This window comes from Hydra viridissima, unplaced genomic scaffold, assembly GCF_058129835.1.
Source record: "Hydra viridissima isolate aposymbiotic clone 2 unplaced genomic scaffold, HvirCarnegie_v1 scaffold_8, whole genome shotgun sequence".
NCBI classification, from domain to species: domain Eukaryota; kingdom Metazoa; phylum Cnidaria; class Hydrozoa; order Anthoathecata; family Hydridae; genus Hydra; species Hydra viridissima.
The window spans coordinates 18076814-18148902 of record NW_028324307.1 but is presented as its reverse complement, the minus strand read 5'-3'; the positions used below and the strand labels follow the sequence as shown (position 1 = coordinate 18148902).

At 30.5% G+C, this 72089-nt stretch overlaps 1 protein-coding gene and 5 pseudogenes across 4 annotated transcripts in view; 3 read left to right on the top strand and 3 right to left on the bottom strand.

Annotated features, from left to right (window-relative positions):
• LOC149885467 (uncharacterized) overlaps positions 1-370 on the top strand; it is a 7286-nt gene extending 6916 nt beyond the window's left edge. The window contains exon 5 of the mRNA XM_090096029.1: positions 1-370. This exon is cut by the window's left edge and continues 1 nt beyond it. Within this exon, the coding sequence (XP_089952155.1) occupies positions 1-319 (319 nt within the window). The 3' untranslated portion in view covers positions 320-370.
• A 12016-nt stretch (positions 371-12386) lies between these two features.
• On the bottom strand, positions 12387-14835 carry LOC149885466 (uncharacterized; annotated as a pseudogene). Its single transcript, XR_016454671.1, has 5 exons — positions 14420-14835; positions 13958-14205; positions 13666-13833; positions 12933-13287; positions 12387-12765 (listed from the first exon to the last, which is right to left on the bottom strand). The product of XR_016454671.1 is annotated as an uncharacterized LOC149885466 (transcript).
• Positions 14836-15014: 179 nt separating this feature from the next.
• On the bottom strand, positions 15015-19848 carry LOC145188582 (uncharacterized; annotated as a pseudogene). Its single transcript, XR_016455158.1, has 4 exons — positions 19643-19848; positions 17951-18076; positions 17635-17731; positions 15015-16650 (listed from the first exon to the last, which is right to left on the bottom strand). The product of XR_016455158.1 is annotated as an uncharacterized LOC145188582 (transcript).
• A 16686-nt stretch (positions 19849-36534) lies between these two features.
• On the top strand, positions 36535-37457 carry LOC149885465 (uncharacterized; annotated as a pseudogene).
• A 3351-nt stretch (positions 37458-40808) lies between these two features.
• LOC145186623 (TNF receptor-associated factor 3-like) lies at positions 40809-42036 on the top strand (annotated as a pseudogene). The gene is made up of 2 exons (XR_016454669.1): positions 40809-41386; positions 41645-42036. The product of XR_016454669.1 is annotated as a TNF receptor-associated factor 3-like (transcript).
• A 2537-nt stretch (positions 42037-44573) lies between these two features.
• Positions 44574-45496, bottom strand: LOC149885464 (uncharacterized; annotated as a pseudogene).
• Positions 45497-72089: the final 26593 nt, after the last annotated feature.

The following is a 72089-nucleotide window of genomic DNA, read 5'->3' as shown; positions in this document are numbered from 1 at the left end:
TGAAATAGTTGAAGAGCTGAATGCTTGCCCTGGCCACAACGAATGGTTCAACACCAGAAGTTTTCCACGATGTGCAGCTTTGGTGTTGGCATACATCTTGCAAGACGTGTTTACAGATGTAAGCTCAAGTTGCTCGTACAAAGATTACCTTGGCATCTTGGCAAATCATAGCAGTGACAAGCTCATTCATGTCTTGCAAAAGTACTCCTACCAAAGCCATATTAAAGACAAAATTAAAAACATGAAGCTAAAAATTCAAAAAGAGGGTAGTTTAGAAAAGTTTGTTCAATATGGCAATATCGTGAAACCATTTATGTAGTTTAGATAAGTTTGTTCAGTTTGGCAATAAAGATGGGCCTTTTGTGTAGTTTGTTTTATCTATGCTTTTGCAAATATTTTTATCTGTTTCGCTAAAGACATAATAAACAAGAAGTTCTGTTAAACTGTTCTCACATTTCTTATTTAAAGATAGTTCAAACTTTTTTTTATCTTTAAAAAAAAAAAAAAGAAGTCGTTTTGTTATTCTGTGAAAACTTTTAATAGAGTTGCATTTAGAATTACTTCTGATGTTTTTAAGAGTTTGTTAAAAAGCAAAATAATATTTCCTGTGATGTTAAACTGCATAAGTGAAATTTAAAAAAGGAAAACTGCTCCAACCATTTTTCGGAAAAAGAAATCAAAAAGTTCCTTATTTTAAAAGATCTAGACATCCATTTCTTCTTCAGCAAAATAGCGAGGCTTTTTTATGAACTCTTACTCTCTATTTTTTCATATCTTTACACAAAGGATTTTATTTAGTTCAATGTAAACATACATAGAAGTATATTATGTTTTTTTTTTTTTTTTTGTTTTTATGCAGTCTAACTTTTGTTTCACTTCTATTTTATTTTACGTTTATCTTGTATTTTATCATGCCTTATTGGTTTTTGCGTTTTGTGATGTCAAGCTGCGTAAGCTAAACTTAAAAGGGGAAAACTACGCTAACTTTTCTTTGAAAAAATATTCAAGAAGTACCTTAAACGAAAGAGAAAGCACACGAATCTTGCCATCCAATTCTTCTTCTGCAAAGTAGCGAGGCTTTTTATGTACTTTTGCTCTCTAATTTATCTCTATTTACGCAAAGGGTTTTATTTCAATGTAAACACGTATAAAAGAATACTTTGTTAAAAATAATGTTAAAGGAGTTGCGTAAAAAAAAACGTCTGAATAAAGTTTCTTTACAAAAAAAACAACTAAGAAACAAGCGCGCCTAAGAAAAACCAGATCGCGATTCACTAAGTCAAAAAACGAAAGAAACAAAGTTTAAAAGGTCTTTCTAGACAACAAATTCTATTTTTGGCAATGCAGTTTTTGTATTTATGCAACCTAACTTTTGTTTGACTTCTATTTTATTTTACGTTTACCTTGTATTTTATCTTGCCTTTTTGTGTTTTGTGATGTCAAGCTACATAATCTAAACTTAAAAGAAGGAAACTAGGCTAACTTTTCTAGTAGAATATTATGTTGTTGGTTTTGTATGCAGCCTAACTTTAGTTTCATCTATATTTTATTTTGCGTTTATCTTATATTTTATCTTGTCTTTTTGAGTTTTGTATTTTGTGATGTCAAGCTACATAATTTAAACTTAAAAGAAGAAAACTAGGCTAACTTTTCTTTGAAAAATTGTTCAAAAACTACCTTACACCGATAGAGATAGCTCACGAATTTAAAAAGTTGCATCTATTCATCTTCTTCTTCAGCAAAGTAAAGCTTTTTATGCACTTTTACTCTCTAACTTACCTATATTTGCGTAAAGGATTTTATTTAATTCAATTTAAACATAACTAGTAGAATATTATGTTGTTGGTTTTGTATGCAGCCTAACTTTAGTTTCATCTATATTTTATTTTGCGTTTATCTTATATTTTATCTTGTCTTTTTGAGTTTTATATTTTGTGATGTCAAGCTACATAAGCTAAACTTTAAAGAGGAAATTTACGCTAACCTGTCTTTGAAAAACTATTCAAAAACTACCTTTAACAAAGTAGCGAGGCTTTTTATGCGCTTTTACTCTCTAACATACCTATTTTTGCGCAAAGGATTTTATTTAATTCAATTTAAACATGCCTAGTAGATTATTATGTTGTTGGTTTTTTATGCAGCCTAACTTTAGCTACATCTATTTTTCATTTTACGTTTGTCTTATATTTTATTTTATCTTTTTGTGTTCTGTGATGTCAAGCTACATAAGCTAATGTTAAAAGAGGAAAGCTGCGCTAACCTTTCTTTGAAAAACTATTCGAAATCTATTTTTGAGATAATCTAGATTTAAAAGAGGAACACTACGCTAATTTTGCTTTGAAAAAACTCTCGAAAACTAACTTATTCGATAGAGATAGCACACGAATTTAAAAAATTGTATCTACTCATCCACTTCTTCTACAGCAAAGTACTGAGGCTTTTTATGCACTTTTATTCTCTAACATACCTATATTTGCGCAAAGGATTTTATTTAACTCAATGTAAACATACATAGAAGAGTATTGTTACCCGTTTGTTTTATGCAGCCTAACTTTAGTTTCATCTATACATTATATTGCGTTTACCTTATATTTTATCTTGCCTTTGTTAGTTTTGTGTTTTGTTATGTCAAGCTTCATAATCTAATCTTAAAAGGGGAAAACTGCGCTAACTTTTCTTTGAAAAAGTACTCAAAAAGGACCTAAATCGATATAGATAGCTCACAATTTTAAAAAGTTGCATATAGTCATCTTCTTCTTCAGCAAAGTATCGAGGCTTTTTATGGATTTTTACTCTAACTTTCCTATATTTGCGCAAAGGACATTATTTAATTCAACTTAAACATGCCTAGTAGATTATTATGTTGTTGGTTTTTTATGCAGTCTAAACTTTGTTACATCTATATTTTACGATTAACTTATATTTTATCTTGCCTTTTTGAGCTTTGTGTTCTGTGATGTCAAGCTACATAGTCTAAACATAAAAGAGGAAAACTACGCTAAACTTGCTTTGAAAAACTATTCAAAAACTACCTTTAACAAAGTAGCGAGGCTTTTCATGCACTTTTACTCTCTAACATACCTACATTTGCGCAAAGGATTTTATTTAATTCAATTTAAACATGCCTAGTAGATTATTATGTTGTTGGTTTTTTATGCAGCCTAACTTTAGTTTCATCTATATTATGTTTTAGGTTTATCATATATTTTATCTTTTCTTTTTGAGTTTTGAGTTTTGTGATGCCAAGCAACTTAAGCTAAACTTAAAAGTGGAATGCTACGCTAACCTTTCTTTGAAAATCTATTCATAAACTACCCTAGACAAAAGCTAGATTTAAAAGAGGAAAACTACACTATTTTTACTTTGAAAAAACTTTCGAAAACTACCTTAATCGATAGAGATAGCACACGATTTTAAAAAATTGCATATAGTCATCCACTACTTCTGCAGCAAAGTAGCGAGGCTCTTTATGCACTTTTTCTCACTAGTTTGCTTATATTTACGCAAAGGAATTCATTTAATTCAATCCAAACATATATAGAAGATTATTATGTTACGATTTTTTTTTTCTTTTATGCAGCCTAACATTTATTTCACCTACATTTTATTTTACGATTAACTTTTATATTACCTTTCCTTTTAGTGTTTTGTGTTTTGTGATGTCAAGCTACATAAGCCAAACTTTAAAGAGGAAAACTACGCTAAGCTTTCTTTGAAAAACTATTCAAAAACTACCTTAAACAAAGTAGCGAGGCTTTTTATGCACTTTTACTCTCTAACATACCTACATTTGTGCATAGGGTTTTATTAGATTCTAGTAGGTTATTACGTTGTTGTTTTTTTATGCAGTCTAACTTTAGCTTCATCTATATTTTATTTTACGTTTATCTTATATTTTATTTTGTCTTTTTGAATTTTGTGTTTTGTGATGTCAAGCTACATAAGCTAAACTTAAAAGAGGAAAGCTACGCTAACCTTTCTTTGAAAAGCTGTTCAAAAACTACCTTAGACATAATCTAGATTTAAAAGAGAAAGACTACGCTATTTTTGCTTTGAAAAATCTTTCGAAAACTACCTTAATCGATAGAGATAGCACAGGATTTTAAAAAGTTGTATCTAGTCATCCACTTCTTTCACAGCAAAGTAGCGAGGCTTTCTATGCGCTTTTACTCTCTAACATACCTATTTTTGCGCAAAGGATTTTATTTAATTCAATTTAAACATGCCTAGTAGATTATTATGTTGTTGGTTTTTTATGCTGCCTAACTTTAGCTACATCTATTTTTCATTTTACGTTTGTCTTATATTTTATTTTATCTTTTTGTGTTCTGTGATGTCAAGCTACATAAGCTAATGTTAAAAGAGGAAAGCTGCGCTAACCTTTCTTTGAAAAACTATTCGAAATCTATTTTTGAGATAATCTAGATTTAAAAGAGGAACACTACGCTAATTTTGCTTTGAAAAAACTCTCGAAAACTACCTTATTCAATAGAGATAGCACACAAATTTAAAAAATTGTATCTACTCATCCACTTCTTCTTTTTATGGATTTTTACTCTCTTATTTACCCAAATTTGCGCAAAGGACTTTACTTAATTCAACTTAAACATGTCTAGTAGATTATTAAGTTGTTTGTTTTTTATGCAGCCTAACTTTAGTTTCATTTATATTTTATTTTACGTTTATCTGATACTTTATCTTGTCTTTTTGTGTGTTGTTTTGTCAAGCTACATAAGCTAAACTTAAAAGTGGAAAAGTACGCTAACCTTTCTTTGAAAATCTATTCAAAAACTGCCTTAGACATAAGCTAGATTTAAAAGAGGAAGACTACGCTATTTATGCTTTTAAAAAACTTTCGAAAAATACCTTAATCCATTGAGGTAGTGCACGAATTTACAGTCATCCACTTCTTCTATAGCAAAGTAGCGAGGCTTTTTATGCACTTTTGCGTTCTAATTTATCTCTGTTTACGCATATGGTTTTTGTTTATTTCTATGTAATGATATACAAAAGAGTATTTTGTTAAAGATTATGCTGCAGGAGCTGCGTAAAAAAACTCTGGCGACCTTTCCTTAAGAAAAAAGCAACTGAAAGACATGTGCGCCTTAGAAAATTCAAATCGCGATTCACCAAATTAAAAGACGAAAAGAACGAACTTTAAAAGCTCTCACTAGACATTTGTGTTTATGATAGGCAATGCAGTTTTTGATTTTATGCAGCCTAACATTTGTTTCATCTATATCTTATTTTACGTTTATCTTATACTTTATCTTGCCTTTTTGAGTTTAGTATTTTGTGATGTCATGCTAAATAAACTATACTTTGCTAATTTTTATTTGAAAAAATATTCAAAAACTACCTGAATTATAAGCTAGATCTAAAGGAGGAAAACTACGCTAACTTTTCTTTAAAAAAAATATTTAAAAACTACCTTAAACATAAGCTATATCCAAAAGAGGAAAACTATGCTAACTTTTCTTTAAAAAAATATTTAAAAACTACCTTAAACATAAGCTAGATCTAAAAGAGGAAAACTACGCTAACTTTTCTTTGAAAAAATACTCAAAAACTACCTTAAACATAAGCTAGATCTAAAAGAGGAAAACTACGCTAACTTTTCTTTGAAAAAATACTCAAAAACTACCTTAAACATAAGCTAGATCTAAAAGAGGAAAACTACGCTAACAATTCTTTGAAAAAATATTCGAAAACTACCTTTAAACATGATTTAGATTTAATAGATGAAAACTACGCTAACATTTCTTTGAAAAAACATTCAAAAACTACCTTTAAACATGATTTAAATTTAATAGATGAAAACTACGCTAACATTTCTTTGAAAAAACATTCAAAAACTACCTTTAAACATGATTTAAATTTAAAAAAGGAAAACTACGCTAACATTTCTTTGAAAAAATATTCAAAAAGTACCTTAATCGAAAGAGATAGCACACGAAATTAAAAAGTTGCATTTAGTCATCCGTTTCTTCTTCATCAAAGTAGCGAGGCGTTTATGCACTTTTTATTCTCTAAGTTATCTCTACTTACGCAAATGGCTTTTGTTTATTTCAATGTAAAACTTTTCAAAAGAGTATTTTGTTAAAGATTATGCTGCAGGGGCTGTGTAAGAAAACTCTGGTGACCTTTCTTTAAGAAAAAGCAACTAAAGTAGATGTGCGCCTAAGAAAATCCAAATTGCGATTCACTAAATTAAAAGACATATACAACAAACTTTAAAAGTGAAACTATTTTTACAAGCGTATTTGGTAAAGATGAAATGTTCTTATGACATTTTAACGTTACGAAAGGGATTTTCTTCTGTTCAAATATTTATTACAATTTAAAGTGTTAAATAATGTTACAGAAACGACCTAAAACGCCTGTTGTATTAATTTAAACGAACAAAATAGATAAAAAAAAAGAAAAACTATCATTAAAAAAAAAAAAGTAAAAAAAGAAAAGAAATAGAAGTTGAGGAAAAATAAAAATAAGAACTTCTAACAAAGAGCTCTTCTTTTTATTTTTCAGATTTTAGATGCTTAATTCCTTGAATGAAAAGTTGAACTGATGACTCACTACTAAGGTTGTTCCTAGCCTTCCGTTCTCAAACTAGGCCATTCTGAGAGGCTGTTTGATTAAGTACCGTTGATAGTAGTATCGCACGTAAGAGACTTCTAAAACTCTGATTATTAATTCCTGGAATGAAGAGATGACTTCATACTCACTAACGAGGTTGTTCTTAGCCATCCGTTCTTAAACTAAGCAAAACAGTGAAGTTGTTTGATTAAGTATCACAGTTTGCTGATTTGCACATGCACCATTGCCGAAACTGTGATGCTTGGTTCCTTGATTGGATTGAAGAAGCTCATCACCATGCATTTTACAAGCTGTCCGTTGTTATGTTTTGCAATTCAGTGGTTCTGTTTTGCAATTCATTTTCTGTTTGTTTAAGTATCATCGATGGTGGTGTCGTGCATGCAAACTTTCCGAAACTCTGATGCTTGTTTTTCTTGAATGGAGAGATGAGCTTATACTTTAGGTGACTTTTAAAACTGCAGTAATTAGTGCCTCGAATGGAAAAACGAACTCATTCATTACAGACCAAGGTTGTTCCTGGCCATCCGTTAACATATTAGGCAACAGTACAGCGAAGCTGTTTGTTTTACAAGCTTTTGTCGTTTCGAGAAATCACTACATTAAGCATTCGATGGTGATACACGACTGATGGCCAGGTTCTGATTTTCGAATGAAAAGAAGAGTCGCATCCGACCACCGGTCGGCTTTCGACGCAAAACAGCTGTACACACTCGTCCAACGATCCAGTGACTAACTGTTGCAACGAGAAAGTTAGCTTTATTTGTCGTGCAGATTGTCCGCTTTGACGTAAAATGCTAGAAATTTGCTGAACGCTCGGTTTGCGCCGCCCAAGAGTCATTCTGTTTCTGCGTTGCCAGCGTCTGTCGGCTAAATACAACTGTAGACTCCGCGCAAGCTTTTTCACCGCAAAAGTTGTACAGAGCCACACCGAAGGCTAAAATCGACTTTAAGGTCGAAGGTTAAAATCGACCCTAGAGGTTTGAAAACGACGTCACGAAATTTTCAAGACATCATCGAAGAAAATTACGGCGGCCAGATGCAACTCTTAGTACTAACTTTACTAATCTTAGTACGTTAAGCATTCCAGTCGAGAGATCAGACGTTTTTTCGTCACCTAAGAGACCGGCCGATGCGTTTGCGACGCTGCGGAAAGAAAGAAGATGGCAAACCACAGGGTTGTTACCGTAACAAACCTCCGTGAGTACCTCCATCTCGAGTGGCTTTTGAAGAAACGTTCGTTTTAAACTCAAAGGGATGGTTGTTAAAGCTCACAAACGCCTGGTTAACGATTTTCTAACGGCAGACACCGTGTTTACAATGGATACAGACCGATTAACTGAGCCCAAAGCGCAAGATCTATCAGAAAACTCCTCTAGGTCGATGCAACGAGACGACTAGACACGTGCGTCTAAAGGCATTTTACAATTGAAGGACGCCCCTCGTGGGCCCTTTAACCCTAACCCTAACCCTAACCCTAACCCTAACCCTAACCCTAACCCTAACCCTAACCCTAACCCTAACGCAAAACTCAAAAAGTCAAGATGAAATGTAAGAGAAACTTAAAATAAAATATAGATGAAACTGCAATGCCTAATATAATAACTGTTGTCTATAAAGAGCTCTTAATGTTCGTTCTTTTCCTTTTATGATTTGGTAAATCACGATTTGGATTTTCAATGGCGCACATGTCTCTTTGATGTTTTTTCTTAACGAAAGGGCACCAGAGGTGATTACGCAGCTCCTGCTGCATAATCTTTAACATAATGTTCTTTTGTAAATGTTAACATTGAAATAAACAAAAACCATTTGCGTAAATAGAGATAGATAAGACAGTAAATGAGCATAAAAATCTTCGCTACTTAAATGAAGAAGAAATGAGGATGACTAGATGCAACATTTTAAATTCGAAGGCTAACTCTATCGATTGAGGTACATTTTGAATATTTTTTCAAAGAAAAGTTAACGTAGCTTTCCCCTTATAAATCAAGCAAATGTTTAGGGTACTTCTTGAATATATTTTTAACGAAAATTAAGCATAGTTTTCCCCTTTTAAACGTAGCTTATGCTAAAGTTACTGTTAGATTATTATTTAAAAAAAGAGTAGCGTAGTTATCCTTTTATAAATCTAGCTTAAGGTACTATTAGAATATTTTATAAATAGAAGAGTTAGCGTATTTATCCTTTTTTAAATCTAGCTTATGCTTAAGGTACTATTAGAATATTTTTAAAAGAAAAGATAGCGTAGCTCTCCCTTTTTAAATCTAGCTTAAGGCACTATTAGAATATTTTTTAATAGAAGAGTAAGCGTAGTTATCCATTTTTAAATCTAGCTTAAGGTGCTGTAAGTATTTTTATAAAAGAAGGGTAAGCGTATTTATCCATTTTTAAATCTAGCTTATGCTTAAGGTACTATTTGAATATTTTTAAAAAAAAAGTTAGCGTAGCTTTTCTTATTTAAATCTAGGTTAAGGTACTATTAAAATATTTTTTTATTAGAAGAGTTAGCAAATTTATCCTTTATAAAATCAAGCTTAAAGTAATATAAGAATATTATTTTAATAGAAGAGATAGCGCAGTTATACTTTTTTAAATCTAGCTTAATGTACTATAAGAAGTTTTTTAAAAGAAGAGAGAGCGTAGTCATCCTTTTTAAAGTCTAGCTTAATGTGCTATTAGATAATTTTTAAAAGAAGAGTTAGTGTATTTATCCTTTTTTAAATCTAGCTTATGCTTAAGGTACTATAAGAATATTTTTTTAATAGAAGAGTTAGAGCAGTTATCCTTTTTTTAATCTAGATTACGGAGCTATTAGAATTTTTTTTAAAGTAAAGTTTGCGTAGTTTTACTTTTTTTAATCTAGCTTATGCTTATTGTACTATTAGAATATTTAAAAAACAAAAGTGAGCGTAGCTTATCTTTTCTAAACCTAACTTAAGGGAATATTAGAATATTTTTTAATAGAAGAGTAAGCGTATTTATCCTTTTTTAAAGCTAGCTCAAGGTACTATTAGAATATTTTTTTAATAGAAGAGTTAGCGTGGTTATTTTATTTTAAATCTAGCTTAAGGTACTATTAGAATATTTTTAAAAGAAGAGTTAGCGTAGTTATCCTTTGTTAAATCTAGCTTATGTTAATGGTACTATGAGAATATTTCTAAAAGAAAAGTTAGCGTATTTATCCTTTTATTAAATCCCGCTTATGCTTAAGGTACTATTAGATTATTTTTAAAAAAAAAGTTAGCGTAGCTTTCCATTTTTAAATCTAGCTTAACGTACTATTAGAATATATTTTTAATAGAACAGTTAGCGTGGTTATCCTTATTTAAATTTAGCTTAAGGTACTATTAGAATTTTTTTAAAAGAAGAGTTAGCGTATATATCCTTTTTTAAATCTAGCATAAGCTAAAGGTACTAATAGTATATTTTTAAAAGAAAAGTTAGCGTATTTATCCTTTTTTAAATCTAGCTAAAGGCAATATAAGAATATTTTTGAATAGAAGAGATAGCGTGGTTATCCTTTTTTAAATCTAGCTTAAGGTATAATTAGATTATTTTTAAAAGAAGAGTTAGCGTAGTTATCCTTTTTTAAATCTAGCTTATGCTAATGGTACTTTGAGAATATTTCTAAAGGAAGAGTTAACGTATTTATCCTTTTTTTAAATCCCGCTTATGCTTAAGGTACTATTAGATTATTTTTAACAGAGGAGGTAGCGTTGCTTTCCATTTTTAAATCTAGCTTAAGGTACAATTAGAATATTTTTTAAATAGAAGAGTTAGCGTAGTTATCCTTTTTTAAATCTAGCTTAAGTTACTATTAGAATATTTCTAAAAGAAAAGATAGCGTAGCTTTCCTTATTTAAATCTAGCTTAAGATACTATTAGAATATTTTTTTAATTGAAGAGTTAGAGTGGTTATCCTTTTTTAAATCTAGCTTAATGTACAATTAGAATATTTTTAAAAGAAGTGTTAGCGTAGTTATCCGTTTTTAAATCTAGCGTATGCTAATGGTATTATGAGAATATTTCTAAAAGAAGAGTTAGCGTATTTATCCTTTTTTAAATCTAGCTTAAGATACTATTAGAATATTTTTTAATAGAAGAGTTACCGTGGTTATCCTTATTTAAATCTAGCTTAAGGCACTAATGGAATATTTTTAAAAGAAGAGTTAGCGTAGTTATCCTTTTTTATGTCTTGCTTACTGTGCTATTAGAATATTTTTCAAAGAAGAGTTAGCGTAAATATCCTATTTTAAATCTAGCTTGTGCTTAAGGTACTATTAGAATATTTTTTTAATTGAAGAGTTAGCGTAGTTATCCTTTTTTAAATCTAGCTTAAGGTACTATTAGAATATATTTTTAATAGAAGAGTTAGCGCGGTTATCATTTTTTTTATCTAGCTTACGGTGCTGTTAGAATTTTTTTAGAAGTAGAGTTAGCGTCGTTATCCTTTTTTAAATCTAGCTTAAGGTACAATTAGAATATTATTTTAATAGAAGAGTTAGTGTAGTTATCCTTTTTTAAATCTAGCTTAAGGTACTATTAGAATATTTTTTAATAGAAGAGTTAGTGTAGTTATCCGTTTTTAAATCTAGCTTATGCAAATTGTACTATTAGAATATTTCTAAAAGAAGAATTAGCATATTTATCCTTTTTTAAATCCAGCTTAAGCTTAAGGTACTATTAGAATATTTTTATACGAAAAGTTAGCATAGTTATCCTTTCTTAAATCTAGCTTATGCTAATGGTACTATTTGAATTTATTTAAATGAATAGTTAGCATATTTATCCTTTTTTAAATCGTGCTTAAGGCACTATTAGAATATTTTTTAATAGAATAGTTAGCGTGGTTATCCTTTTTTAAATCTAGCTTAAGGTACAATTAGAATATTTTTAAAAGAAGAGTTAGCGTAGTTATCCTTTTTTTAATCTAGCTTATGCTAATGGTACTTTGAGAATATTTCTAAAAAAAGAGTTAGCGTATGTATCCTTTTTTTTAAATCCCGCTTATGCTTAAGGTACTATTAGATTATTTTTAAAAGAAGAGTTAGCGTAGCTTTCCATTTTTAAATCTGGCCTAAGCTACTATTAGAATATTTTTTTAATAGAAGGGTTAGCGTAGTTATCCTTTCTTAAATCTAGGTTAAGGTACACTTTATTTTTAAAATTGTTAAATTACACTAAAACGGTGTATAGCATGAAATACACCAAAATGGTGTTAATTTGCACCGTTTTGGTGTATTTCATGCTGCACATCGTTTTAGTGTTAATTTACACCGTTTTGGTGTATTTCATGCTGCACATCGTTTTAGTGTTAATTTACACCGTTTTGGTGTATTTCATGCTGCACATCGTTTTAGTGTTAATTTACACCGTTTTGGTGTATTACATGCTGCACACCGTTTTAGTGTTAATTTACACCGTTTTGGTGTATTTCATGCTGCACACCGTTTTAGTGTTAATTTACACCGTTTTGGTGTATTTCATGCTGCACACCGTTTTAGTGTTAATTTCCACCGTTTTGGTGTATTTCATGCTGTACACCGTTTTATTGTTAATTTACACCGTTTTGGTGTATTTCATGCTGCACACCGTTTTAGTGTTAATTTACACCATTTAAGTATATTTCATAATGCACACCGTTTTAGTGTAATTTACACCGTTTTGGTATTTCATGCTGCACACATTTTTAGGGTTAATTTACACCGTTTTAGTGTTCATTTTTGGTGTTGATAACATACATTCACAAATTATTATTTATAAAATACATAAAACTATATTCATGTTTACGTTCTACTCATAAAAAAAAGCTGTGTTTATAAAAATGTTTTTATCGTACAATTACAATAAAGATTTTAACAGTTGATTTGCCTTCATTGATAAAGGAAGACTTTTTTTTAAAATCGCAACTGTCAACATTTCCCAAAATGATTTTGATCCTGAAGGATATTCCAGGTTGAACGCATAAAAAAAACATAATTTGGCGTGTATAATATCAACAAGACAATTTTTTTGGGCAACCACAACACCTTCAATGCATAGAATATATTCTTCTCCTTCAAGATAGACTGTAGGCTGCATGTCGGCCAATTCAGGTTTTTGCTTAACAATAACAGAGCGAGGATATAAATAATGATTAATAGCCCTCAAAAGGTCGTCGTCATCATAATCCTAAAATATCGTTAAAAAAAATTTATAAACACCTTTCTTTAATAAATGAATAAAAATTTCATGATTTTTAATTACATTAATATTTACTGTTATAGAAACACCATAGAAACAAGCTAAACTTTTATCAAAGCAGCAAAAAAAAAATTTTAAACAATATTATGGCATACCTGTGGTGTCTTTAGAGCCTTTCTCAGAAGATGTCCGTTTGAAGCTAAAAAAGCTATGCAAGTAAGAACTTTAAGACCAACATCCAGTTCAACCTCTTGATGCCAGAGTTCCTCGCTATGAATGATTGCTGGAAAACGTTTTATAATATCAGCAACTTTAGGGTAGCTAATAGAAATCCATTCTTTGCGTTGACGAAAGGTATATTACATACGCTTTTTAAGAAAATCAACATCTTGCTCGCATTTCCTCATTTCAGCTTGCATGGCTAGCTCATGAAATTGATAGCTAAAATCATCTTCTCCATCATTATGAGCTTTCTGTGTGACAGTTGTAACAGAAGAATTTATTTTACGCCTACACATATAAACATGTATATCAATATATATATATATATATATATATATATATATATATATATATATATATATATATATATATATATATATATATATATATATATATAATATATAATATATACTTACATACATAATAAAATCTAAACCTAATACTAATAATAACTCCAAACCTTGCCCCAAACAGAAAATATGCAGACTACCCCTTTGCATGCTCTCCCTAAGTCAGTAATGTGTGTACTTACCATTTTTCATAAAAATTGCTGACCAGGACACTTTTTACAAAAAAACATACTTATGAGGTCAATAAATACCGGATACACAAAAATATTCCCGTAAATATCTCTATTGGTATAATTATGTTTTATTTGTTACTTACTTGCACTGAAAAGCTTTTTTTTCTGGCAATAGGTTTCTTCTAAAGTTCTTAAACTTATTCGTTAGACACTTTAACAACATCGAGCCATCTCCATTTATGTCTATGAGGGTTGGATACCGTAGAAGCATTTTATTCACTTGTGCCCTCAGATCCTCAGGATAAGGATACCTTTTAAAAAAAAAGTATAATTACTGTTAAAAAATAAACCAACATAATATAAGGTCAAATTATGTTTTGCACTTTAAAATAATGTCAAATTATTAAAAATTGTAATTAATATTATTATACTAACAATATGGTTTTGCAAATTGACATAAAAAGCAGATCTACAATCTGCAATCTTGTAGAGGATGGCAAACTGACTGGGATAGGCTGATCTCCATTAAATTGAGGAGGAAAATCAGGAAGCTCTAAGGTAAACCTCTTACGATAAACACTCAAATTTGATTTTTTTTAGATAATTGGGTTAAAGGAATATTCTTTGAAGTCAATGGTGGTGAAGTTAACATGGTGTTACTTGTACTTTCAGCCTCCATTTCACTATAAAAAACAAAACAATCCAATTAAATGTGACAGAGCTTTGGTAAAGTTTTTATTTACCATAATTGGTATATAATAAGAGCTTTGGAAGACTAAAAATTTGATATATATATATATATATATATCCAATTTTTATTGTAATCTATCATCATACAGTAGTAATCTAATCTAATTGTAGTGACCATTTAATCAAAGAGAAGTGAAAATCACTAACCTGTCATCAAATGGCAATGGATGATGGTCGTGTAAGTCGTCGACTGTTACAAAAATGTATTTTGACAATCTAATTATGTGAAAAGCTTGAATGTGTTCATCATATTCAACTGTAGAACATAGTTGACACTGTAAGAATATTGTTGAACTGCACTTGTAGATAGCAATAATGCTAGCAAACTCCTGAGGCCTAAGAAGAACGCAGTCACCAATTCGGTACAAAATAGAATTATAACTTGCAGACTTAGCATAAATTGTTTTAGTAAGCTTGGGCCAGTTTGTGTTAAAGACTTGCTTGACAAGAAATGGAAGAGCAGACACATCAATTTCCGTAGTTCCATTAAGAATAATTTCTACATCAACAAAATCATTTCTTGTTCGATCATATGCTGCCCTTTTCTGAAATTTGCATGCCATTGTGTATTGGATATTTTTAAAGTTCTTCGAGTTTGACGCAAACTTCTTGTGCACCTGATGGACTCCTTCAAAACGCAAACAAGAAGTCACACTGAGGATTCCGTGCTGCTCAAGAAGATAAGGGTAATGCACTGTATAATGTTGTTTTGGTGATACAGAACTATTGGGAAAATTTTCCATCACTGATACCAAGTGTCTTTCACATATTTCCTTGAACTTTGGTAGTTGTTCTATGTCAAATAATGGTGCAAAACTAATATCCACTAACTGACGCAAAAGCTTCCATGTACTCCAGACTGGATCACTTTTGGGAAAGTAATCAGCAAAGAGAACACCAAATAATCTCATAAAACACCATATTTGAACTGCTTTGCCCTTAATTTCTTTTTTCACCACAGGCCCAGGTTTATTTGTTTTATCAGCACCTTTGAATTCAAATGTATTCATCAAAGTATTGATCTGTTTCCAAGTTATGAACTTGCTTTCTACTGCATAATTTAATATTAACTTCATCTCCTTTGGGCAACATCCTTCAAGTAGATCATGCATAATGTCAGGAGGAAGGGATAGAACAGGGTGGAAAGTCTTGAGACAGTGAAGCGGTGAACAACAGACAACACCATAAGCAGTTCTCAAAGAAGCATCTTCCTGAACCTTTTCTACTATAGCATTATGATTACTTACAGTTTGTAAAATGCAATCTTTTGATGCAAATAATGTTTTCAATCTGGGTTTAGTTATCATACAATAACGACATGGTCTAGAAGAGTTAAAACCACATGTAAAACCACCAATGAGATGAGATCCTAAGTATTCTCCAAGAAAGCTAATAAAACATACAGGGTAATGTTTATTCTGTATATATACACCATTTGATTGTAAATCATTTAAGTCATTTATGAATACTTTAAGAATAGCTGGAAGACCAAATTCTGTAATGTGTCTTGCTGAAGATAACAGGACAAGATTGTGATGCTTTAACTGACTTCTATACTTTTTTTGCAAATTTATAATACAAAAATAAAGACAGAATGTCTTGTGTTTTTTTTGAGTATGTTGCCGCAAAGGGTTTGAATTAGATCCAATATCATCTGAGTATAATATGATTCCTATACTTTCTGGATGGATAGCAAAAAACATATTCTGCTGAAGTAACTTTCCATGTACAAAATCGTCATGGATTTTTGGAGGATTTGTTATTGAATTTGCGTTCTTTATTGCAGATAATTCTAACTGTTCAATCATATTACCTGAAGACAAATATTGTTTGAGATTTTCTTTGATTGGAACATGTGTTTTTCTGAACTTGAAAGAAAAACTTTTTCAGGAATTACATAAGAAAATTCATTCTTTAACAGAGATTCATACTTTGATTTAACTGAACATGTTACAATAGATGGACCCATGATCTCATTGAAGTCTTTTATCATGCATAAGTCTGATAAAATTTCATTGAAAGTGGTTTTAGGAACAAACTTCCTGCAAGTAAATTTTAGCTTCAAGTCACAAAAGAGCTTTTCATAAGAAGGTTGTACAACTAAACTTTCTGCTTCCATAATTTGATTTTCAGTTGCATTAATAGTAGTATCTTCATACAAGAGTGGATCACGTGTGTTTGTAAATGGAAGATTAGTCAGATTAATTTTATGCTTTCTTGATGAATGTGATGTTAATGAGCTATAACACAAAAATTGCTGGTAGCAAACATGGCATTTATATTTTTGCATAGGATGGAAGTGATATATGTGACCACGGAGTTTTCTTTCATTTATGCACTTGAAAAAACAGTATGGACAGTAGTGCATTGGTAGATCACTAAAAATATATAAATAATCATTTGTTTCTTTAACTGCAGATTCTTTATCTAAAATAATTATAAATTTTTTCTCATCAAGAATTAAAAGAACTACAACTTTTAAAAAAGTAACAGACATGATAATTAGTACAGCTCATTTTTTGAAATTGTTAAAAATTGAAACAATTAGGAATTTCTTTATGGTTATCAGTGCCGTACCCAGACATAATCCATACCGTTGGAACAGTATGGGTACCTAAACTTGAAATTGCATTAATTATAAATTTCAAAATTACTAAGTAAAGGAATGTAAATGCAAAGAAAAATCACTCTCGTATTAAACTGCAAAAGAAATAAAATTTTATAGTTGATAAAAACAATAGTCTTTGAACTTTTTTTTTTTTTTTAATTTTTAGAAAGTGAATATATTTTCTTTATTATATTGATATTATTATTTGAAAATAACATGCATTGAATAACTTTAATATATATTTAATTTATAATTAAAATTGTATTGGTTTATACTTTTAAGATAATGTCATTAAAATCATTTTAAATGATTTCCAATTTAATCACTTTTAAATAACAGAAACATCTTTTTAAATAACCCCAACATTTTAACACTTATAAAAGATATTTCCAAAGAAAAGATTTTGTAATTATTTATATTATTTAAACCCTTTTTATTATTTATGTTATTTACATTTTTGTTTATACAATTTAATAATATAACTCTTATTATTAAATAAATTCTATTATAAATTTAATGTATATGCTTTGCAATTTTTTCTTATATCGTTATTAGAGAGAAAATTTAAACAGAAAACAATTGTAAAAAAAGATAGAACCCTTAATAAGCTGCCAAGATTCATGTTTTAAAAATACAAGAGGTTGCAAAGCTCTCTTGAGCACCTCACCTCCTCCCTTTTCACATTCTTTTTTTTTTTATATCACTCATTACCATATCATGCTATCATATTTTAATATGTAAATTAAATAATTACTTCATTTCTTGAACTTGCAATAACTCAGGAGTAGAAGTGATGCGATCATTGTGGGATTCAGGAGAAGTATGATCCTGAATAACATGTGGAACAAATTCTGAAAAATGAAATAAAAAGTTAATGTAAATAAATAATACAATGTCATTCAATGAAATAATGATATGATTATATAGTAACACTCCATTTAATCAAAAGTTGGTATATTATCTGAAATATTATTTCAAAAGTGTGATAATAAAAAATATACATTATAGTATATAAACAAGATGAAAACACTTGTTTTTTTCCATTATTAAACCAGATAAAAAAAACTAACCATCTAAAGAACTACACAAAATAAGTTGGGTATTAGGTTCCAGTTCGTGCAGCATCTCATCTTCATCAATTTCCATTCGCCCTCGTGTACAAACAATAGTTGCATTTGTATTCAACTTAGAATTAGCTAACTCAAAATGTTTATAAATTAGAGAACCCTATTAATAAATATATTTTTGTATTATAACCATAATTTATATTTAAACCATAGTGTTAAATATAGATATTTAACTCTATGGCTTTATAACCTATAGGTAATAGAACCATGATATTTCTTAAACTTATACTTATGTTAGTTAGTTAAATAACTATATAATTTGTTATAAGTTATTATAACCATATAATAATGATAGTATGAGTTGGTTATATTAATAATAATTGAGTTATATTACCTTATATAAGTTATATAACCTTATATAAGTATGTTACCTTATATAGGTATACCTTATATAAGTATATTACCTTAGTATATATACCTTATATAAGTATATTACCTTATATAAGTTTAAGAAATATCAAGTGTAATTAGTTCCTAATGTTGTATTAACAATAATAATTGTGTAATTTTAAACAATAATTTAACATTTATTATATATATTATATAGGCGCTACTGCAGTTTCTCCCACCCCTTTTTTTATGATTGATTATGATAGAGAATTTTCTGCTGATTCAGAAAAATATAAAAACATGGACCTGAAAATCAACGGAAAGTGCTCTAATTCGAAGTCAAAGTTGTAAAAAATCCCACTAAAAACCCTAATATTCGCCATTTTGAAAATAATAAGTTAATGATCTTTTTGCTGACAAAAGCAATACATTAATAGCATGGTTTTTACGTTAAAAAAGACGTTACAGTATGTTTTCTTGCGCAATTTTTTGTTGGAATGAAAATAGCCGTTTTTTGATTTAATAGAGAATAAATTATATTGCAAGTAATGTACTTTTGTAATAAATTTTAAAAAAGAATTCAACAGTTTTGTTTCCATCAAGAAGAACTTTTGAAACTTAGTTCATAGTTGTTTTATCACATGTAAAATTTAGAAAATGTAACCTTCAAACCTTTTTTTTTAATAAAAAAAACCAGCGTACAATACAATAATAATTTTTCATCAATTTGTCTACATTCTCACATACTACGTTCAAGCTTTATTTAAAATCTTCCATTAATTCCATTTTGTTATAACACTTTCGTTACAATGGTTTAAAATAATAATACAAAGGCTGATGGAAACCAGGTTTGTTTATTGGGCAATGTAACGGTAATTAATTTTCTTTAAAAATGAAAGCGTTTTGAAAAAAAATGGCGAATATTAGGGTTTTTAGTTGGATTTTTTACAACTTTGACTTCGAATTAGAGCACTTTCCGTTGATTTTCAGGTCCGTGTTTTTATATTTTTCTGAATCAGCATAAAATTCTCTATCATAATCAATCATAAAAAAAGGGGTGGGAGAAACTGCAGTAGCGCCTATTGTGTTTATATATATATATATATATATATATATATATATATATATATATATATATATATATAATAGTAATAATAATAATAATAATAGTAATAATAATAATAATAATAATAATAATAATAATAATAATAATAATAATAATAATAATAATAATAATAATAATAATAACAATAATAATAATAATAATGTTAATTATAATATAACTTTTAAAAAAACAAAATTTACCTTTTTCAAGAAACTGTGAAAGTGTAGTTTCAGGTTTAACAACTATACCTTTAGGAATATCGGATGTAAATGATGCATATACAGGAAAAACAGGCATTTTTAACTAACTTTTTTTACTTACTAACACACAATAACAACGTGATAATAACCTTTCTTACTTTGAATTTAAATAAAGTTCTTTTTCACGTAATACAAACTTTTTAATATAAATATCCACTTTTTTGCTTTTTTTTTATAATCAGCAAAATCTAAATGCAAATCGATTTTTATACAAAATTAACAAAGCAATTATGTAATAATGGTTAGACAAATATTAATACATATTTGCTCACTGATTAAAAAAATTATGCAATTTTTTCGGCATATTTTTAGAATTAACTTTTTTTTTTTTACATCCTTAACTATTAAAAAACCTTTTCGGATTTCCTAAATGTCCCTTCAATTACTTCCATTCAACAGGAGACCACCGACTCAATTGTTTTTTACATCAGCCGCTGATGGCAAAAGTTGGCAAAAATACCACTGATGTCAAAAAATGGCAAAAACACTGATGTCAAACATTGGCAAAAACACTGATGGCAAATATTGGCAAAAACACTGATGGCAAAAATTGGAAAAAATATCGCTGATGTCAAAAATTGGGAAAAACACTGATGGCAAAAATTGGCAAAAACACTGATGGCAAAAGTTGGCAAAAATACCGCAAAATTAGCAAAAATACCGTGCCTTACTTTACCTATAGATAAAGTACGTCACGGTAAATTTGCCTATTCTCCCCTCCCCCCCCCTCTCCCCCCTCCTCTCTTGTCACAATCGTTCGGCGAGGCTGAGTCAGTGAGAGATGCATTTTTTAATAACTAAAATTTACGTTTTTAAATTTCAATTATTTGTGTTTTCTGCTTATTACCAACTATTACTATTAAATACTTTTAAAAAGTAAAGTTTAAGTTTTTCTTATATAATTTATTACTTTTTATTAAATCTCTTTTCAATCAAAGTATCAAACAAAATAAAACTACAACTAAAATGCATAAAAGGCGACGGGCAGCGTCATAAATACAGTTGAAACAATTTTTTATTGTAAATTAAAAATTCTCCTTGCTTACAGCTTCCTATTTTCAGGGGCGCCGTAAGGGTCGGTGGCGACTGGGGCAAACTTAGTTGCGGCGCTCCCTTTCTTTCTTTTTCTTCTTCAAAAAGTGTTTTACAACGTTTTAGTGTATAATTACACTAAAACGTTGTAAAATTACACCTTTTACTTAAATCATTTTCAATAAACACCGTTTGATGTTATATTAACACCAAAACGGTGTAGTTTTACACCTTTTAATTAAACTTTATAAAGTTTTTCTACTTTAAAACCGTTTTACACCTTTTAATAAAACGGTGTAAAACTGAGAATATTATTTTGAAAAACGGTGTAAAACAGCTTTACACCATTTTACACCGTTCTAATAAAACAGTGTAAAACTAGAAAAATGTTACATTATTTAAATTTTACACCTTCTTGAAACGGTGTAGTTAATAAAGAAGGTGTTAATTTACACCGTTTTAATAAAACTACACTTTTAGATTGTATAATTACACCAAAACGGTGTAAATTTACAACTTTAGCATAAATTATTTTCAATAAACATCGTTTGAGGCTATATTAACACGAAAACGGTGTAATATTACACTTTTTAATTTAGAGTGTACTATTAGAATATATTTTTATAGAAGAGTTAGCGCGGTTATCCTATTTTAAATCTAGCTTAAGGTACTATTAGAATATTTTTAAAAGAAAAGTTAGCGTAGTATTCCTTATTTAAATCTGGCTTAAGGTGCTGTTAGAATTTTTTTAAAAGAAGAGTTAGCGTATATATCCTTTTTTAACTCTAGCTTATGCTTAAGGTACTATTAGAATATTTCTAAAAGAAAAGTTAGCGTAGCATTCCTTTTTTAAATCTAGCTTAAGGTACGATTAGAATATTTTTTCAATAGAAGAGTTAGCGTATTTATCCTTTGTTAAATCTAGCTTAAGGAATTATTAGAATATTTTTTAATAGAAGAGTTAGCGTAGTTATCCTTTTTTAAATCTAGCTTAAGGTACTATTAGAATATTTCTTAATAGAAGAGTTAACGTAGTTATCCTTTTTTATCTAGTTATGCTAATGGTACTATTAGAATATATTTAAAAGAAGACTTAGCGTATTTATCCTTTTTCAAATCCAGCTAATGCTAAAGGTACTATTAGAATATATTTAAAAGAAGAGTTAGCGTAGTAATCCTTTTTTAAATCTAGCTTATGCTAATGGTACTATTAGATTATTTTTAAACGAAGAGTTAGCGTATATAACTTTCTTTAAATCTACCTTAAGGCACTAATAAATTATTTTTTAATAGAAGAGTTAGCGTAGTTATCATTTTTTAAATCTAGCTTAAGGTGCTGTTAGAATAGTTTTAAAAGAAGAGTTAGCGTAGTTATCCTTTTTTATATCCACCTTAAGGTGCAATTAGAAAATTTTTAAAAGAAGAGTTAGCGTAGATATCCTATTTTATATCTAGCTTGTGCTTAAGGTACTTTTTAGAATATTTTTAAAAGAAAAGTTAGCGTATTTATCTATTTTTAAATCTAGCTTAAGGCACTATAAGAATATTTTTTAAAAGAAGAGTTAGCGTGGTTATCCTTTTTTAAATCTAGCTTAAGGTACAATTAGAATATTTTTAAAATAAGAGTTAGCGTATATATCCTTTATTAAATCTAGCTTATGCTTAAGGTACTATTAAAATATTTTTAAATGAAAAGTTAGCGTATTTATCCTTTTTTAAATATAGCTTAAGGTACTATTAGAATATATTTTTAATAGAAGAGTTAGCGTAGTTATCCTTTTTTAAATCTAGCTTAATGTACTATAAGAATTTTTTTATAAGAAGAGTAAGCGTAGTTATCCTTTTTTAAGTCTAGCTTAAGGTATTATTAGAATATTTTTAAAAGAAGAGCTAGCGAATTTATCCTTTTTTAAATCTAGCTTATGCTTAAGGTGCTATTAGAATAATGTTTAAAGAAGAGTAAGCATAGTTATCCTTTTTTAAATGTATCTTATGCTAATGGTACTATTAGAATATTTTTAAAATAAGAGTTAGCGTATATATCCTTTATTAAATCTAGCTTATGCTTATGGTACTATTAAAATATTTTTAAATGAAAAGTTAGCGTATTTATCCTTTTTTAAATATAGCTTAAGGTACTATTAGAATATTTTTTAATAGAAGAGCTAGCGTAGTTATCCTTTTTTAAATCTAGCTTAATGTACTATAAGAATTTTTTTATAAGAAGAGTTAGCGAATTTATCCTTTTTTAAATCTAGCTTTTGCTTAAGGTGCTATTAGAATATTGTTTAAAGAAGAGCAAGCATAGTTATCCTTTTTTAAATGTATCTTATGTTTAAGGTACTATTAGAATATTTTTAAAAGAATTGTTCGCGTAACTTTTTTTTTTAAATCAAGCGTAAGGTACAATGAGAAAATTCTCATTATAGAAGAGTTAGCGTATTTAACCTTTTTTAAATCTAGCTCAAGGTACTATTAGAATATTTGTTAATGGAAGAGATAGCGTAGTTATCCTTTTTTAAATCTAGTTTAAGGTACTATTAGAATATTTTTTTATTTGACGAGTTAGCGTGGTTATCACTTTTTAAATATAGCTTAAGGTACTATTAGAATATTTTGAAAATAGAGTTTGCGTAGTTATTCTTTTTTTTTATCTAGCTTATGCTAATGGTGCTATAAGAATATTTTTAAAAGAAGAGTTAGCGTTTATAAACTATTTTAAATCTAGCTTAAGGCACTATTAAATTATTTTTTAATAGAAGAGTTACCGTAGTTATCCTTTTTCAAATCTAGATTAAGGTACTATTAGAATATTTTTTAATAGATGAGTTGGCGTAGTTATCCTTTTTAAAATCTGGGTTATGCTAATGCTACTATTAGAAAGTTTTTAAAAGAAGACTTAGCGTATTTATCCTTTTTTAAATGCATCTTATGCTTAAAGTACTATTAGAATATTTTTAAAAGAAGAGTTAGCGTAGTTATCATTTTTTAAATTTCGCTTAAGGTGCTGTTAGAATTTTTTTAAAAGAAGAGTTAGCGTAGTTATCCTCTTTTAAATCTAGCTTATGCTAATGGTACTATTAGAATATTTTTAAACGAAGAGTTAGCGTATATATCTTTTTTTAAATCTAGCTTATGCTTAAGTACTATTAAAATATTTTTAAATGAATAGTTAGAGTATTTATCCTTTTTTAAATCTAGCTTAAGGTACTATAAGAATATTTTTTAATAGAAGAGTTGGCGTAGTTATCCTTTTTTAAGTCTAGCTTAAGTTACTATTAGAATATTTTTAAAAGAAGAGTTAGCGTAGTTATCCTTTTTTAAATATACCTTATGCTTATGGTACTTTTAGAATATTTTTAAAAGAAAAGTTCGCGTAACATTTTTTTTTTAACTCTAGCTTAAGGTTTTATTAGATCAATTTTATAATAGAAGAGTTAGCATATTCATCCTTTTTTAAATCTAGCTCAAGGTACTATTAGAATATTTTTTAATGGGAGATTTAGAGTAGTTATCCTTTTTTAAATCTAGCATAAGGAACAATGAGAATTTTTTTTAATAGAAGAGTTAGGGTGGTTATCCTTTTTTAAATATAGATTAAAATACTATTAGAATATTTTTTAATGGAAGAGTTAGCGTAGTTATCCTCTTTTATATCTTCCTTACGGTACTATTAGAAATTCTTTATAAGAAGAGTTAGCTTAGTTATCCTTTTTGAAATCTAGCTTAAGGTGCTAATAGAATTTTTTTAAAAGAAGAGTTAGCGTACATATCCATTTTTAAATCTAGCTTATGCTTAAGGTACTATTAGAATATTTTTAAAAGAAGACTTAGCGTAATTATCCTTTTTTAAATCCAGCTTACCCTTAAGGTACTATTAGAATATTTTTAAAAGAAGAGTTAACGTAGTTATACTTTTTAAAAGCTAGCTTATGCTAATTGTACTATTAGAATAATTTTAAAAGTAGAGTTTGTGTATATATACTTTATTAAATCTAGCTTAAGGCACTATTAAATTATTTTTAAATAGAAGAGTTAGCGTAGTTATCCATCTTTAAATCTAGTTTAAGGTGCTGTTAGAATTTTTTTTAAAGAAGAGTTAGCGTAAATATCCTTTTTTAAATGTACCCTATGCTTAAGGTATTGTTAGAATATTTTTAAAAGAAATGTTCGCATAACTTTTTTTTTTTTAAATCTAGCTTAAGGTACTATTAGAAAAAATTTTTTAAGGTGGAGTTAGCATATTTATACTATTTTAAATCTACCTCAAGGTACTATTTGAATATTTTTTAATGGAAGAGTTAGCGTAGTTATCCTATATTAAATCTAGCATAAGGAACTATTAGAATATTTTTTTTATAGAAGAGTTAGCATGGTTATCCTTTTTTAAATCTAGCTTAAGGTACTATTAGAATATTTTTAAAAGAAGAGATAGCGTAGTTATCAATTTTTAAATCTAGCTTAAGGTGCTATAAGAATATTTTTAAAAGAAGAGTTAGCATATATATCCTTTTTTAAATCTAGCTTATGCTTAAGGTACTATTAGAATATTTCTAAAAGAACAGATAGCGTAGCTTTCCTTATTGAAATCTAGCTGAAGGTACTATTAGAATATTTTTTTAATTGAAGAGTTAGCGTAGTTATCCTTTTTTAAATCTAGATTAAGGTACTATTAGAATATTTTTTAATAGATGAGTTGGCGTAGTTATCCTTTTTAAAATCTGGGTTATGCTAATGCTACTATTAGAAAGTTTTTAAAAGAAGACTTAGCGTATTTATCCTTTTTTAAATGCAGCTTATGCTTAAAGTACTATTAGAATATTTTTAAAAGAAGAGTTAGCGTAGTTATCATTTTTTAAATTTCGCTTAAGGTGCTGTTAGAATTTTTTTAAAAGAAGAGTTAGCGTAGTTATCCTTACTTAAATCTAGCTTTTGCTAATGGTACTATTAGAATACTTTTAAAAGAAGAGTTAGCATATATATCCTCTTTAAAACCTAGCTTAAGGCACTTTAAAAATATTTTTTAATAGAAGAGTTAGCATAGTTATCCTTTTTTAAATCTAGCTTATGCTAATTGCACTATGAGGATATTTCTAAACGAAGAGTTAGCGTCTTTAACCTTTTCTGAAATCAAGCTTTTGCTTAAGCTACAATTAGAATATTTTTAAAATAAAAGTTAATGTAGCATTCCTTTTTTAAATCTAGCTTAAGGTACTATTAGAATATCTTTTTAATAGAAGAGTTGGTGAGTTATCCTTTTTTAAAAATAGCTTAAGGTACTATTAGAATATCTTTTTAATAGAAGAGTTGGTGAGTTATCCTTTTTTAAATCTAGCTTAAGGTACTATTAGAATATTTTTTAATAGAAGAGTTTGCGTAGTTATCCTTTTTTAAATCTAATTTAAGGCACTATTAGAGTAATTTTAAAAGAAGAGATAGCGTGTATATCCTTTTTTAAATCTAGCTTATGCTTAAAGTACTATTAGATTATTTTTAAAAGAAAGGTTAGCGTATTTATCCTTTTTAAAATTTAGCTTAATGCACAATCAGAATATTTTTTAATAGAAGAGTTAGCGTAGTTATCCTTTTTTAAATATAGCTCATTCTAATGGTACTGTTAGAATATTTTTAAAAGAAGAGTTGGTTAAGGTTAGGGTTAGGGTTAGGGTTAGGGTTAGGGTTAGGGTTAGGGTTAGGGCCCTGATTACCTTTACTTAAAAAAAAACACAGCAACTAAGAAATAATTGCGCCTAAAAAAACCTAGCGACGATGCACTAAAATAAATGACAAAGAAGTGAACTTAAAATGCTCTCTCTAGACAACAGCTTTTATATTAGGCATGGAATTTTTTTTTTTATGCGTCGTTCTTATTCCTTTTCCCTATTCTTTCTTTTATGTTTCTTTTCTACTTTATTTTATCTTTATGAGATTTGTTTTTTTTTTTTTTATCTCAATGCATATTTTAAAAAAGATATTTTGTGAAACTAATTTTACAAGCGCTTTTTTTAAAGATGAAATGTTTTTATTACATTTTAAAGTTACGAAAAGGATTTTCTTCTGTTCAAGTATTTATTACAACTTGAACTTTTAAATAATATTTCAGAGTTAGTTACAGAAACGACCTAAAGCCCCTGTTATATAAAGTTAAACGAATTAAATAGATAAAAGAAGAAAAGCCATCATTAAAAAAAAAAAAAAAAAAAAAGAGAGAAGAAATAGAAATTGAGGAAAAATAAAAATAAGAACTTCTAACAAAGAGCTCTTCTTTTTATTGTTCAGATCTTTGATGCTTAATTCCTCGACTGAAAAGTTTAACTGACCACCCACTATGAAGTTTGTTCCTAGCCTTCCGTTCTCAAACTAGGCATTTCTGTGAGGCTGTTTAGTTAAGTACCTTTGATAGCAGTATCGCTTAATTCAAGACTTCCAAAACCAAGGTTTTTCCTGGCCATCCGTTAACATATTAGGCAGCAGTACAGTGAAGCTGTTTGTTTAGGTTTTGTTTAGCCGGTGTGTTTTCAAGACTTATATTTTAATGGCGTAGTCTCAAGAAATTGTTTTTAAACGGATTTCCTTCTTTCGAATGTGCACTCTAAGCTTTTATAAGCTTTTTTTTGTTTCGAGAAATCACAACATTAAGCATTCGATGGTGATACAAGACTGACGGTCAGGTTCGGATTTTCGAGTGAAAAGAAGAGTCGCATCCGGCCACAGGTCGGCTTTTGACGCAAAACAGTTGTACACTCGTCCAACGTCCAGTGACTAACTGTTGGAACGAGAAACTTAGCTTTATTTGTCGTGCAGATCGTCCGCATTGACGTGAATTGCGACAAATTTGCTGAACGCTCGGTTTGAGCCGCCAAAGAGTCATTCTGTTTCTGTGTTGTCTGCAGACTCCGCGCAAGCTTTTTCACCGCAAAAGTGGTACAGAGCCACACCGAAGGCTAATATCGACTCTAAGGTCGAAGGTTAAAAACGACCCTAGAGCTTTGAAAGCGACGTCACGAAATTTGCAAGAAGTCATCGAAGAAAATTACGGCGGCCAGATGCGACTATAACCCTAACCGTAACCCTTACCCCCCCCTTCCCTTCTCCATAACCAAAAAACAAAAAAAAGCAAACAAAACGAAAAATGAACTTGCTTCCCTCGTCCTTTTTAGCTCTAGGATGCAATACCTTTTTGCCGCTCTCCGCTAGAAGGGAGTAGGGAGTAACGAAAGTTTGACATCAAAGTAGCGTTTCGTATGAGATTTGTTTGCCAAAATTTGACCGTTTTTAAAAAAAGCCAAGACTTTATCAGAGGGGTTTCTTCTTTATCTTTCTTTCTTCTTTTCTCCTAAAGCTATCGATCGATTAAAAAGCTCTAAGCAAAGAAATTCAAAACAAAATACTAAAACGGGAAGTTTTAGTTTCTGCACCACAAGCCAAGCACTAGTTCAAACTGGAGATAATGAAAGGTAATCGAATGATCTCACTTCTCAAACCACTGAGCTGCCATTGGTCGGCAGTTTCATGTTTGGAGACCATTGAGCTGCCATTGGTTGGCTGTTTAATCGTTGCGATTGGTCGGCAGTTTTATCGTTGGAGACCATTGAGAGATATAAAAGGCTTTTTTTTTTTTTGAGCACAACATTAAACGCTAAATCGTTAGATGTTGTTATAAACGCGCCCTTAGAATGCGATGTCCTTAAATATTTTCCTCGATACTTTAATAATTAAACAAAAACAAAACTAGGTCTTGCAACTGGCGAAAACTTTCAATAAGCAAACAAAGCAACAACTTTCCTTTCGAGTTTTTTACATTTTAAACAAAAGACAAACAAAGAGAAAAAAAAAACAAAAACAAAAACAAAACAAAAACAAAACAGAAAAGGGGGAAAGAGCGAGTCGACTCATTTCGCTCAACTGCCTTAAACGAGATGTCATAAACGTTTGCTTGTGCTAGCAAGTTGTAAATTAAGTTGTAAAATTAATCCCACAGCAAAAACTTAAACCACAGTTTATTAAGCATATTAAGCCTTTGCTGATATATTAAGACATATTAACCTGTTGCTATCATCGTGAGAATTTTGCTACACGAGCCAACAAAGTACGCTAGAGTTGAAAAATTGCATCGCGGTCGAAAAGTGTAATTACCCAACACTTTCATCCGTTTTTAAGCATTTCGTTTTCGCACGAACAACAATTAAAGCAGCGCGTTAAGCTTAACGACGTTCCTATACTTTTTAAAAGCCAAAACATCGGCTATAATTAAAAGGCGTTGTTAAAGAGGCACTTCCAAAAACAACAAAGTTGTTCGCAGTCGATAACAACGAGCGACAACATCTCTGCGAGTCTGGCATCAAGGTAAACAGTTTTTTTACATTTTCATTTGTTAGTGCCACTTTTGTGTACATTATGTTACCCATTGCGTGATGCAGGCAGCGCTTTGCTTTAAGAAGCGCAAAAAAGGTTTGAAATTCAAAAATTTCTTGCTGACGCTAGATTTTTCGTTTTCAATCAACAACAGTTGAAACCTCTACCAGTTTGCTAAAAACAGCTTGCAAGGACAACCAAACGTTTATGCTGAGCTAAATCAATCATATGTTGTGAATTTTTTTTTGTTCAACTGACTAAGGAAGATCGAGCCAACACTTTGTTTTATAACTTGTTTATATGATATTGTTATTAAGAAAACAGCGTTGTGTATACTAAACGTGACATTATTGGATATTATACGTAACTAAAAATAAGAAAGAAATTACAAACTTGAAACCATATTTTAATTACTGTAACAAAACTAGACGTCATCGCGTGAGAAAATAAATGTTTATGACACATTACCTCTTTTTTTGTTTTTTGTTTTTTTGTGTTTTTTTTTTTCTTCTCTTTTTTCCTTTAATCTTTTTTCTTTACTTCAAAAAGCGCTTTGATTTGCCTCGCCACAAGCGATGAAATCGATAAAAAAACCTGCTCTGACATTCTCCTTTAACAAAAGCAATCAAATTTCGAGCTTTCGAGCACGTGCACCAATCAATAGATGAGACCGTTCAAACATACATGCTCGATCGGTGGATTAAAAAAAAAAAACCAACTAAAAACAAACAAAGATCAAAAAAAAAAAAAAAAAAAAAACTGAAAAAGGACATCTCTTTAGAACGCTTAAAATTTATAAAATATTTTCCTCTGTGTTTTTAGCCAGCTAAACTGTCGTTAAGTTTTTTCGGTGCAGTTCATTTATAAAACTTAATATACAACTTTTAAACGTTTTAGACTTCTCGTATAAGGCAGTTGAGAGAAATGAATCTCTCTACCCCTTTTCCGTTTTGTTTTTGTTTTTGACTTTTCTTTGTTTGCGTTCATTTGAAATGCAAAGGATTTCGAAAGAAAGGTCGTTGCTTTGTTTGCTTTTCAAAAAGTTGTTGCCATGTGAGACTTAGTTTTTTTTTTTTTGCTCAATTTGCGTATAACTGAGATTCTAGTCTTGAATGTGTGCAAAGTGTGGGCCAATCTGGTGGCTGGAGTGATGACACGTGAATGCTGGAAACTCCAGACTTTGAGCGGATCGAGCGTACATAGAAAGAAAATGAAGCATTCACGTGGGTCTCTCCTAAGCATGACATTGGACGGACTGCTGGCCTTAAATACTCCCCCCCCCCCCCTCAACGTCAGAGCTGTGCAACATTCTCGGTCTTTGGCGCCCATAGAAAGCTTGAGGAAGGATAAAAATGACGAGGTTTTCGGTACTGCGTTTTCTGTTTTTCTTATTTACTTTTGTTTGTTTCTTTGTTTGTTTGTTTGTTTCGTTTGTTTGCTTCGTTTGTTTTTTGTGTTGTTTTGTTTTCCCTTCTTGATGATATAAAAACATACCTTGCTGTAAGGTAAGATTAGATTAAGTTTTATGTGTCATTTTTCGCCAAAACAAATTTATTCTGATTTAACAAAGTAAAGAAATTTTTAGACTTTCAAAATCCAGGACATTACAACTTTAAGCAGGTAGGCACCACCAGATTTATGCAAATAGACCTATACTTACTCTTGAATCATGCCAACGTCCTGGTGCCTTGGATGAAACATAAAAGAACTGAAGTTCTGCTCCACAAACTGCCATGAGATTTAAGCTGTGTGTATGGTGCCTGTTCACAAAAGAAGCTTCATCAGCACTTGTAGGATTTACCAGTACATGAGTGCCATCAACATAACCACACACACTTGGCATCCTCGCAATCTCAATAAATTTCTGTGCAAGTCCACAAGAACTTTTAGGCCAATGAATGTCTTTTTCTCTCAAGTCAAAGATTACATCACAAACATTATGCACAATCCTGGAAAAGATAAAATTATTTGCATGTCAGAAAATGTTGATCAAGAATTGAACTTGATACATGGTTCAATTATAACTTTATAGAAAAAATTGTTTGTACAGATTTTACCAAGTAAATATTGGCTTGTTAACAAGTTATTATCTTATCAAGCCATCATGATGGCTGGGAGTTTTAGCAATTGTCTTACCACTCTATTGTAAAAGTTATTATACAAGCTCAATAATATCAAACCAAAATTTCTTTTTAAAAATTGAATTTTTAAACATAATTTTATTACATAAACTTTAGTATATATAAATAACTAACAAATACATTTCACCTAAACACAGTATCAGTACTAATCTTGTAACAGTCTCAGACAGCATGATAGAATGTATTGGTCCCAAAAAAATTTAGAAAAACTTTGATTTGATCTCTGGCTGACAGGCTCTTGTTTCGACCAGTTTTAGGCTTTAAATGATCTTTCAGTTCTTCCTCCAGTAAATTTATAATTTGTCGAGGAACTCTGTAACGTTTACGAAAAGTCTTGTCGTCAATATTTTCATCAAATTTTCTTTAATTGAACTGACGAGGCTGTCGCTCTTGTAATTCTAGTTCCTCAAACATTCCCATTTCTAAATCTTCATCTGATGAATAATCTGCCATTTTTAGAATACTAAATACTTATTGAACGTTTTAGAAATTTCAGATCTGTTACAATGATGAAGATTTAATCGAGTAAGTACATATAAACATAGATAAAATTTAGTGTGTTTGCATTAAAATTTGCCAGTTTATGAAATATCCACCATTTGTGGATAAGAGACTGTGCTTTTGCTAAATAACAAACTTTACAAATTGGATTTTTTTAATGCCAAGTTGAAACATGGTTTAATCTATGCTTATGATAATAGTAATTTTATTTTTGCTGTTTTTTTCCAATTTGGAAGTAATGCAATTTATTTTTAAATTTAAAAGATTGTAACTAATATTAGTAAGATTATTAAATTGCTTAAGTTATCTAAAATGAAACAATAAAACAATTTTTCCAGTAAATGCTTTTACCCTACTTATTACATCGCAATCTAAATTTCCATGCAGTAAACAAAAAAAAGTTTGTTATTTAATGAATATTTAACCTCTTCCCCACTAATGTTGGAAAAGTTATAACACTTTTCTTTAGCTCATTTGCTCCTTTTATATAAGTTTACATATAGCTAAAAACCATATGATCTAAAGGTGAACACAAATAATATATTTTGAAGATCAACACCATATACATATGTTACTTTTAAATCAACATGTTACTAACAAAATCTTTACTCTATTTATACAAGTTAAAGTTGTTAAAAATAGATAAATTAGTTTTTAATAGTTGCCATAAATGTGCTGTTATGGCACACTTATTGTAATTTGGCACATAAAAACTCCCAGACATCACAATCACGCATGATTATAGGATCGGCATGTCCCTTCATATGCAAAATTACAACAAAATAATTTCTTCCGATCACCACATAATCACAGTGTTTGAATAGGTATTTGTCATTCTACAAAACAAGGGGTTGAATGCTTAAAGTGTTTTGTAATAAACGTTTTTTTATTCATTTTTGTAAATTCAACAGCTTTCAACCCTTTGTTTTGTAGAGTAACGGGCACCTTTTGTTAGGTCTTTTATGTCTTATATTGCAATCAATCGTGAGTTTGCTGTACTACAAACTTACCGTTTTGATAAAAGTTGCTACTTCAAGTTGATGGATTTTTAAATATTTCAAAGTTAAATAATGCTTCTCACCCAATGCTTACTTTTAGAAAAATGTCAAAATTATTGTTGAAACACTTAATATTAAGTGAAACTATGTAGCTCTATGCTTTTCGAGGACAAAACTTTTTGTTTATAAAAGTAGACATCTGTGGTTTGAAGAAATAATCACGAGCCTTTGCACAAGTCACTTTTCAAAATCATTCTTTGGTTAAAATTTTGCGCTATTACACGATATTTAGAATTTGAAGCAGTTTTATTTGCGTGAGAAACTTTGAGTAATTTACTCAAAAATTCTGCGTAATTTTGTTTTTAGGATTGAAGCTCGCGGAAATTTTTTTTGCGTAAGATAAAAGCTGCTTTTTTGCGTAAATTTCGTATTTTTCAGCTTTATAGGATAGGCCGCTGGATAAATTCAGCTTTTATAAAGTTTTTAAAGCACTTCCTAAAAATTGGTTAAGGTGAAGTTTGTGTTTTGGAATGCGGCATAATTATAAACTGAGCAAGATGATCAAATATTGAAGCGGTAAGATTGCCTTAGATTATACCAGATGAATAAAATTTTTAAAAAATGTTATTAATTACTCTTTCAGAATGAGTATTTATGATTGTAGGCTGGATAATAAAAGGAAAAAGAGAATTCGAAACCATTGATTCTAAAAAATGTGAAAATTCATTGGATGTGTTTTGTTTGAGTAAGTCAAAGTTGAAATCTCCCATTAAGATAAACTTTTTTTTATCTATGTTAATTTTTTCAAGAATAGAATTAGGAAATGATCAACAAATTCAGATGGATACATTGTTGAATGACGGTATAAACAACCAACAATTAAATTGCTTTTTTTAGTATTTATAATTTCAACAAATATAGATTCGAGTTGTTTACTATTAACCAGGAGCAAGTCAGCTCTAATTTTAAAGTTTAAACTAGACTTAATATACATCAAAGCACCACCCTTTTTAGCTTTAGTTGGCGTGTGAACAAATACATATCCGTCTAAATCAACATTAGTTACAGATATATCTTTATCATGTAGGTTAGATTCAGTTATCCCAATAATATCAGACATATTGTTAAAAGATGCTAATAGTGTTTTACAATCGTCAATATAATATGGTAGTGAAGATATATGTATACGAAGATAACTTACAGAATTTCGGGATAACTCATTGTACGTAGGAACATCTACATATTTGCAGTTGATTGGAGTGTAAGACAAGTCATTGAGGTCCCCAAAAAGTGTTTCAAACCTGGATCATCAGATAGATTTTTAACGGGGTTAAATTTCATTGACTTTCCTGCAAGTGTGGTAGACAACTCAAGATCAGAAATATTAGATAAATGTTTTTGTACAGATTAGACAGTACCAGCGGTTTAAAGTTTTGATTTTTTCATATGTCAGCTTGTCAACTCGATTACATTTTATGTGTATCCAATTGTCATAGAGATCACATTGGGTAGCTTAGTGATTTTTAGCTACCGCTTTAAGGCCACAGGTTTGTTTCTTTACCATCATCAAAAAGTTACAGAAAAAGAAAAAGAAAAAGAAAAAGAAATCTGAGTAGCATGAAAAAGAAAATCAAGAAAAAAAAAAGAAAATGTATAATATGTATATATAGGTATATTATCTAAGAAGGAAAATATTATATTAACTTTACTAATTATTAGTTTATTATATATCTAAGCTTAAGTAAGAAAATATAATCTTAACAACTATAAAATCTATAGATAAAAACTTTTCATACCTTTTTTTCATTGACAGCAGTTGTATTTTTTCTTTACTTTAACAGTTTTTTGTGTGATTTCTTGTTTTGGCTTCTTGTTTTGTCTGATTTTTATTATGAAAATGGTATTGATATTTACTTTTCCTTTCTCTTCTAATTTTTTAAACTTACAGTCAACTTTATCTTTTGATTTTCAATAGAAATATTTTTTTGTATAAGCAAAGTCTGTCAATTCTAGAATAGACCTGTAAGGAAAATTTTAAAATGACTAAAAAAAGTATAGCGAAAATTAAAAATGCTTAAGTAAAAATTTTTGTCAAGGTTATGTTTCATTCAATTCCTAGGTCCTTCATTCACCAGCCTTATTTTTGTGAACTTTTTTTATGTTTTTTCCGATGTCTCCATTTTTTCCATTGACTACTCTTTAAGCTCCATAATATATATTCCACAGTGAATTGTTTTTTTATAGGTGTATTTACTAATGGGCTTTTTCATTCAAATTAAAGTCAATCAAATTTATAATTATCTTCCGAAATGCGACCAGATATATCGTGCTTTTGTTTTTGATATTTCGTATATTAATTTCATTTGTCATAAAAAGCATATAATAACCCGTTTGTTTTTGTCATATAAAAATTAGTTTATTTATAGCTGGTAAATCGTATTATGTTAATATTAAATACTTAGTTATTCTAACGTTTTGTCATAAATTGGCTTTGATAAATTCTTTAAAATTGTGACAAATTGTTATATATAATATATATATATATATATATATATATATATATATATATATATATATATATATATATATATATATATATATATATATATATATATATATATATATATATATATATATATATATATATATATATATATGTATGAAGACTCCACGGGGAAGAAACGGCAGGGTCACATTTTGAAAATTTTGACTTTTTACACATTCTAGCATTATTAACCACAATAGCATAGTTTGTATTTGAATTCAAATCAAATAAACAATTTGATGCATATTTAAAGTTTGACGGAATGAAATCTCTTTTCTTCATTATACAAAAAATTACCTCCCCGAAAAACTAATTTTTAAGAATGTGAATTATGTTGTGCACTTACTAAAAGACATCAACCAAGTTTACCTTCCTTATTTTTTGAATTATCAAGACTGATATTGATAGCTTTAAATCCTTGTTTTTCAAAATAGTAACAGATGACTTGACAGATGACTTGGTTGATGTAAATTTAGTAAAAATGGCGGCTAATGAAAAAAAAAGAAAAAGTAAGGAAAGATTGCGTAAAAGTAAAAAAAACAAAGACTAGCATCACATAAAACAGGACTTGAATGTAACTGTAAAAGGTTGAAATGCTTCGAAATTGTTAAAACAGAAGATAGAATTTTTTGATTAAGTTATTTTAACTCTCTAGCCAGCAAGGATGCTCAAGATTCGTATCTTTCTAGTTTAATAACTTTAAATAATGTTTCAAGAAGAAGACCACAAAATATCGATTCGAAAGGTTATAATAGCAGTTACAAATATAAACTTTTTATTACAAATCAAGAGGTAATAACGAGTAAGAATTCGTTTGTTCATGTTTGCTTTTCTGCATTTACTTCAATCTTTTGGATAAAGAAGGGAAGATTGGAGACAATAAAAAGAAGTCTTTTAACCACAGACAAATTATAATTTTTTATTGATAGATTGTCATATGAATCTTATCGCAACATATTTAACACTAATTTTAACATTTCTTTTGGGTACCTTAGAGCTGACACTTGTTCTAAATGTGATGAGTTTAAAGTTAAAATCGAATCAATAAAAATTGAACTATCTCTTAATTCAGAGTGCAAAAAGGTTAAATAACAATTAGATGAGATAGAATTACAGAAAGAACAACACCACAAAGATGCCGAAACATTTTATGTTAGAAAACGAAATGCACAGTTTAAAGCATAAAGGGAACAAAGATTTGAGTCAATTGCTTTTGATTTCCAAAAAAATCTCAACTTACCAAATCTATCAACCAATGACTTTTACTACAGAAGAAAATTGGCATTTTATTCATTTAATATTCACGTGCTTTCAAGTAATGAAGTTTTTTTGTATTGTTATGATGAAACTATTGCTAGAAAAGGGGCTGACGAGGTACCGTCAGTGTTATATGATTTTTTTATGAAACATTTAGACAAAGAAATTCGATCTGTAAAGCTATTTTGTGATTCATGTGCTGGCCAAAACAAAAACTATACATTAATTCGTTTTATGGATTTCCTTATTCATGAAAAAAAAAGGTTTGACTTCATTAAAGTTATGTATCCAGAACGCGGACATTCTTATATGGGGTGTGATAAAGATATGGGGTTAATTAATTGCAAAACACCTGCATGTATTCCATCAGATTGGATTAACACGTTCAGAAATGCTCGTAAAAGACCCACTCCATTTCAAGTTGTAGAATTGATGCAAGATATGGTAAAGAATATAACTGATTTTTTAAGACCATTTTATAAGAACAAATGTTCAATTCCAACACGTCCTCTTCGTGAAATTTGTTTTAGAGGAGACTCAACTGGCATTATATTTCATCGTGATTCGTGGAATGGGTTATTATTAAAAACAAATTTAAAAAATAATAGGAAGATTGCTATAAAAGGTGAGATCCCGATTCTATATAATGCAAAACTTTGTATCTCCGAGGCAAAGTACAGAGACCTACAAGTATTAAAAAAGTTCACATCCAATACAGAGTTTTATGATTCTCTGCCTTACAATCAGGAGCTTGTTGAGACATTTTATGAAAATATTGGCTCTTAAGATGATGAATAAATAGACGCCTTTTTTCATTTGTTGTTTGACCTTTCGTTTTTCTTTTTTTGTTAATGTTTCTTGAAAGATTTTTAAAAGTTAATGTTTTTTCTTTCTCTGCATTTAAACTGAATCAATTTATAAAATTAATAATCACAAGATATTGAAGTATTGATATTAAGATAAAAATTGAGAATACACATAAATATTAGTTTTTTAAGTTACATTAACCCATAAAAATTTAAAACTCATTTATTATCAAGAAAGACTCCCTGCAATAAATACCTGTTTGTACATATAGTTTTGTGAAAGAAAAGTGACATCTGTATGGGCAAAGCTTTAAACCTTAGAATTAAAATGAAAAATTGCATTTTGTCATCGACAACAAAAAAGTATTTTTAATTAATACTGGCCCCAAGACTGTTTTAAGGTCGATACTAGATTCCAGTGGTGAAGTCGGTTGATAAAAAAGCTCCTGCCTGATTTTATTTACAAGCTAATATAAAATAGTTAATAATTTAACTTTTCACTTGATCTAAAAACTAAAAAAAGACATTATACCGGGGAAAAAACGGCAGTCCAAAAAAAACTTCACTAAAAAAAGAAAGTCTAAAATGAAAATTATTGCACTTAAATTGAAAGTATAACTTTAATTGCATACAAAAATGGTTATTTTTGCAATATATTTTAAAAAGCCACACATTTTTTCTAAAAATTTAAAACCTATATAGGATTAAAAGTTTAATAATGAAATATCTCAAAAAGAAAAAATGTGACCCTGCCGTTTCTTCCCGTGTAGTCTTCATATATATATATATATATATATATATATATATATATATATATATATATATATATATATATATATATATATATATATATATACATATATATATATATATATACAGTATTGGACAAAACGTTTGCAACCAAATAATGCTAATTTAGTTTATATTAAATAATTGAGGTAACATTTCATCTTTCAGGATATTTTTATACATGAAACGGTGCATTATTCCATCGTTTCGATGTATTGGACCTAGACCGTTAGCACAAAAACACCTCCAGATCATTACATTGCTTCCACCATGCTTCACGGTCTTATGGCAGTAACGTAAATCGAGGCGTTTTCCGGATGGTCGACGTCCACGGCAAATGCCATCGCTCCCAATGATGTTGAACTTCAATTCATCACTAAACAGGACAGTTCGCCATTTCTGCACATTCCAGTCAATATGAGATGTAGCAAACATGAGTCTTTTCTTCTGGCTTTATAGTGAAATCAGCGGTTTCTTTGCAGGGCTTCGAGAAAACAATCCGGCTTCAACAGCACGTCGTCTGATTGTTCGGTCCGATACAGGCAGCTCTAATTGCTTTTGTATCTCGACTGATGATATCCAGGGATCCTTCTTGACAGATCTGACGATCATAGAATTCACTCTAGAAGTGGTGGAACGCGGTCTTCCATCTTTGTTATCTGCTGCCAACTTCCCCGTAGAACGATATTTGGAACATAGTCTTGATACGGTCAATTTTTTCACGCGATATTTATCACAAATACTTTTTTATGACATTCCACTTACGTAATCGCCAATAGTTTTCTTTCTTAGTTCCAATCCAAGACTGTCGGGAGCCATTTTTGCACTTGAAGCCATAAAAATATTTTTGGATGCTTTCAGATGCTTCTTCTGGAAACTTCTGGAAGCTTCTGCATTCTTTGGAAACTTCAGGAAACTTCTGGATACTTCCTTTAATTATTAAAAAACTTCCGTGACGCTGACACGGACCAGACTTAAGAAAATAAAACAAACCAAAAAAGTTGCACTTGTTTTGTCCGCTGCAAATGGCACTTGTCAACGAAATTCTGCCTATGTGATGTCACCTGTCAGCTGATTGCTCATGTCATGGCATGCTATGACTCCAGAGTCCTGAACTGTTTGCTGTGGTAGTATAGTTCGTTTCATTTTTAAGACATGAAAAATTAGGAACACTTTTTAGCATTGTTCCATGTTCGTTGCAAATGCTTTGTCCAATACTGTATATATATATATATATATATATATATATATACACCTTTTTTTTAAATTCAGCAATATTCCTGGAGTTAAAATATTTCAATATCGAGCCCCTCTTTTTTATGACAACGAGCAGGATTTCTAAAACAGTCTTCACATATCTACAGTACACCCAATGCTGCACTGTTGCCGCATTAGGTTCTGCATATTGGACCGATTTGACTGGTAATAATAAATATTTTAAAGACAATTAAAAAAAAAAAAATTAAAAATATGACTTGGTAGTTAAATATTGTTACATTTACCAATACTGTTATAAGTAAAAGAGTAAAAAAAAATACAAATTCACTTTTAAGTTTATAAAAACATTTTTTTTTGTTCAAAATGAAATTAGAACTGATTTAAGTTTTAATTCGATCTCTTATTAACATGATTTACAAAAAGCTTTTTAAAATATCATAAAAAAATAAAAGTGTTATCAAAAACAGAATATAGAGTATCGTCGTTGTCGCAAACAAAATGAGTAAGTCCAAAAAAAAAATTTTTACAGGACATAAAAAAAATTATTTGGCAATATCATGTAATCAGCTATAAATCTTTGTAAATTCAATAATCTTGTAACATATAATTAAGCAATTTTTAATATAATTACGCAATTTTCTTAAAGTTTAGATGTTATTTTGTAAATTTTGGACATAAGTGATTAGCCTAAATTGTTTTGACTTAAGTGATTTGCTTTCGACAACAACGATATATGACATATGCTTTGCAGTTACTCGCTAACAATGGTTTCTAAGAAAATACTGTCGTCAACAAGATATTTAGGTGAAAATATATGTTCTTTTGGAAAAAATAATGGACAGCCAGCAGGAGTATTCATGTCTTTAACTGGTCGTTGAAAACTTGAAGTATTAATATCTGGTTTAAATGATTCTTCGTGACGTTCCTTTTGATTTAAAACATTTAGTAATCTAAAAGTGACTCTCTTCTTAAAAGGCCATTCTAAAAGCTGATCATACTCTGATCTCATAACCACAAAGAAAAGAGATGTGTGTTTTTGCGCCGCTTCCATCACTATTTAGATAAAGTCTATAATAAGTTAAAAAAAAAAAAATTACTTCGGCATATCCTTTACAAACACCAAAAACGAATGAAAGTTCACTGTAAGTCAAAACGACAATTGAAAACTAAAAGTTGAAACATACCGATGAATTTAATTGTTTTCAAGCTAACATTATATAATTAATTTAATATATTTAATATATAAACGTAAATAAAAGTTACAATTATCAAAATGACTTTCTTGCTTTACATTACGCTAAAAATCATTACACTTACAAAATAAATAAAAATAATAATGCGTAGGTATCGAAATCATTGTTATTTTTAAAAGTTAATTAAACTTGCCTTGAATTCATAACAACATCCAAACTTTTGAGTTACATGGTTTTTTTTTCTTTAGGCAAACAGTGCTGCTGCTCTTAATTTCATTTAAAATCCTCCTATCACTATATGATGACCGTTACAACGGTAAAGAAATTGCAGGAGACTAATGAGAACTTGAAATCAGAATTGCAGATACAGAAAGAATCCTCTGAGCAACACTCATTAAAGTACCAAAGTTTACGTAAAGAAATTGAAAAAGTGAAAGCTGATTTTAAAAAATGTCAAAAAAATAATAACAACTTATCTTTAGCTGAAGAACCAGTGACCAAGGATCAACTTACGAAGTTTGAAAAACTGGTAAATAAATATAAAAAAAAAATCGATGAACTGCTTTTAAAAAAGACAAATATAGAAGACTTCCGTAACTTAGTGTTAAAGACTGAAAAGATATCCAGTATTGCAAAGAAAATTTAAATAACTAACGGAATATCAGGTGAAAGCTTGTCCGATATTGATCTTAAGCTGCAGATTCTCGAAAATACATGACATAATGGCAGATATTTGTAGAGAATCAATAACTTTCGTTTTCGTTTAAGGCAGGCTGAAGAGGGGAAATGTCTGGCCATTCATAGTGCTCCTTCATTTACTGGTCGCGGAGGGTATAAGTTTTGCAGCAGGTGGGTTATTTACTTGAGGAGGAAGTATATTTTTTTGTCAAGATTTCTCAGTAAAGATTGTCAGTAATGTATCATACCATAACTTAGAGAAAAATAGTTAAACATTTGAGTGTATATAGCTTGAAAACAATTAAATTCATCGGTATGTTTCAACTTTTAGTTTTCAATTGTCGTTTTGACTTACAGTGAACTTTCATTCGTTTTTGGTGTTTGTAAAGGATATGCCGAAGTAATTTTTTTTTTTTTAACTTATTATAGACTTTATCTAAATAGTGATGGAAGCGGCGCAAAAACACACATCTCTTTTCTTTGTGGTTATGAGATCAGAGTATGATCAGCTTTTAGAATGGCCTTTTAAGAAGAGAGTCACTTTTAGATTACTAAATGTTTTAAATCAAAAGGAACGTCACGAAGAATCATTTAAACCAGATATTAATACTTCAAGTTTTCAACGACCAGTTAAAGACATGAATACTCCTGCTGGCTGTCCATTATTTTTTCCAAAAGAACATATATTTTCACCTAAATATCTTGTTGACGACAGTATTTTCTTAGAAACCATTGTTAGCGAGTAACTGCAAAGCATATGTCATATATCGTTGTTGTCGAAAGCAAATCACTTAAGTCAAAACAATTTAGGCTAATCACTTATGTCCAAAATTTACAAAATAACATCTAAACTTTAAGAAAATTGCGTAATTATATTAAAAATTGCTTAATTATATGTTACAAGATTATTGAATTTACAAAGATTTATAGCTGATTACATGATATTGCCAAATAATTTTTTTTATGTCCTGTAAAAATTTTTTTTTTGGACTTACTCATTTTGTTTGCGACAACGACGATACTCTATATTCTGTTTTTGATAACACTTTTATTTTTTTATGATATTTTAAAAAGCTTTTTGTAAATCATGTTAATAAGAGATCGAATTAAAACTTAAATCAGTTCTAATTTCATTTTGAACAAAAAAAAATGTTTTTATAAACTTAAAAGTGAATTTGTATTTTTTTTTACTCTTTTACTTATAACAGTATTGGTAAATGTAACAATATTTAACTACCAAGTCATATTTTTAATTTTTTTTTTTTTAATTGTCTTTAAAATATTTATTATTACCAGTCAAATCGGTCCAATATGCAGAACCTAATGCGGCAACAGTGCAGCATTGGGTGTACTGTAGATATGTGAAGACTGTTTTAGAAATCCTGCTCGTTGTCATAAAAAAGAGGGGCTCGATATTGAAATATTTTAACTCCAGGAATATTGCTGAATTTAAAAAAAAGGTGTATATATATATATATATATATATATATATACAGTATTGGACAAAGCATTTGCAACGAACATGGAACAATGCTAAAAAGTGTTCCTAATTTTTCATGTCTTAAAAATGAAACGAACTATACTACCACAGCAAACAGTTCAGGACTCTGGAGTCATAGCATGCCATGACATGAGCAATCAGCTGACAGGTGACATCACATAGGCAGAATTTCGTTGACAAGTGCCATTTGCAGCGGACAAAACAAGTGCAACTTTTTTGGTTTGTTTTATTTTCTTAAGTCTGGTCCGTGTCAGCGTCACGGAAGTTTTTTAATAATTAAAGGAAGTATCCAGAAGTTTCCTGAAGTTTCCAAAGAATGCAGAAGCTTCCAGAAGTTTCCAGAAGAAGCATCTGAAAGCATCCAAAAATATTTTTATGGCTTCAAGTGCAAAAATGGCTCCCGACAGTCTTGGATTGGAACTAAGAAAGAAAACTATTGGCGATTACGTAAGTGGAATGTCATAAAAAAGTATTTGTGATAAATATCGCGTGAAAAAATTGACCGTATCAAGACTATGTTCCAAATATCGTTCTACGGGGAAGTTGGCAGCAGATAACAAAGATGGAAGACCGCGTTCCACCACTTCTAGAGTGAATTCTATGATCGTCAGATCTGTCAAGAAGGATCCCTGGATATCATCAGTCGAGATACAAAAGCAATTAGAGCTGCCTGTATCGGACCGAACAATCAGACGACGTGCTGTTGAAGCCGGATTGTTTTCTCGAAGCCCTGCAAAGAAACCGCTGATTTCACTATAAAGCCAGAAGAAAAGACTCATGTTTGCTACATCTCATATTGACTGGAATGTGCAGAAATGGCGAACTGTCCTGTTTAGTGATGAATTGAAGTTCAACATCATTGGGAGCGATGGCATTTGCCGTGGACGTCGACCATCCGGAAAACGCCTCGATTTACGTTACTGCCATAAGACCGTGAAGCATGGTGGAAGCAATGTAATGATCTGGAGGTGTTTTTGTGCTAACGGTCTAGGTCCAATACATCGAAACGATGGAATAATGCACCGTTTCATGTATAAAAATATCCTGAAAGATGAAATGTTACCTCAATTATTTAATATAAACTAAATTAGCATTATTTGGTTGCAAACGTTTTGTCCAATACTGTATATATATATATATATATGTATATATATATATATATATATATATATATATATATATATATATATATATATATATATGAAGACTACACGGGAAGAAACGGCAGGGTCACATTTTTTCTTTTTGAGATATTTCATTATTAAACTTTTAATCCTATATAGGTTTTAAATTTTTAGAAAAAATGTGTGGCTTTTTAAAATATATTGCAAAAATAACCATTTTTGTATGCAATTAAAGTTATACTTTCAATTTAAGTGCAATAATTTTCATTTTAGACTTTCTTTTTTTAGTGAAGTTTTTTTTGGACTGCCGTTTTTTCCCCGGTATAATGTCTTTTTTTAGTTTTTAGATCAAGTGAAAAGTTAAATTATTAACTATTTTATATTAGCTTGTAAATAAAATCAGGCAGGAGCTTTTTTATCAACCGACTTCACCACTGGAATCTAGTATCGACCTTAAAACAGTCTTGGGGCCAGTATTAATTAAAAATACTTTTTTGTTGTCGATGACAAAATGCAATTTTTCATTTTAATTCTAAGGTTTAAAGCTTTGCCCATACAGATGTCACTTTTCTTTCACAAAACTATATGTACAAACAGGTATTTATTGCAGGGAGTCTTTCTTGATAATAAATGAGTTTTAAATTTTTATGGGTTAATGTAACTTAAAAAACTAATATTTATGTGTATTCTCAATTTTTATCTTAATATCAATACTTCAATATCTTGTGATTATTAATTTTATAAATTGATTCAGTTTAAATGCAGAGAAAGAAAAAACATTAACTTTTAAAAATCTTTCAAGAAACATTAACAAAAAAAGAAAAACGAAAGGTCAAACAACAAATGAAAAAAGGCGTCTATTTATTCATCATCTTAAGAGCCAATATTTTCATAAAATGTCTCAACAAGCTCCTGATTGTAAGGCAGAGAATCATAAAACTCTGTATTGGATGTGAACTTTTTTAATACTTGTAGGTCTCTGTACTTTGCCTCGGAGATACAAAGTTTTGCATTATATAGAATCGGGATCTCACCTTTTATAGCAATCTTCCTATTATTTTTTAAATTTGTTTTTAATAATAACCCATTCCACGAATCACGATGAAATATAATGCCAGTTGAGTCTCCTCTAAAACAAATTTCACGAAGAGGACGTGTTGGAATTGAACATTTGTTCTTATAAAATGGTCTTAAAAAATCAGTTATATTCTTTACCATATCTTGCATCAATTCTACAACTTGAAATGGAGTGGGTCTTTTACGAGCATTTCTGAACGTGTTAATCCAATCTGATGGAATACATGCAGGTGTTTTGCAATTAATTAACCCCATATCTTTATCACACCCCATATAAGAATGTCCGCGTTCTGGATACATAACTTTAATGAAGTCAAACCTTTTTTTTTCATGAATAAGGAAATCCATAAAACGAATTAATGTATAGTTTTTGTTTTGGCCAGCACATGAATCACAAAATAGCTTTACAGATCGAATTTCTTTGTCTAAATGTTTCATAAAAAAATCATATAACACTGACGGTACCTCGTCAGCCCCTTTTCTAGCAATAGTTTCATCATAACAATACAAAAAAACTTCATTACTTGAAAGCACGTGAATATTAAATGAATAAAATGCCAATTTTCTTCTGTAGTAAAAGTCATTGGTTGATAGATTTGGTAAGTTGAGATTTTTTTGGAAATCAAAAGCAATTGACTCAAATCTTTGTTCCCTTTATGCTTTAAACTGTGCATTTCGTTTTCTAACATAAAATGTTTCGGCATCTTTGTGGTGTTGTTCTTTCTGTAATTCTATCTCATCTAATTGTTATTTAACCTTTTTGCACTCTGAATTAAGAGATAGTTCAATTTTTATTGATTCGATTTTAACTTTAAACTCATCACATTTAGAACAAGTGTCAGCTCTAAGGTACCCAAAAGAAATGTTAAAATTAGTGTTAAATATGTTGCGATAAGATTCATATGACAATCTATCAATAAAAAATTATAATTTGTCTGTGGTTAAAAGACTTCTTTTTATTGTCTCCAATCTTCCCTTCTTTATCCAAAAGATTGAAGTAAATGCAGAAAAGCAAACATGAACAAACGAATTCTTACTCGTTATTACCTCTTGATTTGTAATAAAAAGTTTATATTTGTAACTGCTATTATAACCTTTCGAATCGATATTTTGTGGTCTTCTTCTTGAAACATTATTTAAAGTTATTAAACTAGAAAGATACGAATCTTGAGCATCCTTGCTGGCTAGAGAGTTAAAATAACTTAATCAAAAAATTCTATCTTCTGTTTTAACAATTTCGAAGCATTTCAACCTTTTACAGTTACATTCAAGTCCTGTTTTATGTGATGCTAGTCTTTGTTTTTTTTACTTTTACGCAATCTTTCCTTACTTTTTCTTTTTTTTTCATTAGCCGCCATTTTTACTAAATTTACATCAACCAAGTCATCTGTCAAGTCATCTGTTACTATTTTGAAAAACAAGGATTTAAAGCTATCAATATCAGTCTTGATAATTCAAAAAATAAGGAAGGTAAACTTGGTTGATGTCTTTTAGTAAGTGCACAACATAATTCACATTCTTAAAAATTAGTTTTTCGGGGAGGTAATTTTTTGTATAATGAAGAAAAGAGATTTCATTCCGTCAAACTTTAAATATGCATCAAATTGTTTATTTGATTTGAATTCAAATACAAACTATGCTATTGTGGTTAATAATGCTAGAATGTGTAAAAAGTCAAAATTTTCAAAATGTGACCCTGCCGTTTCTTCCCCGTGGAGTCTTCATACATATATATATATATATATATATATATATATATATATATATATATATATATATATATATATATATATATATATATATATATATATATATATATATATATATATATATATATATATATATATATATATATATTTATATATAACAATTTGTCACAATTTTAAAGAATTTATCAAAGCCAATTTATGACAAAACGTTAGAATAACTAAGTATTTAATATTAACATAATACGATTTACCAGCTATAAATAAACTAATTTTTATATGACAAAAACAAACGGGTTATTATATGCTTTTTATGACAAATGAAATTAATATACGAAATATCAAAAACAAAAGCACGATATATCTGGTCGCATTTCGGAAGATAATTATAAATTTGATTGACTTTAATTTGAATGAAAAAGCCCATTAGTAAATACACCTATAAAAAAACAATTCACTGTGGAATATATATTATGGAGCTTAAAGAGTAGTCAATGGAAAAAATGGAGACATCGGAAAAAACATAAAAAAAGTTCACAAAAATAAGGCTGGTGAATGAAGGACCTAGGAATTGAATGAAACATAACCTTGACAAAAATTTTTACTTAAGCATTTTTAATTTTCGCTATACTTTTTTTAGTCATTTTAAAATTTTCCTTACAGGTCTATTCTAGAATTGACAGACTTTGCTTATACAAAAAAATATTTCTATTGAAAATCAAAAGATAAAGTTGACTGTAAGTTTAAAAAATTAGAAGAGAAAGGAAAAGTAAATATCAATACCATTTTCATAATAAAAATCAGACAAAACAAGAAGCCAAAACAAGAAATCACACAAAAAACTGTTAAAGTAAAGAAAAAATACAACTGCTGTCAATGAAAAAAAGGTATGAAAAGTTTTTATCTATAGATTTTATAGTTGTTAAGATTATATTTTCTTACTTAAGCTTAGATATATAATAAACTAATAATTAGTAAAGTTAATATAATATTTTCCTTCTTAGATAATATACCTATATATACATATTATACATTTTCTTTTTTTTTTCTTGATTTTCTTTTTCATGCTACTCAGATTTCTTTTTCTTTTTCTTTTTCTTTTTCTGTAACTTTTTGATGATGGTAAAGAAACAAACCTGTGGCCTTAAAGCGGTAGCTAAAAATCACTAAGCTACCCAATGTGATCTCTATGACAATTGGATACACATAAAATGTAATCGAGTTGACAAGCTGACATATGAAAAAATCAAAACTTTAAACCGCTGGTACTGTCTAATCTGTACAAAAACATTTATCTAATATTTCTGATCTTGAGTTGTCTACCACACTTGCAGGAAAGTCAATGAAATTTAACCCCGTTAAAAATCTATCTGATGATCCAGGTTTGAAACACTTTTTGGGGACCTCAATGACTTGTCTTACACTCCAATCAACTGCAAATATGTAGATGTTCCTACGTACAATGAGTTATCCCGAAATTCTGTAAGTTATCTTCGTATACATATATCTTCACTACCATATTATATTGACGATTGTAAAACACTATTAGCATCTTTTAACAATATGTCTGATATTATTGGGATAACTGAATCTAACCTACATGATAAAGATATATCTGTAACTAATGTTGATTTAGACGGATATGTATTTGTTCACACGCCAACTAAAGCTAAAAAGGGTGGTGCTTTGATGTATATTAAGTCTAGTTTAAACTTTAAAATTAGAGCTGACTTGCTCCTGGTTAATAGTAAACAACTCGAATCTATATTTGTTGAAATTATAAATACTAAAAAAAGCAATTTAATTGTTGGTTGTTTATACCGTCATTCAACAATGTATCCATCTGAATTTGTTGATCATTTCCTAATTCTATTCTTGAAAAAATTAACATAGATAAAAAAAAGTTTATCTTAATGGGAGATTTCAACTTTGACTTACTCAAACAAAACACATCCAATGAATTTTCACATTTTTTAGAATCAATGGTTTCGAATTCTCTTTTTCCTTTTATTATCCAGCCTACAATCATAAATACTCATTCTGAAAGAGTAATTAATAACATTTTTTAAAAATTTTATTCATCTGGTATAATCTAAGGCAATCTTACCGCTTCAATATTTGATCATCTTGCTCAGTTTATAATTATGCCGCATTCCAAAACACAAACTTCACCTTAACCAATTTTTAGGAAGTGCTTTAAAAACTTTATAAAAGCTGAATTTATCCAGCGGCCTATCCTATAAAGCTGAAAAATACGAAATTTACGCAAAAAAGCAGCTTTTATCTTACGCAAAAAAAATTTCCGCGAGCTTCAATCCTAAAAACAAAATTACGCAGAATTTTTGAGTAAATTACTCAAAGTTTCTCACGCAAATAAAACTGCTTCAAATTCTAAATATCGTGTAATAGCGCAAAATTTTAACCAAAGAATGATTTTGAAAAGTGACTTGTGCAAAGGCTCGTGATTATTTCTTCAAACCACAGATGTCTACTTTTATAAACAAAAAGTTTTGTCCTCGAAAAGCATAGAGCTACATAGTTTCACTTAATATTAAGTGTTTCAACAATAATTTTGACATTTTTCTAAAAGTAAGCATTGGGTGAGAAGCATTATTTAACTTTGAAATATTTAAAAATCCATCAACTTGAAGTAGCAACTTTTATCAAAACGGTAAGTTTGTAGTACAGCAAACTCACGATTGATTGCAATATAAGACATAAAAGACCTAACAAAAGGTGCCCGTTACTCTACAAAACAAAGGGTTGAAAGCTGTTGAATTTACAAAAATGAATAAAAAAACGTTTATTACAAAACACTTTAAGCATTCAACCCCTTGTTTTGTAGAATGACAAATACCTATTCAAACACTGTGATTATGTGGTGATCGGAAGAAATTATTTTGTTGTAATTTTGCATATGAAGGGACATGCCGATCCTATAATCATGCGTGATTGTGATGTCTGGGAGTTTTTATGTGCCAAATTACAATAAGTGTGCCATAACAGCACATTTATGGCAACTATTAAAAACTAATTTATCTATTTTTAACAACTTTAACTTGTATAAATAGAGTAAAGATTTTGTTAGTAACATGTTGATTTAAAAGTAACATATGTATATGGTGTTGATCTTCAAAATATATTATTTGTGTTCACCTTTAGATCATATGGTTTTTAGCTATATGTAAACTTATATAAAAGGAGCAAATGAGCTAAAGAAAAGTGTTATAACTTTTCCAACATTAGTGGGGAAGAGGTTAAATATTCATTAAATAACAAACTTTTTTTTGTTTACTGCATGGAAATTTAGATTGCGATGTAATAAGTAGGGTAAAAGCATTTACTGGAAAAATTGTTTTATTGTTTCATTTTAGATAACTTAAGCAATTTAATAATCTTACTAATATTAGTTACAATCTTTTAAATTTAAAAATAAATTGCATTACTTCCAAATTGGAAAAAAACAGCAAAAATAAAATTACTATTATCATAAGCATAGATTAAACCATGTTTCAACTTGGCATTAAAAAAATCCAATTTGTAAAGTTTGTTATTTAGCAAAAGCACAGTCTCTTATCCACAAATGGTGGATATTTCATAAACTGGCAAATTTTAATGCAAACACACTAAATTTTATCTATGTTTATATGTACTTACTCGATTAAATCTTCATCATTGTAACAGATCTGAAATTTCTAAAACGTTCAATAAGTATTTAGTATTCTAAAAATGGCAGATTATTCATCAGATGAAGATTTAGAAATGGGAATGTTTGAGGAACTAGAATTACAAGAGCGACAGCCTCGTCAGTTCAATTAAAGAAAATTTGATGAAAATATTGACGACAAGACTTTTCGTAAACGTTACAGAGTTCCTCGACAAATTATAAATTTACTGGAGGAAGAACTGAAAGATCATTTAAAGCCTAAAACTGGTCGAAACAAGAGCCTGTCAGCCAGAGATCAAATCAAAGTTTTTCTAAATTTTTTTGGGACCAATACATTCTATCATGCTGTCTGAGACTGTTACAAGATTAGTACTGATACTGTGTTTAGGTGAAATGTATTTGTTAGTTATTTATATATACTAAAGTTTATGTAATAAAATTATGTTTAAAAATTCAATTTTTAAAAAGAAATTTTGGTTTGATATTATTGAGCTTGTATAATAACTTTTACAATAGAGTGGTAAGACAATTGCTAAAACTCCCAGCCATCATGATGGCTTGATAAGATAATAACTTGTTAACAAGCCAATATTTACTTGGTAAAATCTGTACAAACAATTTTTTCTATAAAGTTATAATTGAACCATGTATCAAGTTCAATTCTTGATCAACATTTTCTGACATGCAAATAATTTTATCTTTTCCAGGATTGTGCATAATGTTTGTGATGTAATCTTTGACTTGAGAGAAAAAGACATTCATTGGCCTAAAAGTTCTTGTGGACTTGCACAGAAATTTATTGAGATTGCGAGGATGCCAAGTGTGTGTGGTTATGTTGATGGCACTCATGTACTGGTAAATCCTACAAGTGCTGATGAAGCTTCTTTTGTGAACAGGCACCATACACACAGCTTAAATCTCATGGCAGTTTGTGGAGCAGAACTTCAGTTCTTTTATGTTTCATCCAAGGCACCAGGACGTTGGCATGATTCAAGAGTAAGTATAGGTCTATTTGCATAAATCTGGTGGTGCCTACCTGCTTAAAGTTGTAATGTCCTGGATTTTGAAAGTCTAAAAATTTCTTTACTTTGTTAAATCAGAATAAATTTGTTTTGGCGAAAAATGACACATAAAACTTAATCTAATCTTACCTTACAGCAAGGTATGTTTTTATAAACTACAAAATAATTTTGAATGCTCGTATCTCTGACAACTCTGCAGCTACAGAGGTCCATCTTACCATTTTGATATAGGTTGATATAGGTTTTTAATATAGGTTGTGCCTTCCTTTTTGAGTGATGGCACCAAATGTTTCTCAAAAATATGGGCCCAATCTATTCCATGTCTGATTTATTTGAAATCAGCAGGCTTTCAGTTTTCCAAAATGGTATGTTGGACCTCTGTAGCTGCAAAGTTTGCAAAGTAATGAGCTTTGAAGTTGACAAAATCTTTTTTGATTTGTTATTTAGACAAAAATTTATTTATCTGTATTTAATTTGTTCAGTTTCATTTATTTTGTTCCACTTCACATAAAGGAAGTAAACAAAATATAAAAAATAGAAAATGTAAGTTTTTGTTGACTTAAATTTTTCAAATTAAGAATTGAAAATATTAAAACATTTTTAAATGAAATAGTTTTAGTTAAAACTTTGAAATAGTTTAGCCCAATAGGCGTCCATCTTTCTACAAAACATTGGGTTGAAGACTAGAGTGTAATGACTTATTTTATTCGTCTTTGAAAATACTTCAGCTTTCAATCCTTTTGTTTTGTAGAGTGACTGATGCCTATTAAAGCACATAGATATATGAAATTCAAAATTCTTCAGTAAACTTATGTTTTGAGAAACTGGGTATCCACTTGTTTAAAAATGCTGTTATACTCCAATACAGCCATAAAAAGTGTTTTACAATAATTTAACCATATAGCATAATGAAAGTGATTGTTACTAAGGATCCCAATACAAATTTGGTGAGGTTTTAGTCAAGGTGTCTCTTAAGCTTTGACATAAGTTTAATTTTTTTTTCAAATATTAATATAATAAGCTGTTCCAAGTTTGTACAGAGTAATTTACAAGAATATTTGAAGTAATGTTAATATTTTAGGTACTTCGAGAATACACACTTTAGAATGTCTTTGAATCTGGTAAGCAGCCTTTCCCAGATTGTGTGATTTTAGGGGACAGCTTCTATCCTAATAATGATTGGCTAATTTCTGCTTTCCCTGGTGCAGTAAATGGACCTCAATCAAGATATAAACAAGCTCACATTTCCACAAGAAATTGTATTGAACGAGCATTTGGAATTGTTAAGCAACATTTCAATGCATTGAGCACTGGACTTCGCGTTAAAAATATGGACTTTGCTGCAAAACTTGTCCAGTGTGTATTTAATCTTCACAATATGTGTATTGCTGTAGGAGATGATGGTGCTAATTTTCAGAAAGATGAAGGTGTTCAGGCCAATGCTGTTCAAGAGGCTCCTGTTCCAATGCCACAGAATGAGAACTGTCATCAGCAAATTCTTCAAACTTTTTTGTTATTATTTAAATTAGTATTAAATGAATAATTCAAATAGGTGTCTAAATGTTGAAAGACTTTTAAGTAAGCACTAGTATTTTCTTTCACTTTATAACAACCATTACTGTATGTAATTTTTATTATATATGGTCAACCAAAATGCTAGTGCTAATTGCCTCCTTGAGGCAAAAATTTGTAAATGATCAAAATTGCTAAGAACCCTTAAACGATTAAGAATGTTTGTTTAGGATGTTAACATAAGGTGCGTTCATATAAACAAAATGGTCAGAAAAGGCAAATGCCATTTTACTTCTGTTCAAAAGTAAAATTTTATTTTATCTCATTACGATAAAAAAAGCTATTAAGCAAATTTGTCATCGACCGAAATTTGTTTGTCATCTTCATAAATAAAATTTAGTTTTAATTAATAAAAATTGAGCATTATAAATCACTGAGTACACGAACTTTTGTACATCTAAATGTAAGAAACGCAGACCCATTTTTTGGTACAAAACGTAAGCAAGGAATATAAGACATTTAATGTAAATATAAAACCTTTTTTTTCGTACTCTCAAATCTCTGAAACAATGATATGAAATTTGTTTACAAAACACAAATAAATAAAAAAAACTTTTCTCCGAGGTATATTCCTTGTTTACCTTTTGTGTGCAGAAAAAGCTAAAATTTCTCTTTTTACACAAAAATTACTCATTTCACGGCGAATTAGAAAAATCCGCAAATACTCATTTTTAATCGGATTTTAGTTTTGAAAATTGCGTAATTACGCAAAATTTTAACTTACGCAAAAAATTGTCCGAATTTACTAATTTTTTTGCGTTTTGCTTAACAAGCTTTATAGGATAGGCCCCAGGATATTTCAATTGGTGAATGGGATTACTTTATAAAAGAAGAAAATGATGTCAATTATTCCAATAAAAAGTTAATCGAAATTTTCGATTGTATTTTGAGCAAACATGCCCCATACAAAAAATTGACAAAAGATCAATTAACTAGTAATAATAAACCTTGTTGAACAAAAGGCATCCATATTTAATAACAATTAAAAATAAACTTCATAAAAATTTTTAAAAATAAAAGACTGTATAAAGAAAAGTTTACTTTTTATAAAGTTTAAACAATATCGTAATAGTATAAGCAATCTTATAAAGTTTAGCAAAAAGGAATATTACACAAACATTTTTAGACACAATATCATTAATATAAAAAAACACTTGGAAAGGTATAAAAGAGTTGATTAGTGTAAAGCCAAATAAAAGTTACTCCCTAACAAGCTAACTGATTACCAACAAATGCGAAACTAATCCTAAAGCTATCTCTAATCATTTTAATAACTTCTTTACTACGATTGCTTCAAAATTCTTCAATGGAATTCCAAATTCTAGATTCATCTTTCAAAAGTATCTGACCAATCCTAACAGTAACTCTTTTTATGTGCAACCAATAACTGAAGAGGAAACCCTCGACTACATAAATTCCACTATCACAGAAGGTAAGAGTGTTGGACCGAACAGCCTTCCAACAAAGCTTCTTAAACTGGATCAAAAATTCTATGCAAACCACTAAGTATCATTTTAAATAATTCATTTTGCAAACGAATATTTCCTGATGTCTTTAAGCTGGCCCATGTTATTCCAATCCACTAAAAAGGATCTACGGTTGACTGCACCAACTATCGTCTGGTTTCTCTTCTTTCTAATAAAAGCAAAATTTTTGAAAAAGATATGTATAATAAGTTATACGACTTCCTAAACCAAAATCAATGGTTATATAAACACCAGTTTGGTTTTCGTGAAAGCATTCTACAGCTCACGCTCTAATCGAAATTACAGAAAGCAAAAGAGTTGCTCATGATAATTGAAACTTTGCTTGTGGGTTTTTCATTGGTTTACAAAAAGCCTTTGACACCGTAGACCATAACATTCTCCTATCAAAGTTAACTATTAAGGTGTATGCGGCATACCCTTGCAATGGTTTAAATCAAACCAATCGTCAACAGTTTGTTACTTTAAATGGCACCTTCTCAGACATTAAAAGCGTTTGCATTGGTATTCCTCAGGGATCCATATTAGGTCCTCTTGTCTTTATTATTTACATCAATGATCTTAATCTTTATTCAAACATTCAAATACGTATCACTTCGCTGATGATACAAATCTTCAATTAACGACAAGCTCCGTCAAAAAACTAAATATATATATTAATGAGGATATGGCCAGTCTTGTTCAATGGCTCCGAGCAAATAAAATCTCATTGAATACTAAAATAACAGAAATAGTAATATTTAAGACGCAATATATTAACTTTTCTAAAAAAACTAACAAAAATCTTCCAAAATACTTGAACTTTAGGATAAGTGGCCAAAAGCTGCCTTTGCCTAACCCTAACATAACTAATCTTGGTGTTGTGATAGATGAGAAACTTTCATTTAAAACACATAAATAATTTTTCTCTCAAATTAAGCCGTTCCAACGGCATGCTAGCAAAAATTCGACACTACATTAATTTTGAAACATTACTAACTACATATCACTCAGTTTTTGGTTTACAATATGCATACCAAGTTTGGGGACAATATAAAACCGTCTGTCTTTCTAAAATCCTTTTTCCTTCAAAATAGAGCAATACGAATAATTAATTTCTCCCAAAGAAACTTCTCAACTGACATCCTGTTTCTTACATCCAAAGTTCTTCGTTTCTATGATTTAAACCAGTTTCTAACTAGTTCATTTGAATCGGATCAACAACACGGTCTCCTTCCTTCCATATTTCGTAACCACTTTAATAGTAGGACAACGTGTGGCTGGAGTGAGGCAAGGGAATGTCGAAAATTCTTAAGTTTGAGAGGATCCAGCGAGTATAGAAAGAAAATCGAACATTCACGTGCGTTTGTTTCGTTTTTTTTGTTTTCCCTTCTTGATGGCACAAAACAGAAGCAAACAAAACCTTTCGGCTCGCTCTGAACTAAAGGTTTGTTGGTTTCTGCACAACAACAAAAGTCCTTCTGTCCCTCCGAAGCAGTTGCTCCTCTGTCCAAAGGCAGATCCTCTTTGCAATCGATCTTGTCTGAATGCAGCTCTCAAAACGATCACTCTCGAAAACGTCTCCTTTTTCCTAAAGGTTTTTCCCTGATTTTTATTCCTACCTTTGCTATCCCTTTTGTTGCTGTTAGTGCCATTGACACTTACCTCAGTAATGTTGTTGTTGTTGCTATTGTTATACTGCAATGAGGGTTGTTACTGGTCACCATCTTTGCTTGCTATACTTGTTTTTTTTGTCAACACTCTCTGAGTCAGCAAATTTTTTGCTGTTGTTGTTTTTATGCTTGCAATGATGAGAGTTGTTACTGTTCAGCCACTTTGCTTGTTTTGTTTGTTTTTGTTTTTTCATCAATACCCTCTGAATCAGTGATGCTGTTGCTGTTGTTGTCATTGTAATTGCAATGATGAGAGTTGTTACTGTTCACCAACTTTGCTTGTTTTTTATTCTATTTTATTTTATCAACACTCTCTTAGTCGGTGATGCTGTTGCCGATGCTTCAGATGTTGTTGTTATTATGCTTGCAATGAGAGTTGTTACTGTTGTAGTTATGCTTGTCATTTTTCCTTGTAAGCAAGTTCTTATCACCCTCTCTTTCCTCTTCTCGACACAGTCTCTTTCTGTGAGTCATATGGTTGTGAGATCCTCTCAAACTCTATCTCTTCTTTTATTCATTTACTTTTTTTTCTTATTCTTCTTACAATAGCAATCACTGTTGTCACCATGAATATAATGCTAGCTGTTCTCATTCTTCTTCTTTTACTAGTGCAAGCTTTGTTTCTTCTTGTTGCTCTCTTTACTTTCTTCTTGCTCTTTTACAGAGGATTCACACAAAGCAAAGCTCTTTACTGTAATTGTGTTTCTTATCAATGCATGCAAAAAACTCTCACAAACTGTTTTCTTTTTTAGCTTAAATTGTTACAAACAAACACCTTAACATGTCCTCTCCACAAGAAAACACTGTTGTTGCCCCTTCTCCAAACTCTAAAGCAAAAAAAAAAGAAAATGAAAGCCGTCATCAGAACAGAGAGTCTTAAAGCTCAAAAACAGAATCAGGGCTGCAGTAGTTGCAGTGTGTAGGTCCGTAAACAGGGTTGCATCCCTGTTTGCAATGTTGGAAATATTACGATCGACTTGACACACACTTGAAAGACACTCATTCCTACAATTCCAAGATGATACAACAAAAGATTGCAGAGGCAAAGCGATACGACAATGAGAAGCTCTTTATCCCTAAATTTATTCGACCTGCCTTCTTTGGTTTTAAGCCAGTAGCTGAACAAGCATCTGCGTCAGGGTCTGCATCCTATGCTCCTGGGCCTTCCTCCTCTTTTTCTTCTCCAGTTCTTTCCTCTGATCCTCTTTTAAGCTTGCCCTTACAAGTTGCTGGTTTGTCCGATGCTCCTTCTGCAAAAGAATGCACTTCTGTAGAAAACAAAGAGCTGAACACCGAATCTGTCCAATAGTCTGATTGCAATTCCTTAAAGCACTTGGTTTCCAGCTCCTCTGTCTTGACTGAAAGTAAGAGACTCTTGTTTCAGCTGGACAAAGACGCTTTTCATTTTTATTACCAGTCAGCAGATGAGCTGTTCAGAGATTTTGAAAAGTGGCTTGTGGTAGCCAACAACAACACTTTGTCACAAGCAAAGATCTACAAAAATGCAGTTGTGGAAATATTGACTTGTTGTTACAGCACGTTAACGCTGCACCCAATCGCCCTCACCAATTCCAACGTTTTGGAGGATAGAAACTTTTCCTTGCACTTTAAAAACATTCAGCTCAATTCCAAGCTGATTGAACTTGACCAAACAAAAAAAATGTCTTGTCACACGTTGTACAACCGCCTCGTCTACCTTGGTCTTCTGTTTCGTTTCAGTGAAGCCAGAAACGTCTATTTCGGACTTTCTCATGAGGCCATCCGACGTTTGCGCTGCAAGGTGGAAGCAAAAAGTGCTTTCGTTCTTTGAGAAGAAACCTCGTAAAAAGCAAAAAAGGCATTAACCTCATTAATGTCAGTTTGCTGTCCGGATATGGCAAGTCTGCATACGTAAGAGAGTTAATGGAATCGATTAGAAAGCCGTCTCTTACACCAACTAGTGACAATGCTGTGTCTCTACGAAACCATCTTCTCTCTTTCACTGTAATTAACAGTTTAAAAAAATCTAACTTTGCTTTTTTAAGCATTAGACACTAGGTGGGTGCTGAGAAGAGTGAATGTGGATATTTCATTGTGCAAGAGTACGACAAAATAGCATACAAGTACGGAGCCAAAAGCATTTTAGTATCGAGCAACTTGAAAGGGTTGATTGATATTTGTTTGCTGAGATGCAGAGACCTTCTTGTCAATGACTCTCACTTCATGACTGTAAACACCAAGACTGTTTTCGGGTTGAGCGACTAAACGATGTCTAATGTTGCTTCATAGCAAGGTAATCTTATGCTTGTCACACGTGTTTTCTATGCTCCTCTTGAACCTACTTTTCTTGAAATTCATCAGCGAGCGGTTGCCAAACCTGTTCTTGTTGCTCCTTCTCTGGAAGTGGTTTGCAATTATTCAAAAGGGGTATTTTCTGTTTCTCCATGGCTACACTCAGTTTATTTCTTTCATCTGATCCAGTATCAGCTGTTCCAGTCCAAAAGGCTGGTACTGCTCTTGCAAAACAGCTCTCACTTTATGCTGTTCAATCTGTTGGCAGTCTATTTAGCCAAAGTCTTGCTTGTACATCCAGAGATAAATTCTTTTTGGTTTTTGATTTTTATTCAAATCTCAACGCGCTTTCAAAAAACGAAAATACTCAAGTCAACTCCTTACCATAATCCTATTGTTAAAGCTGTAAAAAAAAACAAAAAACACAGAGGTGTTTATACAAGTAAATGATACCGAAACTGATTATGGTTTAGAAGTAAAAGATCCAAGAAGAAAAAAATCAAGAAAAATCAATCTTTCATTGAAGAACAAATCGGTAATGTAAAACCTAATTTATACAAAGATAGAAAAAAGGAGCTATGCCTATAACTTTTCATTTTTAGCAAGTTGACAAAATTGTAAACATTTATGTAAACACAAACCTATTCTTGCTTAAGTTCAGATAGTTAACTGATAATAAAAACTAGCCATCGTTTCTAAATGCACTTTTAGAAAGTTGTGTCTACCCGATTTCTAATGGTGAAGTTAGAAACATCACCATTAGAGCTCATGCACAGCTTGTTATCATCTCAAACACATAGAAACTGTTGATGGTTTTTATGAATTAGCAAAATGAGTATGGTTGTATTTTATTTCAGGATCAACTTAGAAAAAGAAATCGTTATGTTATTCTGTGAAAACTTTTTAGAGTTTCTTTTACAATTACTTCTGATGTTTTAAGAGTTCGTTAAAAAGCAAAATTATAATTCCTGTCATGTTAAGCTACATAAGTGAAATCTAAAAAAGAAAACTACCCCAACTGTTTTTTGGAAAACGAAATCAAAAAGTTGTTTAATTTAAAAGATCTAGTCATCCATTTCTTCTTCAGCAAATAGCGAGGCTTTTTATGTACTCTCACTCTCTAATTTATCTCTATTTACGCAAAGGGTTTTGTTTATTTCATTGTAAACATTTACAAAAAGAATATTTTGTTAAAGATTACGCAGCAGGAGCTTCGTAAAAAACCTCTGGTGACCTTTCCTTTAGAAAAAGCAACCAAGAGACATGTGCGCCTAAGAAAATCCAAATCGCGATTTACGTTTATCTTATACGTTTATCATATATTTTTTCTTGCCTTTGTGAGTTTTGTGCTTTATGATGTCAAGTTGCATAAGCTAAATTTAAAAGAGGTAAACTACGCTTACTTTTCTTTGAAAAAAATTTTCAAAAAGTACCTTATTCGAAAGAGAGAGCAAACGAATTTTAAAAGTTGCCTTTAACCGTGCATTATTTTCTTGAGCAAAACAATGAGGCATTTTATTTTGTCATACTTTCTCATTTATCTATATTTACGCAAAAGTTTTTATTTATTTTAATGTAAACATATGCAACAGGATAATTTGTTAAAAGTTATGCTACAGAAGTTGCCTAAAGGACCCTGATTACCTTAACTTAAAAAAAACAGCTAAGAAATGCTTGCGCCTAAAAAAACCCGTTGACGATGCACTAAAATAAAAGACAAACAAAAGAACTTAAAACGCTCTATCCAGACAACAGTTTTTATGTTTGGGGTTGCAAGTTTTTTATGCATCCTTCCTTAGTCGTTTTTTTTATTATTTATTTTATGTTATTCTTCTTCATAAAATGAATCGCCTGTTATATAAAGTTAAACAAAATAAATAGATAAAAGAAAGAAAACATTTCTTAAAAAAAAAAAAAAAAAAGAAAAAGAAAGAAGTTAGCGAAAAATAAAAAGAACAACTTCTAACAAAGTTTTCTTCTTTTTATTTTTCAGATCTAGTCTAAGAAAAATGATTTTAGATTCCTTGTAAGCATCAGAGTCTAGGTAAGGAAAGTGTCGTGTGATCACTAAACTGGTCATTTTATACCATGCCAATCCTACCCATAGCGCAACAGATTTAGTAAATCGGCATCGGAAGGACAGAAAGTTCCAATTAATATTTCGAAAAATCTTTGATAGTATCGAATAAACAAAACATTCGAGACTTAGATTCTTAATTCCTTGAATGAAAAGTTGAACTGACCCACTAATATGGTTGTTCCTAACCTTCCGTTCTCAAATTAGGCCATTCTGTGAGGCTGTTTAGTTAAGGTTCATTGATAATATCGCACATTTCAAGACTTCCAAAACTCTGATGCATAGTTACTTGAATTAAAAGATGAAGCTACCCACTATTAAGATTATTCCTTGCAGTCCGTTCTCAAAGAAATCAATGCAGTGAAGCTGCTTAGTTAAACATCGTTGATGGTAGAACTGTGGATTCGAAACTACTGAGACCGAAGCTTAAGTCGTTGAATGAAAAGATTAACTTTCCCACTACCAAGGTTGTTCTTTGCCGTCCGTTCTCAACTTAGGCAATTCTGAGAGGATATTTGATTAAGTACCTTTGATAGTAGTATTGCTTATAGGACACCTCTAAAACTCTGATGGTTAATTACTTATAGGAAAAGGTGAACCCACCCACTTTTAAGTGTGTTCCTTTCAGTCCGTTCTCTAATTAATCAATACAGTGAGGCCATTCAATTAAGTATTGTTGATAGTAGAATCGCGCATAAGAGTCTTTTAAAACCCTGATTAATAATTCCTTGAATAAAGGGATGAATTCAAACTCACTACCAAGGTTGTTCTTAGCCGTCCGTTCTCAAACTAAGCAAAACAGTAAAGTTGTTTGATTAAGCATCGTAATTTGCGGTTTTGCTTGTACACCATAGGTGAAACTGTGATGCTTGATTCCTTTATTGGAATGAAGAAGCTTATTCATCACTAAGCATTTTCTTAGCTGTCCGTTGTTATGTTTTGCAATTCAATGAAGCTATTTAATTAAGGTATAAGACCCCTCAAAAATCTTTAAAAGAAGTTTTTATTTTTTTATGTAATTTTGGCACGAAATTTATCACTAAACACAAATTTGAAAAACACTTTTACAATGAGTAAGTCATGCAGAGTAAAACAAAGTACTAAAAGTAAAAAATCAAGAAGATTTCATGGAAATAGATATACCAGAAATTTGCTAAATGATTCAACTTTGCCAGTAGCTTCTTTTATTAGTACTGAAAAAGACTTTCTTCTAGCACTTGGTTGAATTTATCTGTATCTTCAAAAAAAATTGAAAAAATTGAGACACAGCTAAATGAAAACAGTTCTGTTGGTTATCGTATTGTTGACATGGAAATTTTATCTAGTGTAATTTATCAATTATGTTGTAAAAATTGTCTACAAACTGGTTTAAATCTTTCAGAATGTTTTTCTAAGAAAAAGAGATTAAGCTCAATGTTATACATTTGGTGCTCTAACTGCAATGAAAAAATTTAATTCTATACTTCAAAGACATGCTCTGGAAGAAAAACTTTTGATGTAAATAATAGGTTTATTTATTCAATGCGTTCATGAGATGAAGGTTTTTTAGAAAAATTTACATCTTCAATGAACATCCCTAAACCAATGACTAAAAACATATACAACAAAACAATTAAAACTCTGTCTCTGGATGTGCTAAAGTTGTTGCAAAAGAAACAATGATTGATGCTGCCAAAGATATCTCTTAGTCTTCTTTAAATATTGTTGATACTGCAGTATCAGTTGATGGTAGCAGGCAACGACGTAGATTCTCTTCATTAAATGAAGTTGTTACAGCGATGAAAACAGGTAAAATTCTTAATTAAGAACCAATGAGTCGATCATGCAAAGCATGTATCCTAAAGTCTAAACTAAAAGAAAGTAATCCAACTGCATTTGAAACATGGAAATCATCACATGTATGTAAATTAAATTACCGTGGCTCTGCTCCTGGTATGGAAGTGATTGATGCACAAAGAATGTTTAGTCGTTCGATCTCACAAAATAGACTTAGATATGTAGAGTATTATGGTGATGGTGATTGTAAAAGCTATTCTTATATTAAGGATATTTATCCTTGTATTACAGTGTGTAAGTTGGAGTGTGTTGGACATGTACAAAAACGTGATGGTAGTAGATTGAGAAAGTTGAAAAAAACTATAAAAAAGGACTTGGAGGGGAAGGAAAATTAACAAATGCTAGAATTAACTGTCTACGAAACTAATTGAAATTGCTGTTAGGCAAAATTTAAATGATTTAGAAGGTATGAAAAAAGCCATACTCGCAACATTGTTTCATGTATCTTCATCAGCTGAAAATAATTGGCATAATCATTGCGTTGATGTTATCAATAGCTGGTGTCGTTATAAACAGGACAAAGCTAATAAAACCTCTACCTACAAACCTGGCACAGGCCTTCCACTCTCAGTTGTCAGCCATTTAAAACCTATTTATATCGATCTATCTCAAGAAGAACTTTTAAAAAAATGCCTTCATGGTAAGAACCAAAACCAAAATGAAAGTTTTAATGGGATGATATGGTAGCGCATACCCAAAACAAAGTATGTTTCTTTAACACGGTTGGAGTTCGGAGTTTACGACGCTGTTTCAAATTTTAATATTGGAAGAAAATCAGGTGTTCTTTTTTTTGAAAAGTTGAATATGTTTGTTGTTCAATCCTGAACAAAAAACATCTAACTTTTGCAGAGTATAAAAATCGGACAACATGAAAAAAGCAACGAAAAGTAATTCGTGGATGCAAAAAAAAAAAAGAAGAAGATGCAGATAATGACCAAGAAAGTAGTCTAAATGATCCTGGTTCATGTTCTTATAAGCAACTGTTTTTAAACTGGCATTTTCATTGAAAATTTTTGGTACAATTATGAATGTTATATGAGTTTTTGAATGTTTAATGCGTTTTTCTCAATATGTAAATTTTTGACCTCCCGACCATCCTATTTCATTAACGGTATGTTCAATAGCATTAAACTTTCAGCAAATGTTTATTAGATCTAGTTTTACAATTGGAGCTAAAAGGCTTGCGATATTGTAAAAACTTTTTTATTTATACTAGCTTGATGAAAAAAAAATTTTGTTTTTTTTAATGCACTATTTTAAAAATTTCAGTTTAACTCAAATATTTATTTTTTTAAAATAGTTTTAGTTCAGTTTGTAGATCAACATGGTATCAACCTTTTGCCAAAATTTCATAGCCTAAATGCTTTCAGTTACTGAGATAGTATGCCCAGGGTGGCACAAACATCTTTCAATGTTGACTATTTTAATTGTTAACCATGACAACTTATAAAATGATTTTTTATTTTTTTAAATGTTGCTACCTAGTTCTTTCTCAGAATATAGTTGGTTTTTTGTTAAAAGAGTTATTTAAAACTAAAAATTTTTGAGGGGTCTTATACCTTAAGCATCATCGTTGGCAGCGTTCTACATGCAAATCTTCCGAAACTCTGATGCTTGTTTTTCTTGAATAGAAAGATGAGCTTATCCTTTAGGTGACTTTTAAAACTGTGGTAAATATTTCCTTGAATGGAAAGACTAACTAATTCATTACAGACCAAGGCCATCCGTTAACATATTAGGCATACAGTGAAGCCATTTGTCAAGGTTTTTATTTAGCTGGTGTGTTTTCAAGGTTTATATTTTAACTGCGTAGTCTCATTAAATTAAAAGAAATTATTTTTAAACGGAGTTCCTTCTTTCGATATGTGCATTCTAAGCGTTTATAAGCTTTTGTTGCTTCGAGAAAACGCTACATCAAGCATTCGGCAACGAAGACGTCTACTGTCTGGGACAAGCGATTGTGACTTCATTTGCGATTTTGAGATAAAAATAACTTACAATTTTCCGTTACTAAAAATTGAATTACGAATTTTGTAACAAAAAATTGTTTTACGGAAAAAATAAAAAAATTAAAAAAGGGCTTATGTAAAAAATGTTAGAAATAATTTCTTTCTTTCATTAGAATCAAATATAACAGGTGAAATAATATCTGAAATTCCAGTATCACCTCATACTGTAAACTCAAGAACTGCTTTGATCATCGATTGTGTAGCAATATATTTGTATGACAGCTATATGTGGCTTTTTGAATTGGAGCTGATAAATTAAAAAAATCACAAAATTTTTCTAATGCACTCTGTCCTTCTCCAATATCACGCATTGCAATTACTGATCATAAGTTTATATCAAAAGATTTTCCAGAGGTTTTACTTAAAACCTTTTTACTGGTAAAGAACTTCGTATTCCATAAACACTCAGTGCAATTCAATAGCAACAAGAACATAAACCTTTTTTATTTTTATGATCAATAGTCAAGTTGATAGACTAGGTCTAACAGTCAGGGTATGTTCCAAATAAGATAAGAATTTGTAAAATAATATCAAGATCAATTAAAACATAGCTAGACTCATTTTTATTAATTTGAGGTTAGAAATAGCTTCATCATTTGCAATGACATTCCTGGTTGATGTTGTAAAATTAGATAAAATGCTTAAAGCATTTCTCTCAATTAATGGCAATTCTTTGCTCACGAAAGTATCTTCATTTTGGAAAAGAATTGGCAAACTTGATTTTCTAGAAGTGCTTTTTCTTTTTTTAAACACTCTGGAGGGACCAGTTTTTCATCTCCTCAAAGCATCAGTTTTTATATTGAACAATTAGAAATAATATATCTGTTTAAATCTACATAAAATAATTTTAAAACAATAATAAATGATTACATTCAGGCTATATTCAACATCCAACTAAAACAGATAACATCTGCTTTTAATCTACTTTACAAATATGACAAGAAATAAAGTGATATCAGCGTATATAAATGTTGGTTTTATAATTTTTAAGGCAAAAAATAAGCCAAATATCACTTAGCATTTTCTAAAACCATAAAACAGAAAATATTCGTCTAAGGCAGTTCAATAAAAATCAATACATGGTGATTACTTTGCTGCTATGCCGTTGCTAACGAGTAATACTTCATAGTACCTTTTTTAAAATGAAAAATAGAATGCTTTATAGAGATTATATTGAAAAATAAATAATTATATCGTTTTCAGCATGAATGAAAATCCCAAGAAAAGTTATTTTTAAAGATTTAAGGGCTTTGGTATTTTTGACCATACCACCTCCTAAATGCTCAAATGGAGAGTCAAGGCTACATTACTTGCCGCGTAAGATCCATCTCCAGGGTTGCACTATTCCATGGTACCAACAAGAGTTAATCTGCTTGATGTCAGATACCTTGATGCGAACATTTATCCACAGGTATTTAAAGAGACTTAACTCAATTAGATCATTCTTGGACTTTGGATGAAACTTCAATCTTTTATTTTGCATTGGTATTAACCCAATAGCTAAACCAGCATCTTTATCAGGGTTAACCTCTACTACTTTGTCTTCCTTCTCTTTTTCTTCTTCAGTTCTTTACTCTGATTCTCTTTTAATCTTACTCTTCCGTCGTGCAACAGAAGTGTTACCAGTTGCTGGTTCGTCCAAGACTCCTTCTGCAACAAAATGCACCTCTGTAGAAAACAAAGAACTGAAAACTGAACTGAAACCATCCTGAGTCTGAAAACTCTTTAACGCACTTGATTTCCAACTCCTCTCTCTTTTCTGAAAGTAAAAGTTGGATGTTTAAGCTGGACAAAGATGCTTTTTATTTTTATTACAAGTCAGTGGATGAACTTTATCAAGCAGTGTTGAGTATTTTAAAAAGTATTTTAAATGAAAGTATTTAAAATACTATTTAAAATACTTGCGTATTATTTTTATTTGAAATACTTTTATTCATTAGTATTTTCAATTTTATTTCAAATACTTTCCAAGGCTATTTTTTATTTTGTTTAAAACACAAAATAAAAAATACTTTTCCACCAACAGCAAATTAATTAAAACTTGGTTTCCAATAGTTCCTTGCCTGGAACTTGCTGCCTTGGACCACCCTTGGTAATGGTATCTAGTAATTTGTTATTTAATTACTATGATTAGAGGGAGCCAATCAACTAAAAATCCCAAATTGGCGAAAGAGAGGGAAACGACTGAAATTGTAGAAAATGAAAATGCTGAGAGTGAACAAGCCGTCCCTGCTATACTTGATGGAAAATTTTTCAAAATTATATCTAAAAGTAAAACTACAGGGGATGTTAAAATTATTGCACAGTGTATGTTATGTGTTGGCAAAAAAAAGTTAAAGTGGTTCACTAAAAGCAACTTCTAATTTAACTTAACATCTTCAGGTATAACTACAAAAACACTATATTATATTGTGTATTTTATGTTTGCTATATAATAATCAGTAATCATTACTCATTTGTCATAAGATAGAAAAATTATAATTTAGTTTCAATATAATATTATGAGGCACGTGTACATTTACTGAAAAAGAAAGAGGCCAGACCAAATACAATTTATTGATTAATGTGGTATGGTATAAATATTAAATAAAATCATTCAATTTAACAAACAAAGCAAACAATGATTAAAATATGTAATAAAGTATTCTCATCTCAAAGTCATGGTAGTTACAGCCAGTCAATTAGACAAAGAAAAAACATTGAAAGTTAAACGAAACGGTTAAACCACGCACTAAACAGTAAAAACGATAAACACGTAAAGCAACACAGACAAACACTAATGCTATAACACAAATAAATGCAATAATCTCGGTTGATTGACTGTTGTTGTTGTTGTTGTTGCAGAATGCTCATGGCAAAAAGCGAATCGATGAATACAAGCAGCACAAGGTTTCAGTAGCAAAACAACGTAATCGCTCCGTAGCTGAGATGGAATCTGGAGTTGGAGGTGGACCTTCTGCCGAATCTGGTCCTGCTTCTAAGAAGTTGAAACCAATGCACATTATGCCTCGAAATCAAACATCCATTTCACAGGATGAAGTTGACAAGCTTATTGCTGACTGCGTTGTGCAGGAAATGCGCCCCTTGATCACAGTGGAAAAGCCGGCGTTCAAAAATTTGATCCACGGACTCAATGGCAATGTCAGTATATCTTGTCGCAAAACATTAGGCAAGCGATTAAACCCCCGTTTGCAAAAAATCCGTGATGATAAAAGAACAGTCTTCAGGAAAGTACCATTTGTTTGTACAACAGCTGACATTTGGTCAGTGAACCGAAAGAGATACTTAGGAATAACAGCTCACTATATTGATATTAGTACTGAATGCTCAGTATTACGCATACCTGTTGCTCTTTCCTGTCAACGTTTTGTTGGAAGTCCTACTTACGACTCAGTGGCTGCAATTATCTCAAAAATTCATTTTCAGATTATGGGTTACACGTGGAAAAAATTACAGCAACCGTAACAGATAATGCCTCTAACTTCGGCAAAGCCTTCCGAGAATATTTTATAGACACTAGCAGTACTGCATCTGGTTCAGGGATCTCTGCAACTGTTGAAGAACAAGTTCAGGAAACAGGAACTGGTGATGATGATGAAGCAGAAAATTCCGACGATGATGTTGGAATAGCGGACATGACTGCTGTCCTAAGTTTACCAGTTAGCGAAGACACGGATGCTGATACTGAAGTTGTTTTGCCTCACCATGAAGCTTGTAATAGTCACTCTCTCAGTCTCACATAAACTACTGATGCAGATAAAGCAAGTGATTCTGTTGCTAATTTCAAACGTCTTTATCGAGTTGCATTGGCCAAGTGTACCAGCATTTGGAATTTGCTTCGTAGAGGTTCAAAGGCATTGTATGCTATGAAAAAATCATCGCAAGGGCAATACTGATAAACGTCCCTACACGACAGAACTCCCGGTATGATGCATTGAAATGCATTCTCCAATTGCAAGATAAGTTTGGCGAAATATGCGACATTTAACAGTTGCCATAGTTCAAGAAGGAGGAGTTGGAATGTCTAGAAGCGTATGTAATGATAATGACTCCTATTGCTGTTGCCATTGACAGGCTACATGGTGACAATGTGTACTTTGGCGATGTATTTCCGACGCTGCACACCGTACAGCAGAAATTACAGGACTTGCAGCAGAAATCACTGAAGCATGCTAAGAAATTTTCTGAATCTATGCTTACAAGCTTGAAAACAAGATTTGAGGGTCATCTTTCATTTTCTAACATAATGCTAGTAGGATAACTGCAGCAATATCGCATCCCTACTTCAAAATGAGAAGGGTTTCGGATGATAAAAAAGATTTCTGTCGTGATCTCTTTGTTCGTGCAGCTATGTCTCAGCAGCAATAGTTGTTGGACAGAGCTAATACTACTTCTGACCCTGACCCACTTCCAGTACTCAATCAGCTGGTGGCAGTGGCATGAGTGATGATTTTTTCTTGTTCAGCGAAATTAACATTGCAGAACAAACAACAGCCAACAACGAATGTTAATCGAACTTAAGCAACTCTGGTACCGATTTTAAAATCTTGGCAAAATATGAAGTTATAAAACACGTGTTTTATTTTTATTTCAAATACTTTTAAAAAGTATTTTGCCCAGCACGGCTTTCAAGATATTGAAAGGTAGCTTGTGATAGCAAACAACAACACTTTGTCATAAGCAAAAACCTACAAAAATGCAATTGTTGAAGTTTTGACTTGTTGTGACTGCACTTTGAAAAATGTACCCAAATATTCTTACTAATCCCAATATTTTAGAGGATATATACTTTTCCTTTCACTTAAAAAGCATTCAGAGCAGTTCCAAGCTAAGTTAATTAAACAAGCAAAAGAGATATGTTATGACTAATTTTCTTACTGCCTCATAACCCTCTGACTTCTGATTTCTTTTAATGAGGCAAGAAATCTTATCTATCACTGCAATTAATTCAGTGATAGATAAGATTTCTTGAAGAGATCTTAATAAGAAATCAACTCTATCACTGCAATTAACAGTTTAGAAAATCTAGTATTGTTCCTTTAAGCATTAAAGACAAGATGGGTGCTGAGAGGAGAGAGTGTAGATATTGCATTTTGCAAGAGCGCTACAAAACAACATACAAATATGGAGACAAAAAGATTCTTCTGCCAAACGACTTGATTGATATTCATTTGCTGAGATACAGAGACCTTCTTGTCAATGACTCTCACTTCATGATTGCAGACACCAAGACTGTTTTGGAGTTGAGTGATTTCTACAGCCCCCTTTTTCCTTCAATTGGAGCCAACATAGATGAATATTTGACACCTAGTGGAACAAGAGTGCCAGTTTACCACATGGTTTCTTTTGCTATCACCATTTGCTTGATATACTGCTTCAGAAAAGGCAAAGTAAACACTGCCATGAAGTGTCTTACACCCACTTGAATATGCGTACAGTTCCTTGGAGTTATAGAATCATAAGCTGTTGAAAAGTCTGAGAGACCACCAAAGAAGGAAAAGGATGTGGTTGACTGGCTCCAGACTAATGCAGAAGAGTACGGTGCTCATGAGTTCGAAGATATCTTTGAGGAAGATTCAAACTCTCTTTCTGACTCTAAGGAATGTGTTCTTACTTTCAACCGTAGTAACTTGGTCCCTTTTTCTCCAGCTTTACAAAATAATTTTCCTTTTGAGGATAGGAATCATAATGCCATAAATTTCTTATGCGAACCTACCTAAACTCCTATTTTGCCTGTTATTTTTGAACAAACAATTACTGGTCCAGTTCTTAAGTTATACTACGCTCTTGCAGAACTAGTTCCTAATGAATAAGCTGTTTGCATTCATGTTAAACGGACATTAGCTTTTTCTGATGACACAGCTTCTTCTCTTCCAACAGAAACGATTTTTTCTGATGAACTTGTTTTTATTGAACATGAAGCACAATTTTCTGTTGCTTTTTCTGTGTAGGTGCTTGCAATCATTCAAAAGTGGTCTCTTTTGTTCCACTGGCTCCTAATCTTGTTGCTCATCAGCAAACGAAGGCCAAACTTAATTTATTTCTTTAATCTGATCCAGATTCTACTGTTCCAGTCCAACAAGCTGGTTTTGTTCTTAAATTGCAGCTCTCACTTTATGCTGTTCAATCTGTTGATGTTCTAGCTAGCCATTGTCTTTTTCGTACATTCAGAAGTAAATTCTGAATGTACGAAAAAGACAATGGCTAGAGAAAAGAAGAGGTGGTATTCACCCCATTGACGGTCACTTGCGTCTATAACCGTCAAAGCGAAGTTCACTATGTGGGATGACGGTTATAGCCGTAACCAAATTAAAAGTGCTGAATTAATCAAAATTAAGTTTATCTAAGCAGAAAAAGAAAAACTACACTTTTAATCTTCTAAAAATTACAAAAACATAACTTTGAAACTTCACTTGTTCCTAATGTCCGTCAATGTGTTAATTTTTGCAGGACTACTTCTCTGATAACTTAAATGTTTATACAAGTGAATTATACTAAACTGATTATTTTTTAGAATTACAAGATCCAAGAAGAAAAAAAATCAGCAAGGAAAAGCCATCTTTCACCCAAGAACGTATCAGTAATTTAAAACCTTATTTATACAAAGATAGAAAGATATGGCTGTGCCTAAAATTTTAAATTCTAATAAGTTGACAAAATTCTAAACATTTATATAAATACAAACCTCTTCTTGCAAATGTTCAGATAATTTACTGTTAATAAAAAGTAACCATAATTGCTAAGTGCACTTTTAGCAAGATTTATCTAGAAGTCTTGCACAGTTTGACTGAAAGCTTTGCGTTCTTGCGTTCGGGCTCGTACTTTTTGGTGCTACATGGGTCATGGACCGCTCCGCAATAAGACATATACCAGAAAAAATCTGCACGGACATTATAAAAGATATATATTTAAATATTGTGTTTCAATATTGAATGTTATATATATATATTGAAAGTACATATATTAATATTATTAAGTTTCACTTAAAAATGTTTGTGAAGATTTGTGGATGAGAACGCACACACTTTGCGTTTTACACTCGACATCAGATTTTTCACAGTCATTGGCTGGACTTTATTGGTAGCTCTAATCCATTTATTTTTTAAGTCATTAATGTTTTTGGCTTCTTTTTCATTGAACTTAAGTTTTCTTTTGACAAGACCCCATTATCCTTTGATAGGACGTAGTTCGGGACAATTTGGTGGATTGCAGTGTTTTTCAACGAAATACTTTATGCTCTCTGAGCCATTTTAAGCTGTCCCAGAGTAGTGACATGATGCTAAATCGGGCCAAAATAACGGGTTACCGGTGTGTGTTCTTAAAAACGGCAAATGACGTTTCTTGAGCATTCTTTTATGTATATTTTGATGTTAATTGTTCCCGTAGTCACAAAACAAGAGCTTCTTTCACCACATTCACAAATTACTCGCCAAACTAAGAATTTTTCAGCGAACTTTTGCATTCCAATTTATTTATATTTTGAATTCACTTTTTTGCAATTAATTGCTGAATAATATTGGCGTCCTGGAAGAGATCGGAAATATGCAGCACAATAAGTTTCATCGTCAATAATCAAAAAAGAGTTTTTAGCACATAATTTTTTATAGAGCAGCTTTGAACATCGAATTGCGACATTTTCTTGCTTTTCTTCACAACAAGGAACTTTTTTCTTTTTATAGCCACAATTTCTCTTTATTCTTTGTTCGGTGGAAGCACTGAAATCTCCAGTTTTCTGTCTGAGGCATCTTTCACTTTTTTACCAAGATCTCGTCTAACAAAACATTTTTTTTTTCACTTCCTGATTTTCTTTTGATTGTACTAGAGTCCTTAAATCGTTTCACAGCGCTCTACACTGTTCTGAAAGCAATCTGCAGCT